We start from the raw sequence: 72,089 nt of genomic DNA on the forward strand, positions 1-72,089 counted from the left end.
CTCCTGCCAGTCTGCACAGCGCGATTCAACCCAGAGCATACCGGACTTCTTTTTCTCCACATCTCCAGATTCCTACCACAAGCTCTGAATCTTTCCACCTGGATCATCACAGCTAGCTAGCTGCCACCCGAGTGGCTACTCCTGGATAACGTCACTGTCCCGAAGCAAGCACCAATTAACCTGGAGCTAGCCACTCCCATTCCCAGATGCACTCATTTGTTGACTTCTGCCTTGGTTTCATGCATGTTAACATTAGAAGCCTCCTCCCTAAGTTGGTTTTATTCACTGCTTTAGCACACTCTGCCAACCCGGATGACATAGCCATGTCTCAATCCTGGCTCACGAAGGACACCAAAAATCCTGAAATTTCCATCCCTAACTATAACAAGATAGAACTGCCAAAGGGGGAGGAGTTGCAATCTACTGCAGAGATAGCCTACAGAGTTATGTCTTACTATCCAGGTCTGTACCCAAACAATTCGACCTTCTACTTTTAAAATCCACCTTTCCGGAAACAAGTCTCTCACCGTTAAAGCTTTCTATAGCCCACCTTCTGCCCAGCTGTGCCCCGGACACCATATGTGAATTGATTTCCCCCATCTATGTTCAGAGCTTGTACTGTTAGGTGACCTAAACTGGGTTAACACCCCGGCCGACCTACAATCTAAGCTAGATGCCATCAATCGCACACAAATTGTCAACGAACCTACAACCCTAAATCCATAAACACGGGCACCCTCATAGATTTCATCCTGACCAACTTGCCTCCAAGTTTTTTTTTTTAAATGCCTTCCTAACCATCTTAAATAAGCCTCATTGCCTCTCAAAAAATGTACAGATATAGCCCTTGTCATCCCTAAGACCTATCTGCCCTTGGCCAGCACATAAACATCCTGTGGCCTACTGCATTAGGATATAACTCATCCCATGAGAGGATGCCTTTTTTTTTAGGAAATGCTAGCTTTTCAAACCATCTTAAACAAACTCCAAAAAAAATGTAAAGTCCATGGAGATATAGCCCTTGGTTCACTCACCAGACCTGCCTGCCCTTGGCCAGCTCTGAGTCTAGGAAACATCCTGTGGCCTACTGCATTAGCATCGAATGGCCACAGTGAATACAACTTTTCAGGGAAGTTAGGAAAGTCCATGGAGAATAAGAACACCTCCTCCCAGCTTTTCAAACAGAAATGTGCATTCTGTAGCTCTAACTCCAAAACTGTCACCACTGATAAAACACTGTAAAGTCCATGGAGAATAAGAACACCTCCTCCCAGCTGCCCGCTGCTCTGAGTCTAGGAAACACTGTTACCACTGATAAATACACTGTAAAGTCCATGGAGAATAAGAACACCTCCTCCCAGCTGCCCACTGCTCTGAGTCTAGGAAACACTGTCACCACTGATAAATACACTGTAAAGTCCATGGAGAATAAGAACACCTCCTCCCAGCTGCCCACTGCTCTGAGTCTAGGAAACACTGTCACCACTGATAAATACACTGTAAAGTCCATGGAGAATAAGAACACCTCCTCCCAGCTGCCCACTGCTCTGAGTCTAGGAAACACTGTCACCACTGATAAATACACTGTAAAGTCCATGGAGAATAAGAACACCTCCTCCCAGCTGCCCACTGCTCTGAGTCTAGGAAACACTGTCACCACTGATAAATACACTGTAAAGTCCATGGAGAATAAGAACACCTCCTCCCAGCTGCCCACTGCTCTGAGTCTAGGAAACACTGTCACCACTGATAAATACACTGTAAAGTCCATGGAGAATAAGAACACCTCCTCCCAGCTGCCCACTGCTCTGAGTCTAGGAAACACTGTCACCACTGATAAATACACTGTAAAGCCCATGGAGAATAAGAACACCTCCACCCAGCTGCCCACTGCTCTGAGTCTAGGAAACACTGTTACCACTGATAAATACACTGTAAAGTCCATGGAGAATAAGAACACCTCCTCCCAGCTGCCCACTGCTCTGAGTCTAGGAAACACTGTCACCACTGATAAATACACTGTAAAGTCCATGGAGAATAAGAACACCTCCTCCCAGCTGCCCACTGCTCTGAGTCTAGGAAACACTGTTACAACCGATAAATCCACAAAAATTGAGAATTTCAACAAGCATTCTTCTACGGCTGGCTGGCTACCCCTACCCCGGTCAACAGCCCTGCACCCCCCACAGCAACTTGCCCAAGCCTCGTCCATTTCTCCTTCACCCAAATCCAGATACCTGATGTTCTGAAAGAGCTGCAAAATCTGGACCCCTACACATCAGCCGGGCTAGACAATCTGGACCCTCTCTTTCTAAAATTATCCACCGCAATTGTTCCAACCCCTATTACTAGCCTGTTCAACCTCTTTCATATCATCTGAGATCCCCAAAGATTGGAATGCTGCCTCGCTCATCCCCCTCTTCAAAGGGGGAGACAAACTCTTTAGACCCAAACTCTTACAGACCTATATCCATCCTACCCTGCCTTTCTAAGGTCTTCGAAAGCCAAGTTAACAAACAGATCACCGACCATTTAGAATCCCACCATATCCTCTCCACTATGCAATATGCTTTGCGATCTGGTCACAGGTGCACCTCAGCCACCCTCAAGGTCCTAAACGATATCATAACCACCATCGAAAAGAGACAATACTGTGCAGCTGTATTCATCAACCTGGCCAAGGCTGTCGACTCTGTCAATCACCACATTCTTATTGGCAGACTCAACAGCCTTGGTTTCTCAGTGCGTCTCAGTGTGTCAAATCAGAGGGCCTGTTGTCTGGACCTCTGGTAGTCTCTATGGGAGTGCAAAGGGGTTCAATTCTCGGGCTGACTCTTTTCTCTGTATACATCAATGATGTCGCTCTTGCTGCTGATGAGTCTATGATCCACCTCTACGTAGACGACACCATTCTGTATACTTCTGGTCCTTCTTTGGACACCGTGGCCTCCAACTGCTCTTAAATGCAAAACTAAATGCTCTTCAACCGGTCGCTGCACATGCCTGCCCGTCCAGCATCACTACTCTGGACAGTTCTGACTGTATACTCTCCATCCAGACTCACATTAAACATCTCCAATCCAAAACTAAATCTAGAATTGGCTTCCTATTTTGCAACAAAGCATCCTTCACTCATGCTGCCAAACATACCCTCGTAAAACTGACTATCCTACCGATCCCCGACTTCAGGGATGTTATTTACAAAATAGCCTCCAACACTCTACTCAGCAAACTGGATACAGTCTATTACAGTGCCATCCGTTTTGTCACCAAAGCCCCATATATCACCCACCACTGTGACCTGTATGTTCCCGTTGGCTGGCCTTCACTACATATTCTTCGCCAGACCCACTGGCTCCAGGTCCTCTATAAGTCTTTGCTAGGTAAAGCTCCGCTTTATCTCAGCTCACTGGTCACCATAACAACACCCACCCGTAGCATGCACTCCATCAGGTATATCTCACTGGTCATCCACACAGCCAACACCCACTTTGGCCGCCTTTCCTTCCAGTTCTCTGCTGCCAATGACTGGAACGAATTGCAAAATTCTGAAGTTGGAGAGTTATATCTCCCTCATTAACTTTAAGCATCAGCTATCTGAGCAGCTAACCGATCGCTGCAGCTGTACATAGCCCATCTGTATTAGCCCACCCAACTACCTACCACATCCCCATATTGTTTTTATTTACTTTGTGCTCTTTTGCACACCAGTATTTCTACTTGCACATCTTCATCTGCACATCTATCACTTCAGGGCCTGTTTATTGCCTTACCTCCTTATTCCATTTGCACACACTGTTATTAGACTTTTCTATTGTCAAATCAAATCAAATCAAATTTTAATTGTCACATACACATGGTTAGCAGATGTTAATGCGAGTGTAGCGAAATGCTTGTGCTTCTAGTTCCGACAATGCAGTAATAACCAACGAGTAATCTAGCTAACAATTCCAAAACTACTACCTTATACACACAAGTGTAAGAGGATAAAGAATATGTACATAAATATATATGAATGAGTGATGGTACAGAGCGGCATAGGAAAGATGCCGAAGATGGTATCGAGTACAGTATATACATATGATATGAGTATGTAAACAAAGTGGCATAGTTTAAAGTGGCTAGTGATACATGTATTACATAAAGATGCAGTAGATTATATAGAGTACAGTATATATGTATACATATGAGATAAATAATGTAGGGTATGTAAACATTATATTAGGTAGCATTGTTTAAAGTGGCTAGCGATATATTTTACATCAATTCCCATCAATTCCCATTATTAAAGTGGCTGGAGTTGAGTCAGTGTGTTGGCAGCAGCCACTCAATGTTAGTGGTGGCTGTTTAACAGCTTCTATCTCAAGGCCATCAGACTGTATTGTATTATTGACCGTACGTTTGTTTATTCCATGTGTAACTCTGTGTTGTTGTCTGTCGCACTGCTTTGTTTTATCTTGTCCAGGTCGCAGTTGTAAATGAGAACTTGTTCTCAACTGGCCTACCTGGTTAAATAAAGGTGAAATAAATAAATAAACAAAATAAAAGACTCAGGGCCGTAAACAGACCTTTTTCAATAAATTGTTTTGCCCACAACCATGGTCACAGACTTGTTGAGCAATTATTACAAGAGGGGAAAGCAGCACAATCTGATGAGTATTTTTTTTAAACTATTATGAATAAACGCTTCCTTTATTAACAATGACCAGCACAACTCCTGCCAACAATAGAAGATTGTAATAAATACTATAGCCTACCATGACTATATCCAACACAACTCCATTGGTTTCCACTATCATGTATCCCAGTGGTTTTCAAACTTTGACTGTAAATTATGTCTGAGTGTTGGACCCTCTATCTGTAAATGATGTCTGAGTGTTGTAGTGACCTATCAAATGATGTCTGAGTGTTAACCCTGGCTATCTGTAAATGATGTCTGAATGTTGGAGTGTACCCCTGGCTATCCCAAATGATGTCACAGTGTGCCCCCACTGTAAATGATGCAACCAACCACCCTATCTGTAAATGATGTCTGACCCCTGGCTATCCAGTGTGCCCCCATCACACCCAATCTGTAAAAGCACCCACCCAACCACACACCCACTCAAGCACCCACCCACACACCCAATCAAGCACACTGAGTGTTGGAGTGTGCCCCTGGCTATCTGTAAATGATGTCTGAGTGTTGGAGTGTTCCCCTGGCTATCTGTAAATGATGTCTGAGTGTTGGAGTGTTGCCCCTGGCTATCTGTAAATTATGTCTGAGTGTTGGAGTGTTGCCCCTGGCTATCTGTAAATTATGTCTGAGTGTTGGAGTGTGCCCCTGGCTATCTGTAAATAATGTCCTAGTGTAGGAGTGTTCCCCTGGCTATCTGTAAATGATGTCTGAGTGTTGGAGTGTTCCCCTGGCTATCTGTCAATGATGTCTGAGTGTTGGAGTGTTCCCCTGGCTATCTGTAAATGATGTCTGAATGTTGGAGTGTTCCCCTGGCTATCTCTAAATGATGTCTGAGTGTTGGAGTGTTCCCCTGGCTATCTGTAAATGATGTCTGAATTTTGGAGTGTTCCCCTGGCTATCTGTAAATGATGTCTGAATGTTGGAGTGTTCCCCTGGCTATCTGTAAATGATGTCTGAGTGTTGGAGTGTTCCCCTGGCTATCTGTAAATGATGTCTGAATGTTGGAGTGTTCCCCTGGCTATTTGTAAATGATGTCTGAGTGTTGGAGTGCTCCCCTGGCTATCTGTAAATGATGTCTGAGTGTTGGAGTGTGCCCCTGGCTATCCATAAATTAAAATGGCGTGTTCCCTGGCTATCAATAATGTTTGAGTCTGATTTGACTATCTGTAATATATGTTTGAATTTGAAATTATTAACATGTTTACTTTTGATGTAAATGATGTTTGAGTGTGTTCCCCTGGCTATCTGTAAATGATGTTTGAATGTTGGAGTGTGCCCCTGCCTATCTGTAAATTATGTCTGAGTGTTAGTTTCTGGCTATCTGTAAATGATGTTTGACTTACTGACTATCTGTAAATGATGTCTAAGTATATTTCAAACCAGTGAAGTGTTCCCCTGGCTATCTGTAAATTAGACTTTTACCCCAAGTAGTATATAATATAATGAATATATATATCCCATTGTAAATGATGTCTGAGTGTTTGTCCTCTGGCTATCTTAAATTATGTCTGAGTGTTGGGGCCACTGGCTATCTGTAAATGATGTCTGAGTGTTGGAGTGTTCCCGGCTATCTGTAAATGATGTCTGAGTGTTGGAGTGTTCTGGCTATCCATAAATTAAAATAACGGCGCAATAATGGCGATTTGCTTAATATAAGGAACATGAAATTATTAACACGTTTACTTTTGATGAATAAGTATATTTCAACAATTACTATTGACTTACGATACTTTTAAGTATATTTCAAACCAGAATACTTTTAGACTTTTACTCAAGTAGTATTTTACTGGATAACTTTCACTTTTACCAGAGTAATTTTCTATGAAGGTATCTATACTTTTACTCAAGTATGAAATTGGATACTTTTCCCGCCACTGCCAACCTACTTGTAGTGGGGTTGCAGGATCGGATGGAAAGGACGCTCTGTCTGCACCGCACCATCGCGTTGGAAGGCACCCTGCCTGCAGAGTACTCGTTGCCAGCCGGGTAGAACTGTTCTTTATATCGTAACAAATTAGCCTAAATATGTTACATCATTTCATTCCATAATATTGAAGGCAGTGCGATGTTACAGCTGTTTAATCTTTATACAAACAATTAGTTGCCACCCACACTAGGACTATTTGAAATATAAAAATGGTTCAACCGAATCGCCAGGTTGACTATTGTTCTGGCTGCAAGGAGTCAGTAGTAAAATGCTAAACTGTATTTTATGTGGACGATAAACTTAAACCTACTCTGTTTTTGTGCCAGGTAAAACGGGAGGAAATGAAACACATGATTTATTGTCAGTAATCTGGATGTGCACGCACGCCTTTGCACGCCCGTGCTGATGACTGGTCAACAATCAACTTTTTGGTTCTGAAGCGTAGATGAGAATTTAAGGACGAGTTCTGGGCAGAACAACTTCGACAAAAAATATATGTACTATATACAGTGCCAATCAAAAGTTTGGACACACCTACTCATTTCATAAGGAGTTTTCTTTATTTTTTTTTTTTTTTTACTATTTTCTACATTGTAGAATAATCGTGAAGACATCAAAACTATGAAATAACACATATGGAATCTTGTAGTAACCAAAACAAGTGTTAAACAAATATATTTTATATTTGAAAATCTTCAAAGTAGCCACCCTTTGCCTTTACGACAGCTTTGCACACTCTTGGTATTCTCTCAACCAATTTACCACCACCTAACAGGGCACAGTAAAGGCAAAGGGGCATGTGCTCTACACAGGTAGAGCCCTATCTGTGCACGTACAGACATGTGGCTCGTATCACTGATTAATAGTTTGTTTTGGACCGGTACCACACACAAAAAGGCTATATTCACAAGCATTACACAATAGCCTATACTCATTAATAGGCACTGATTGTCTCATTATTATCACATCATTTGCATATGCTGTATATAGATTTTTCTACTGTATTATTGATTGTATGTTTGTTTATTCCATGTGTAACTCTGTTGTTGTTGTTGTTGTATGTGTCGAACTGCTTTGCTTTCTCTTGGCCAGGTCGCAGTTGCAAATGAGAACTTGTTCTTATCTAGCCTACCTGGTTAAATAAAATGAATTAAAATAAATAAAATGAATCGATGACGAACATTCATTTTTGGGCCGACCACAAAATAGTGATGAGTACAATTGGAAGATCATGCACAGTTTCATAGGCCTACCATCTCAAAGTCAACCATCACCCTGTGCTGCTGCCTGTGACTGACTCCTGCGTCTTGAGGTTTCACACCCCAGAGTGACAGCCATGGGGCTTCCACTTCATTATCCTTCAGCAAAGGAATCATATAGCTTTGGTGTCTGTCTCTTTCCTTAGTAGCCTACAATTGAAGATGTTGACACACTTAGCTGTCGTTTCTCAAGGGATTTTCCTCCAGGCTCTTTTCCTTCTTTAAAAAAAGTACTTTCGGAGGTTGGGGCTGCAATGCTCTGACAATGTTCAAAACACACCATCAGAAATGCGTTCAGGTCGACGAACCCTAGTCCTGATGTGGAACTCTTGCGTCCTCTGCTGACAGATAATGGAAATACCGGTAGTGGAATCGATTACTCTTTGATCAACAGCAGAAAGTCATGCCTGGTTGACATTTTCGACGCTCCGCAGTGGTCGTCAAAACCAGAGCGACAGTTAGCTATGTGGATAGCTAGAGGCATGTATTTGATTCAAATATGGAAAAAAAGAGGTTTAATATCAACCTAGACGACTCTGCCTTCACAAAAGAAAGAGCCCCGGTAAGTAAATCGCTAATGAATGAGTTAGTTCATCACCAGCTATGTTTCAGGGGTGTAGGCTAACTAACTAGTCAATTCAGAGGGGCTTTATAGTAATGGGAAACATGTGCTGACATTGCCAAAACAAGTGAAGGGAATATACACTAGTGAAATAAACAATACAAATGAACAGTAAACATCACAGAAGTTCCAAAAGAACAAAGACATTACACATGTCATTCGGTGTGTATATATACAGTGTTATAACGATGTACAAATGGTTAAAGTACAAAAAAGAGACTATCCTAGTCTTGTTAGCGATCTAGCTAAGTTAGTAGTGCTGACCAAAGCTACAGTAGAGATATTTGGTGTCCTGAAATAGTCTGGAAACGGGTCTATTTTCTGTCCAGATTGTTTTATTTGGTTGCAGACAGACAACCAGTCCCTCAAACCTCTAGTCCTTTTGACATTAGTAAAGTAAAGTCAGCTCGCTAAATTACTAAGACGTAACGTTAATTGTTATTGTAGTTACACCTACAAGGAAGGTTGAAGGTAGCAAGTGGTTGAAAAATACAGTTTTTCCGTTGTAGGGTTTTGGACCTCTATACAATATTCATAACTTTCCATCTTGGCTTTGATTGTAGAGCGTTGCAATACACATTGCATATGTCACATGTTGGAGAACTGCATGGGCACATGGTTAACAAAGCCACCCACCTGGGTTCTCTTGCAGGTGAAACCCCTGTTCCAGCCCTCCTCTAAGGCAGGCCAGAGTGCATCATCATCATCATCATCAACCACCTCTGAGACCAAAGCTCAGCCTGCACCCCCGTCGTCTGCTGGCCAACCACTATCCTACGCAGAGTTCATTGTCCAGAGCAAAGGCCATGCACCTCAGCGAGTCCCCTCAGTTCCACAGAGAGTGGAGCTGTCCAGGGCGGCTGCAGGAACGGGGACAGGGATAGATACAGACACGGGTAGTTTGAAGCAGGGTCCCTGTCAAGGAGCACAAGGTGGGCCTGATGTGACGTCGTCGTCGTCCTCTGTGGGGTGTGAGAGGCCTCGGGCCCAGGGGACCAAGGATCCGGGGTCTGGTGGACCACCAGGGATTACACAGGGAGAGGAGGGGCAGAGGGCTGGGACTGAGCAGAAGCAGGGGGAGGGTCAAGGGTCAGAGGGCAGCAACATCCTAGGTCATCCTAAACCAGTGGGATCTGGTAATAGTATCATAGTCAGCCCCAGACAGGTAAGAGTGATGGATGTAACAGTCTTACCAACATAATAATTCAGGGAGAACAAAGACATTACATCAATAACTTATAACTTATTATCAATAAGTTATTTATCAATAACTTAAGAAAGCTTTGAAGTGTTGTCTTACTAATTCATCTTCACACCTTGGTTGTTATTGTGCAGAGAGGAAACCCCATTTTGAAATTTGTGAGGAGTGTGCCTTGGGAGTTTGGAGACGTGGTCCCCGACTATGTCCTGGGGCAGACGACCTGCGCTCTCTTCCTCAGGTCTCTGTGTGTGCGCAATACATGCTTTATGGAATTTTTACCGTGTGTGTGTGATGTGGCCTTTTCTGTTCCACTGAAACCTGTTATACATGCTCACCTCTCACCTAGTTAGTGAGTAGCCGCTTGCCACTTCTGTTCTTTTCTTGTTGTTTTATTCTGTGAACCTTTACACCTTCACGTAAATGTTGCTATGCTATGTTATGCTATGCTATGCTATGTTATGTAACGGCTTCTCTGGAACAAACAATGGTGACATTTGCTACTCATGTTCTAATGGAAGAGGTTCTCATAGTATCTCCCTCTTGTATTTGTGTCCTGGCCTGTTGGTGTTGTCCTTGCCTGTTGGTGTTGTCCTGGCCTGTTGGTGTTGTCCTTGCCTGTTGGTGTTGTCCTTGCCTGTTGGTGTTGTCCTGGCCTGTTGGTGTTGTCCTTGCCTGTTGGTGTTGTCCTGGCCTGTTGGTGTTGTCTCCGTTGTACTGTTCTTGCTCCTTGTTGGACCGGCAGTCTGAGGTACCACAACCTCAACCCCAACTACATCCACGACCGTCTCAAACTGTTGGGCCAGACCTTCACCCTCAGGGTTCTACTGGTGTTAGTTGATGTGGTGAGACTAGAAAATAGTTTTTTTCTCCTCATTTATTGATTAATTTAATTAGAGGTCATGATTATAGTGTAAAAGTACTTTTATTCTGATCATTTTTCAGTTTTACACATTGCAGATTTGCCTAATACCCCACCCTCTCCCGTTCCCACCCTCTCCCGTCCCCACCCTCTCCCGTCCCCACCCTCTCCCGTCCCCCCGTCTCTCTCCCGTCCCCACTCTCTCCCGTCCCCACTCTCCCTGGTGGTGTTTTGCAGAAAGACCCTCACCATTCTCTGAAAGAGCTGGCTCGTATCTGTATCATGGCTGACTGCACTCTCATCCTGGCCTGGAGGTAACCCTCTCACCCCTGGCCTGGCGGTAACCCTCTCACCCTGGCGGTAACCCTCTCACCCATGGCCTGGCGGTAACCCTCTCACCCATGGCCTGGAGGTAACCCTCTCACCCCTGGCCTGGAGGTAACCCTCTCACCCCTGGCCTGGAGGTAACCCTCTCACCCCTGGCCTGGAGGTAACCCTCTCACCCCTGGCCTGGAGGTAACCCTCTCACCCCTGGCCTGGAGGTAACCCTCTCACCCCTGGCCTGGAGGTAACCCTCTCACCCCTGGCCTGGAGGTAACCCTCTCACCCCTGGCCTGGAGGTAACCCTCTCACCCCTGGCCTGGAGGTAACCCTCTCACCCCTGGCCTGGAGGTAACCCTCTCACCCCTGGCCTGGAGGTAACCCTCTCACCCCTGGCCTGGAGGGAACCCTCTCACCCCCCTGGCCTGGCCTGGGAACCCTCTCACCCCTGGCCTGGTGGGAACCCTCTCACCCCTGGCCTGGTGGGAACCCTCTCACCCCTGGCCTGGTGGGAACCCTCTCACCCCTGGCCTGGTGGGAACCCTCTCACCCCTGGCCTGGTGGGAACCCTCTCATCCCTGGACGTAACTCTCTCACCCCTGGCGGTAACCCTCTCACCCCTGGCCTGGAGGTAACCCTCTCACCCCTGGCCTGGTGGGAACCCTCTCATCCCTGGCCTGGTGGGAACTCTCTCACCCCTGGAGGTAACTCTCTCACCCCTGGCCTGGTGGGAACCCTCTCACCCCTGGCCTGGTGGGAACCCTCTCATCCCTGGCCTGGTGGGAACTCTCTCACCCCTGGAGGTAACTCTCTCACCCCTGGCCTGGCGGTAACCCTCTCCATTCCTTACTATGTAATGACAATGTTTGAGAGTGAAGATTCTAAGTTGGAACTTGTTTTTCTTAACAGTCCAGAGGAGGCGGGACGTTACCTGGAGACGTACAAGTCCTATGAGAAGAAACCAGCTGATCTGCTGAAGGAACATGTGGAGAAAGACTACCTGTCGAAGGTCTGAGCCATTATGGGCAATAACCAACAGTCATATTAATACACTGAACAAAAAATATAAACGCAAAATGTAAATTGTTGGTCCCATGTTTCATGAGCTGAAGTAAAATATCCCAGAAATGCTCCTTATACACAAAAATCGCATTTCTCCTCAATGTTGTGCACAAATGTGTTTACATCCCTGTCAGTGATAATTTCTCCTTTGCCAAGATAATCCATCTACCTACCTGACAGGTGTGGCATATCAAGAAGCTGAGTACAGCATGATTAGCATGATTATTACACATGTGCACCTTGTGCTGGGGGACAATAAAAGGCCACTCTAAAATGTGCAGTTTTGTCACACAACACAATAGATGTTTTAAGGGGTTGTGCAATGGGCATGCTGACTGCAGGAATGTCCACCAGAGCCGTTGCCAGATAATTTAATGTTAATTTCTCTACCATAAGCCGCCTCCGACATCGTTTCGAAGAATTTGGCAGTACGTCCAACTGGCCTCACAACCACAGACCACGTGTAACCACGACAACCCAGGACCTCCACATCCTGCTTCTTCACCTGCGTAAACGCATGAGACCAGCCACCCGGACAGCTGATGAAACTGTGGGTTTAAACAGCCAAAGAATTTCTGCACAAATCTGTCAGAAACTGTCTCAGGAAGCTCATCTGTGTGCTCGTCATCTTCACCAGGGTCTTGTTCTGACCGTAGTTTGGCGTTGTAACCGATTTCAGTGGGCAAATGCTCACTTTTGCTGGGCACTGGAGAAGGGGCTTTTCACAGATGAATCCCAGTTTCATCTTTAGCGGGGAGATTGCAAAGCGTGTATGGCGTTGTGTGGGCGAACTGATTGTGAACAGAGTGCCCCATGGTGGGGTTATGGTATGGGGCAGAGGCATAAGCTACGGACAACAAACACAATTGCATTTTTTTACGATGGCAATTTGAATGCGCAGAGATAACCGATAACACCCGTTTTTTAAATAAACATGCCACCCGTTTATTAAGTTTGGGATGCTCTGGATAGACTTGTTCGACAGCGTGTTCCAGTTCACACCAATATTCCAGCAAGGAGAGTGGGACAACTAACAACCTGATCAACTATATGTGAAGGAGTTGTCACACGGCATGAGGCACATGGTGGTCGCACCAGATACTGACTTTCAGAATTATTATTGTTAAATTTTAATATTATTTTATTATATTTTAATGGTGTCTTTGACCGACATGCGTATCTGTATTCCCAGTCATGTGACCAACACAGATTAGGGCCTAATTGAATAAATTTATTCATTTATTTCAATTGACTGATTTTCTTTCATAGGAACTGTAACTCAGTAACATCTTAGCAGTTTTGCCTAATAACCCACTCTCTCCCATCCCTACTCTCTCCCGTCCCCACCCTCTCCCCTCCCCACTCTCTCCCGTCCCACAGGTGACGGACTGTCTGACCACTGTGAAGTCTGTCAACAAGACTGACTCGATCACTCTGCTGTCAACCTTCTCTGTAAGAGGCTTTCATTATATATTGAAATGAACCGTGCTGATGTACTCAAATGAATTGTCTTGAGTTGAGCTGAGAGATGGTCTTTTTTCTCAGTCCTTAGAGGGGATCATCACTGCAACTAAGGAGGACCTGGTTCTCTGTCCTGGACTGGGACCCCAGAAGGTGAGCAGGAAGGATGGGTGGAGGGATGGGTAGAGGGGTAGAGGGATATATGGATGGGTAGAGGGGTAGAGGGATGGGTGGAGGGATGGGTAGAGGGATATATGGATGGGTAGAGGGGTGGAGGGATGGGTGGAGGGATGGGTAGAGGGATGGGTAGAGGGATATATGGATGGGTAGAGGGGTGGAGGGATGGGTAGAGGGATATATGGATGGGTGGAGAGATGGGTAGAGGGATATATGGATGGGTGGAGGGATGGGTGGAGGATGGGGGGTGTTTGACAGAAAGAGAGGGAATAGTGTTCCCTTGATTTTTAAAATATGACCTTCCAACATTTTAATTATTATAATTCAGTGTGATTATTTCCAAACGTTGATGGTTATTTCAAACCAATTTAGGAAAATATATCCTCAAACAGTGTCTTGTTTTCCTTAGTTAGTCTCCTTGCATTATTGAGTGGTGTGTGTTTGCTGTGTCCTACAGGCCAGACGTCTCTATGACGTGCTACACCAGCCCTTCCTCAAGGCCAAGAAGAAAGACAGCTGACCCACAGACAATCCTTACTACTCTACTTTCTCCTCAGCAGGGAACTGGCTTCCATAAGGGCCCACTATCCTAAGGACTGTTTCAACTGTAATGTTGTTGTTTTTTTTTTGCATTTGTATAAAAATAAAACATGAGAAAATAGATCTTGAGTCAATAAATGTTAGAATCACCTTTGGCAGTGATTACAGCGGTGAGTCTGTCTGGGTAAGTCTATACCTGGATTGCACAATATTTTCTTTTGGTCTTTTTTTGAGTTCTTCAACTCTGTTGATCATTGCTAGACGACCATTTTCAGGTCTTGCCATATATTTTATAGCAGATTTAAGTCAAAACTGTAATTCGGCCACTCGAACGTTCTCTGTCTTCTTGGTAAGCAACTCCAGTGTAGATTTGGTTTTGTGTTTTAGGTTATTGTCCTGCTGAAAGGTGAATTCATCTACCCATTGTCTGGTGGAAAGCAGACTAAACCAGGCCTGTGGTTAGCTCCAGTCTGTTTTTAGTTGGGTTTTTTTTATCCTGAAAAACTACCCAGTTAATGAATACAAGCATACCCATAACATGATGCAGCCACCACTATCAGGGATGCAAACTTCACCTTTCAGTGAAATTTGCTTTTGGATGATCCCCCAAAGGGATCAAAATAGGTGACCTAAGTGATTTGTGTAGATCCGATGAGACAAGTTTGGGTGGGTGGGGGGGGCCTTTGGATGACTACTGGCTGTATGCCAACGAGTGATGTGCCTTTGGAACAATAGTGGCTGAATCCAACGCTCAGCAAATCGTTCACATAACAACAGAATGCAGCATGTGCCTGAAGAGAGGAAATACAACCAATGTAATAGTTACAGCATCAGCGTGCTCTCTGGAAAGAGAGTAGAATGGCAATTTGACAGTTATTAATTTACAACAGCGCGTCTCCTAAATGATATCGACGAGGTAGGTGAGAAGCTTGACCACGAAGACAAGGTGATGAAGCATACTTCATGAGCTGTAACTGAAAAACAACTGGCATTTGGAAAGTTTGAGGTGAGGGAGAAAGTGTGGTGGAACCAGTATTGTTGGCATTGTTAAGTGTCTTACTAGCTCGATCAAATTATCTGTTAGCTAGCCAGAGAAATGTTGAGCAACATTAGCCAACTTAACTGATCAAATAGAATTTATGGTGTGAAAATTAGCTGCCTAATAAAGTCAGACAGCTACTGATTGTAACCTAACCTTAGCCAGCAGCATACCACTGCTGGCTTGCTTCTGAAGCTAAGCAGGGATGGTCCTGTTGAGTCACTGGATGGGAGACCAGGTGTTGTTGAAGGGCCAGTAGGAGGCACTCTCTCCTCTGGTCTAAAGCATATCCTAATACCCCAGTGCAGTGATTGGGGACACTGCCCTGTGCAGGGTGCTGTCTTTCAGATGGGATGTTAAACAGGTGTCCTGACTCTGATGTCATTAAAGATCCAATAGCACTTATCATAAGAGTAGGGGTGTTAACCCTGGTGTCCTGGCTACATTCCCAATCTGACCGTCACTGAATAATCCCCAGTTTACAGTTGTCTTATTCATCCCCCTCCTCTCCCCTGTAACTATTCCCCAGGTCGTTGAGGTAAATGAGGATGTTTTCTCAGTCAATTTACCTGGTGAAATAACGGATAAATAAAATAACCAATTTGCTGTTAACGTTCTATGACTCCTTGCTGTTCTTCAAGTTATAATTTTAAATTTTTTCCTTTATTTAACCAGGCAAGTCAGTTAAGAAGAAATTCTTATTTTCAATGACGGCCTGGGAACAGTGGGTTAACTGCCTGTTCAGGGGCAGAACGACAGATTTGTACCTTGTCAGCTCAGGGATTCGAACTTGCAACCTTTTGATTACTAGTCCAACGCTCTAACCACGAGGCAACCCTGCTGCTTGTTGCTGGCAATAATGAGGGGTGGTCGTTAGATCGCAGACCCATTACGGATGCAGGCAATGAGGACGCCTGTATCTTTGTAATGAATAGGTCTATTGATACACCATCCAAAGTGTAATAACTTCACCATGCTCAAAGGTTCAAATTCAATGTATTTTTTTTTTAATGTATCCACCAATAGTTGTCCTTCTTTGTGAGGCATTGGAAAACCTCTCTCGTCTTTGTGGGAGAATCTGTGTTTTAAATGCACTTGTTTGACTGAGGGACCCTACGGAGAATTGTATGTGTGGGGTGTTTACCATGATTCTTATTTATTACTATTATTGCACACAGTGAGTCCATGCAATTTATTATGTGACTTGTTCAGGAAATGTTTACTCCTGAATTTATTTAGGTTTTTGCTGTAACAAAGGGGTTGAATACTGATTTACTCAAGACATTTCAGCATTTCATTTTTAACATTTTAAAAAACATAATTCCACTTTGACATTATGGGGTATTGTGTGTAAGTCAGTGAAAAAAACATCTCAATTGAATCCATTGTTTATTCAGGCTGTAACACAAACAAGTAAAGGGCTTTGAATTCTTTCTGAAGGCATCTGCCAAGTCATCAACAGCTATTTGTTTCAATTCAATCCAGTGTTCAACTTAAAATAGACAATACATATAGGCTTAGGCTTGGTTGATTTCAAATGTAACCTTCAAGTTAATCATTAACGTTGAATTCACGTCTCCATTTCAACCAAATATCTAAATTTAAAGAATAGGACTAAATCAAAATCGCACTTGATTTAAAATGCATTTAAGATTAGATTAAATCCTTCAATTCACGTCATCATTTTTTGGGGGGTTGAGATGTAGACCAACATGGACAAACTGGATATTGAATTGTGTTTGGTTGTCAACTCAACCAAATATCAACATTTGAAAGAGATGTACTGTGTCTTCGTATTAGACTAAGTCAGCGGGAACTGTCTGGAAAATGTATTTGATTCTGATTTAGTCCTATACTTTAACATTGATTCTGATTTAGTCCTATACTTTAACATTGATTCTGATTTAGTCCTATACTTTAACATTGATTCTGATTTAGTCCTATACTTTACCGTTGATTCTTGGTTGAGATGGAGACATGTATCCAACATATCAATGATTAATGTGGAGCTATATACAGGTGGTACCAGGTCAATGTGGAGCTCTATACAGGTGGTACCAGGTCAATGTGGAGCTATATACAGGAAGTACCAGATCAATGTGGAGCTCTATAAAGGAAGTACCAGATCAATGTGGAGCTCTATACAGGAAGTACCCGATCAATGTGGAGCTCTATACAGGAAGTACCAGGTCAATGTGGAGCTCTATACAGGTGGTACCAGTACCAGGTCAATGTGGAGCTCTATACAGGTGGTACCAGGTCAATGTGGAGCTATATACAGGTGGTACCAGGTCAATGTGGAGCTATATTCAGGTGGTACCAGGTCAATGTGGAGCTCTATACAGGTGGTACCAGGTCAATGTGGAGCTCTATACAGGTGGTACCAGGTCAATATGGAGCTCTATACAGGTGGTACCAGTACCAGGTCAATGTGGAGCTCTATACAGGTGGTACCAGGTCAATGTGGAACAATATACAGGTGGTACCATGTCAATGTGGAGCTATATACAGGTGGTACCAGGTCAATGTGGAGCTCTATACAGGTGGTACCAGGTCAATGCGGAGCTATATACAGGTGGTACCAGATCAATATGGAGCTATATACAGGTGGTACCAGGTCAATGTGGAGCTCTATACAGGTGGTACCAGTACCAGGTCAATGTGGAGCTATATACAGGTGGTACCAGTACCAGGTCAATGTGGAGCTATATACAGGTGGTACCAGATCAATGTGGAGCTATATACAGGGAGTACCAGATCATTGTGGAGCTACATACAGGCAGTACCAGGTCAATGTGGAGCTATATACAGGTGGTACCAGGTCAATGTGGAGCTATATACAGGGGGTACCAGTACCAGGTCAATGTGGAGGTCTATACAGGGGGTACCAGTACCAGATCATTGTGGAGCTATATACAGGTGGTACCAGTACCAGGTCAATGTGGAGCTCTATACAGGGGGTACCGGTACCAGATCAATGTGGAGCTCTATACAGGGACTACCAGTACCATATCATTGTGGAGCTATATACAGAAAGTACCAGATCAATATGCTGCTATATACAGGGAATACCAGATCAATGTGGAGCTATATACAGGGACTACCAGTACCAGATCCATGTGGAGCTATATATAGGAAGTACCAGATCAATGTGGAGCTATATACAGGGACTACCAGTACCAAATCAATGTGGAGCTATATACAGGGGGTTCTACATTATGGTAAAATAAACATATGAGGCTACATGCTGCTATCAAATTAAATCAAATGTATTGGTCACATACAAATGGTTAGTAGATGTTAATGTGAGTGTAGCGAAATGCTTGTCCTTCTAGTTCCGACAGTGCAGTAATAACTAACAATTAATCTCTGTCTGTCTGCCTGCCTGCCTGCCTGCCTGCAACCCCACAGTTTGTAACCTGCCACCACCCATGCAACCAGGCCTCACACATACCCCAAGGGTGAGAGAGACAGCGATTTCATTAATCGAAGGTGAATCACAGTACACCTAGAATTGGTCTAGGAGACATGTTTTCTGTACTTTATCTCTCTTGAGGTTTCTTGTCGCTCGTAGTGTTCACAGCTCTTACATATACTCAGGTATAACTACCCTGTAAATGACTGTTTCATATACAAGATCCCTTGTACATGCAGGCAGGGTAAAGTGACTAGGCATCAGGATAGATAATAATAAGTTATTTGAGGTAGATACAGTTGAAGTCGGGAAGTTGACATACATACACCTTAGCCAAATACATTTAAACTCAGTTTTTTTACAATGAGGTAGATATGTACATGAAGGCAGGTAAGAATATACTCAAAAAGAGAGAACAATTATAAAAACCAACAAACAGTGGCAATAACCAATAGTCTGAGTACAATAATCAGAGAAAGAAAAATAACGTGGATATAAATAAGAGAGAATAGGGTCAAAGTGTTTTTAGGATCTGTAGGAACTATAAGAACAAGTGGTTTTAATAAGCACAATAAAACAAAAATAGCAAAGAATAAGCAAAGAAAGAATAAATACAAAAAAAATACGAATATCACAGGAAGTTAAATGAATAAACTGAGAATAAACCCGGAAACAAGAATATCCGTAGCGTTAGAATAGAAAATTACATGAAAGAGCAGCAATAATACAAATATAAATGGTCTATAAACTAATATTAGTACTTCGCAGACACAGAAAAAGGTAAACAACTTAGACTGACGGTAGGAAGACCAAAAAGATGCAGGCCGCAATAATGAGTAAATTGGCAGTAGACATTCTGAGCACTAGGCATCCGCTAGGCAAAACATAACTAATAGAAATGTCTAAGAAATGGGAAAAACGCACTAGGAAAATGGGTACTAAATGGCCAGAGGAGGGAACATTTGATGTCTCAGTGTGTCTCAGGAAATGGAAACTATAATAAAAAACGCATAAAGGACACGGAAAGAAATGGAAAAAAATAAACGAGCTAGAGAAAGCAAGGTGATGAAATTGTTCAAAGTAGAAGGAGAGGGATTGCTGAAAAGTATAAAGACAGCTAGAGGAATGTTGAAGAAAGACAATGAAAAGTCAGACAGGAAGATGGTGGAGGTTTACAGAACCTCCAGAACATCAATGGAGGTTTACAGAACCTCCAGAACATCAATGAAGGTTTACAGAACCTCCAGAACATCAATGGAGGTTTACAGAACCTCCAGAACATCAATAGAGGTTTACAGAACCTCCACCATACATCAATGGAGGTTTACAGAACCTCCACCATACATCAATGGAGGTTTACAGAACCTCCAGAACATCAATGGAGGTTTACAGAACCTCCAGAACATCAATGGAGGTTTACAGAACCTCCATAACATCAATGGAGGTTTACAGAACCTCCAGAACATCAATGGAGGTTTACAGAACCTCCACCATACATCAATGGAGGTTTACAGAACCTCCAGAACATCAATAGAGGTTTACAGAACCTCCACCATACACCAATGGAGGTTTACAGAACCTCCACCATACATCAATGGAGGTTTACAGAACCTCCAGAACATCAATGGAGGTTTACAGAACCTCCACCATACATCAATGGAGGTTTACAGAACCTCCACCATACATCAATGGACAAATTCTGATGGTGTCTGGAGCAGTGGAAATAAAGGGAGAAGTGGGACTGGAAAAAAGAGAGGGATGTTTCCTCTACACTTTCTTTAGAGAAAAGAAAGGACTTGAAAAAACACACAACTGATGAACAGAGACTTACAAAACAAGAAAAACAACATTCAGAGACAACTGACTCAGCTTCAGCTGGAAGAATTGACCTACAAAGGAAAAAAAGGAATCCAGGCCCCAGTGACAACACCTCTGCCAGAAGTAGGGACAATGGCTGCAGTCTTGTCGTGGAAATTTCCTGTATTTACCAAATCATGAGAGCAAACCACACACAAGTCAGAGTTAGTTATCACAAAGTCCATCTTTAATTATATGAGCTCCATCACAACCCTGTGACTCTCAGATCAATTCAGTGTCTATCAATGAATTCTCTGAGAGTCCCTAACACATTGCAACTGAGATCCTTTATAGCAAAGACACACATAGCCAGACAGCATTGGCATAATTTATCGTTCAGCTTTGTCTCCTAAACTATGTTCTTTTCTCAAACTCAGAACCATAAGGGCAGCAACTTTTTTATTGTACCTTTATTTTACATTTATTTATACAGGTTCACATTGAGATAACATCTCTTTTCCAATAGGTACCTGGTCCAATAGCAGCGGGGGGAACTGTCACGATCGTCGTACGAACTGGAAATATACTCAGACCAAAGTGCAGCGTGATTTGGGTTCCACATGTTCAATAAAGGAAACTCACAAAAACAATAAACAGCAAACGAAACGTGAAGTCATGGAGTGCTCACAGGCAACTACACAGAAACAAGATCCCACAAAACACAGTGGTGAAACGGCTGCCTAAATATGATCCCCAATCAGAGACAACGATACAGCTGCCTCTGATTGGGAACCATACCAGGCCAACATAGAAATGCACCGCAGTACCTCCAGGCTCTGATCAGGCCCTACACCCAAACAAGGGCACTGCGTTCATCCACCTCTGGCCTGCTCGCCTCCCTACCACTGAGGAAGTACAGTTCCCGCTCAGCCCAGTCAAAACTGTTCGCTGCTCTGGCCCCCCAATGGTGGAACAAACTCCCTCACGACGCCAGGACAGCGGAGTCAATCACCACCTTCCGGAGACACCTGAAACCCCACCTCTTTAAGGAATACCTAGGATAGGATAAGTAATCCTTCTCACCCCCCCCCTTAAATGATTTAGATGCACTATTGTAAAGTGGCTGTTCCACTGGATGTCAGAAGGTGAATTCACCAATTTGTAAGTCGCTCTGGATAAGAGCGTCTGCTAAATGACTTAAATGTAAATGTAAATGTAAATAGAAAAACTAGAGTACCCACCCTAGTCACACCCCGACCTAACCAAATTAGAGAATAAAACTCTCTCTAAGGTCAGGGTGTGATAAAGGTACTACATATCTGTGCTAAAGGTGTCCCTACAGACCTTGGTTCGATTCCAAGCTGTCCCATAGGGCTGCACACAATTGACCCAGTGTTGTCTACAAAGCATGTGACAAATAACATTTGTGCTTATGACACCATGGTCTTGGAGGCTACTTTCACAGTCAGTAGCCTGCTGTGTAGATTTTGCCATTTATAGATGGTGGGATGAGGGTTTGCAGGGATGTTTCTGGCAAAGAAAATACGAGTTTACGTGAGTATCAGGATTTCAGGGATCCAATGGGCTGAATCCTAACTTTAGATCTGCAGGCAAAACTTATTTCAATTCAATCTATCATGGCAAACTCCCATCAATAACAATTGCTTTGCGTGTGCATCTCAAGATTGAGCCCTATTCTTCCTAGGCATTTCCAAGTATTTGTTCCACATCTGCACTAACATGCCTGTTTCAAATAATCCACTTGTAATGGCCTTAAATCTGGACATTTAATATTTGAATATCGTGCTAACGCTGGGTTGGAATAAAATATACATACATGTTGTCTCTTGGCACAAGAGAGTGGAATGCATTATCATGGGGATTTAATATAAGAATCAATGATGATTAACTTGTATCAACCATTAGCTGCTTAGAAGTGATCATTTGAGCTTGGATTTCCTCTTTAAAAACAATGACATGTTATTGTTCTCAGGATGCAGTACACTGACTCCATAGACTACACGCAGTACACTGACTCCATAGACTACACGCAGTACACTGACTCCATAGACTACACGCAGTACACTGACTCCATAGACTACACGCAATACACTGACTCCATAGACTACACGCAGTACACTGACTCCATAGACTACACGCAGTACACTGACTCCATAGACTACACGCAGTACACTGACTCCATAGACTACACGCAGTACACTGACTCCATACACTACACGCAGTACACTGACTCCATACACTACACGCAGTACACTGACTCCATAGACTACACGCAGTACACTGACTCCATAGACTACACGCAGTACACTGACTAGTTTTTCATGCAATTGTTTTAATTAACTTGAGAAATACTGCAACCAACATCTTAGCTAGATGTAAAATTGCACGACTAAGATTTCGCCGGTAAAAAAGTATAAATTAATTACAGATTTCTTTATGCACCTTAGAATAATTCTGATTATTTTGAGGGAGTCACTATTTTTAGGAAGTGGCTATGATGCTACGGTGACTCAGGAGGGACAAATAACAGAACCTGCCAGGGTATTCAGTCATGGCCTCTAACATTTCTTAATTAGCTTTGGTGAAAAAACGAGGTGAAACAAGGAAGTACGTTCGTCCATTAAATATTTGAGTAGTGTGTTAGTGCTTGGTTGGAATGAAAGCCTCCAGTAGGTTAAGACCTTGAAAGTGAATACTAGGCCTTGTATTTTGCAATTGGCACAAGAAAGAGTGTGTTATGGTTTATTTGGGGGATTTAATATATTTCATATTTAAGTATTAATGAGAATTAACTCATATCAATCATTCACAAAAGCGTTTGGGGATTTGCATGTAGGCCATTTGGTGTGTGTAAAATTAGGCCTGAAAGTTTAGGCTTAAACACTAACGCAAGATAGATAAAAAATAATGAAGGATAAAACCTATAGATATAAATTACACAACAATGATGATTAATTTATGTATTTTTAATGTATTATTTTCTCTTTATTCAACCAGAGCTCACCCATCCGCCCCTCCAACCAGAGCGCCACCCATCCACCCCTCCAACCAGACTGCCACCCATCCACACTCCAACCAGACCGCCACCCATCCGCCCTCCAACCAGACCGCCACCCATCCACCCTCCAACCAGACCGCCACCCATCCGCCCTCCAACCAGACCGCCACCCATCAGCCCTCCAACCAGACCGCCACCCATCCGCCCTCCAACCAGACCGCCACCCATCCGCCCTCCAACCAGACCGCCACCCATCCACCCTCTAACCAGACCGCCACCCATATACCCTCTAACCAGACCGCCACCCATCCACCCTTCAACCAGAACGCCACCCATCCACCCTCTAACCAGACCGCCACCCATCCACCCTCCAACCAGACCGCCACCCATCCGCCTTCCAACCAGAGCGCCACCCATCCACCCTCCAACCAGAGCACCACCCATCCACCCTCCAACCAGACCGCCACCCATCCGCCTTCCAACCGGACCGCCACCCATCGACCCTCCAACCAGACCGCCACCCATCCACCCTCTAACCAGACCGCCACCCATCCGCCTTCCAACCAGACCGCCACCCATCCGCCTTCCAACCAGATCGCCACCCATCCACCCTCTAACCAGACCGCCACCCATCCACCCTCCAACCAGACCGCCACCCATCCGCCCTCCAACCAGACCGCCACCCATCCACCCTCCAACCAGAGCACCACCCATCCACCCTCCAACCAGACCGCCACCCATCCGCCTTCCAACCGGACCGCCACCCATCGACCCTCCAACCAGACCGCCACCCATCCGCCTTCCAACCAGAGCGCCACCCATCCACCCTCCAACCAGAGCACCACCCATCCACCCTCCAACCAGACCGCCACCCATCCGCCTTCCAACCGGACCGCCACCCATCGACCCTCCAACCAGACCGCCACCCATCCACCCTCTAACCAGACCGCCACCCATCCGCCTTCCAACCAGACCGCCACCCATCCGCCTTCCAACCAGATCGCCACCCATCCACCCTCTAACCAGACCGCCACCCATCCACCCTCCAACCAGACCGCCACCCATCCGCCCTCCAACCAGACCGCCACCCATCCGCCTTCCAACCAGACCGCCACCCATCCACCCTCTAACCAGACCGCCACCCATCCACCCTCTAACCAGACCGCCACCCATCCGCCTTCCAACCAGACTGCCGCCCTCCAACCAGACCGCCACCCATCCGCCCTCCAACCAGAGCGCCACCCATCCACCCTCCAACCAGAGCGCCCTCCAACTAGACCGCCCTCCAACCATACCGTCACCCATCCGCCTCCAACCAGACCGCCCCTCCAATCAGACCGCCCTCCAACCAGACCGCCCTCCAACCAGACCGCCACCCATCCGCCTCCAACCAGACCGTCACCCATCCGCCCTCCAACCAGACCGCCCTCCAATCAGACCGCCCTCCAACCAGACCGCCACCCATCCGCCTCCAACCAGACCGTCACCCATCCACCCTCCAACCAGAGCGCCCTCCAACTAGACCGCCCCTCAACCAGACCGTCACCCATCCGCCCTCCAACCAGACCGCCCTCCAATCAGACCGCCACCCATCCGCCCTCCAACCAGACCGCCCTCCAACCAGACCGCCACCCATCCGCCAACCAACCAGACCGCCCTCCAACCAGACCGCCCTCCAACCAGACCGTCACCCATCCGCCCTCCAACCAGACCGCCTCCAATCAGACCGCCCTCCAACTAGACCGCCACCCATCCGCCCCTCCAACCAGACCGTCACCCATCCACCCTCCAACCAGAGCGCCCTCCAACTAGACCGCCCTCCAACCAGACCGTCACCCATCCGCCCTCCAACCAGACCGCCACCCATCCGCCAACCAACCAGACCGCCCTCCAACCAGACCGCCCTCCAACCAGACCGCCCTCCAACCAGACCGCCCTCCAACCAGACCGCCACCCATCCGCCAACCAACCAGAGCGCATTTCATTTCATGACCCTAAACCTTCCCGCCCCATGGATATAAGCACAGCAGGTATTTTTCTTTACTGTCTACAATCTAGTCTTACTCGCCCTATAGACGATTCACCTCTCCTCGCTTGGCACTAACAATGGATTCAAACTGAGCAAATCGAAATGAATCTCTGTCTTTGTTGTTGAATGTTCCAACTCCTTTTTGCCTCGAATTAGTCCTTTTAAAAGGTTTTCTTGAAAAGCCCTTGTTTTTAGAAGGAGTTGTACTTTAGTACATTGTACAGTTCCATTGGCACCCATGAATAAAAGCAACTGTGAATCTGAGGTAGTTCCTGTTAAACTGCATTCTTGTGGTACTTAGATAATGAATGGGTTTCACCAGACAGGAGGTCACTTTCACTTTCAGTGTCTGCAGCCGTTAAATAGCCTGCTGCTTGGTGATTTTACCAAATTGTTTTGCAGAGAATCCTTGACTGTCAGCGAAACTACGAGTATATGTGAGTATCAACCCTGACTTTAACCTGACTCTTCTGATTTCCAAACCCACAGGTATTCAAACTCTTCGCTGGTTGACCTAATCCTGACAAATTGGTTCCCATAAATACTTGGCCTGTGGTGTCTTTACAAATGATCTCAGCGACCACTTTCCTATTGTTTGTACTAAAGATACCAAACTGAATAACTTTAGGTTAATAATATGTTTTTCCCCAGACGTTTCTCTATATCAGCTGCATTCATCACAATGATTTGGCTGTAGAATTGTTCTCATGTTCTCATGACACACACCAATAGCACTGACAAACCTGTATAAACCTGTACCTTGATATTTTGAATCAGACATGTTAGTGCTGGACTACAATACAAGCTTGTAGAACCAGTCACTACTGGACTGGAGCAGGAGATTCCTGCATTAGAATTGTGTCTTAAGATGCTGTCAAACTATTTACTATTTATTATTGTTACAGATCATTATTAGAAGTAAAATGGTTTATGATGGCAAAATGCGTTGTATTTTGTTATTGACATGATTAGGAATAGCATCATAGAGGTTAAATAAGTATTAATGATGATGACCTTGTATCAACCATTTGCTTTTAAGCAATCTTGTGAAGCCACTTGACCATGGACTCCCCAATGTGCCTTGTTAAAAACGCTGACGGAGAGCTTTGCGTAGAACCAGAGGCCATCAACTACCTGATGGGACTGAAACAGAAAGTCGTTGTTGTGTCTGTGGTCGGGCTGTATCGCACCGGAAAGTCCTACCTCATGAACAAGCTGGCTCAGAAGAGAAGTGGTGAGAGACAAATATATCTTACTTTACAAACAGGTTTGGACATCATCTGTGCCTCAGTCATTTTTTGGTAACACTGTACATTAAGTTTATCCTACTCCTCTGAAACTACACAGTAATAACTGTCGAAACAGAGTAGGACAGGGATTGCTGGAACTCGTACAATACTTGTATTGCAGGAAGAAAATATCTGTGCGTAACCTCTTCGATTTAACGGCAAAATGATGATTTCCACCAAAGTAGACATATGCAAAAGTATCTGCGATTCATTCGATGATTCTGACATGCCAAAACTTGGTCTATTTGTAAAGAGGATATCTGGGAGATTATGAGGAAATTATCAGAAGATAGACAGGAGTTACATAGTTCAGAATACACAAGTTCAAGCACACACAAAAATAATTGTTTATTTTGTATTTTGAAAGTCATCTTTCATTGGCAAGCTTTAAGTGAATGATTGATTCCCAGAGCTGGAAACACGTCAGAAGGCGTCCACATCATCTGAACAATGGGATTGATAGACCGAACAACTAGAAATGGGCAGATGTTTTAGTAAGTGGTGTCAGGTGTGGTCACGGGACGTTTCCCAAGTGGCAGATGTTTTAGTAAGTGGTGTCAGGTGTGGTCACGGGACGTTTCCCAAGTGCCAGATGTCTGTGAATGTGATACTTCCAGTGCTATTATATATTTGTAATCCCTAAATGCTGTTTGTTCAATATAAAAACACAATTTCAACCATATATATATATTTTTTAACAAGGGAAGTCAGTTAATGTTACCGATGTGAAATGGATAGCAAGTTAGTGAGGTGCGTGCTAATAGCGTTTCAATCGTTGACGTCACCCGTTCTGAGAATATGGATAACGATGCTTTGTGGGAGGCTGTTGTCTAGGTGTGCAGAGGGTCCCTGGTTTAAGCCCAGGTAGGGGCTAGGAGACGAACGGAAGCAATAACAACAACAATTAACAACAAATTCTTATTTACAACAAAGGCATACTAGGGAACAGTGTTCAGGGGAAGAACCTTTATTTTATTTATTTTTTACCTTTATTTAACCAGGCAAGTCAGTTAAGAACAAATTCTTATTTTCAATGACGGCCTGGGAACAGTGGGTTAACTGCCTGTTCAGGGGCAGAACGACAGATTTGTACCTTGTCAGCTCGGGGGTTTGAACTCGCAACATTCTGGTTACTAGTCCAACACTCTAACCACTAGGCTACCCTGCTGCCCTCACTCAAACTGTGGTGGTATTATGGGGTATTCAGGGTACATTCAAGTGCCCTTTCAACCATTCAAAATTGTCTGAATGTGGTATTTGCACTCTGGATGTGCCTATAATGTTCACTATTGAAACTACATTTCTACAACATCAACCTCTCTCAAACGTTGTGGTGGTGTCAGGGGATATCCAAATGGCTTTTCAACCTCTCCAAAGTGCCTCTCCATAAGGCCTGCATGTTTAGTCTAGGCATATCCAATGTATTGGCCCCACATACAAACTAACTGTTCACAAAAACAATATAAAAGCATCAGATATACATTAAAGAATAAATCAACATGTCTTATCAAACACATACTTGGTTACACATGTGTCCATCACTAAAAAAAAGTGCAAAACTAAACAACTATTTACAAAATGGCGTCCGTGTTTGTTTTACCACCCAAGTGTAGATGATAAGATTTCACTTTCACCGTAGCTTGTGCATGTCTTGACAGTCTTTGAAGGAGGCCCTCTCTGCCAGGAAACAAAATGAGAACTGGAATTTTGGACAGATGATCTGGCATTTCACCCTTTTTCCTGTCTGTGTTTAGTGAAATGCTTGCAGTTCTTTTTTTTTTGTCTTTTGGCATGTGTGTTGGGTAGTGTCACTCACTTTGAGAGGTGGTGGGGGGTCTTATGATGGTTGTGAGGTTGCTATGGGCCCCCAATTCAGCCATTTCCCACACCAGCTGTTATCGGAAGGCCAGCTGGAAGAGAGGGGTTTGACTTTTGTTTTGGCCATTTGCTTGTAGAGAATAAAAGTATTTACTGAAGCAATGTAAACAAATTGGTTAAAAAAAAGTCTTATAGCACTTCCTGGTCTTGTGGAGGACCTGGTAGTAGCCTATCAGAGCATCAGATAGGTTGACACGCCCCCATGCTGGCATTGCAGTCCTCCCACAGAAACAGGAATGGGGACATTATTCCTTTTAACCCTCCTTGAGACATGGTTGTTATTGAATGCCTTATGCTGTGTGGTGAGCATGGTTACTTCCCTAGTGTCCTTCCATTTCACAAAAAGGCACCTTGTTGGGAGGGATGGCTCCCAAATGTCATCATCCAAAATGCTGCATCCTCCACTCTGTAGTGAATCAAATAAAGGGATATATTGTTGTTAGACACACAGAATTACAGTTGACTAGATTTACAAAACAACATTACCGAAAAGTTAAAACACCAAGCCTGAATTTTATCTGTACAGTGACTCACATAGAAGGTGTGAAGCACAAACAATGCAAATAAATAAGCAATGGCCATGAGAGTTTAGTGGTCCTCTCCAATGGCCATGACAGTTTAGTGGTCCTCTCCAATGGCCATGAGAGTTTAGTAGCCTCTCCAATGACCATGAGAGTTTAGTGGTCCTCTCCAAAGGCCATGAGAGTTTAGTAGCCTCTCCAATGGCCATGAGAGTTTAGTAGCCTCTCCAATGGCCATGACAGTTTAGTGGTCCTCTCCAATGGCCATATATATATCCCATTTAGCAGACGCTTTTGTCCAAAGCGACTTACAAGTCGGCTGGGGCCACTACTTTTACATATGGGTGGCCCCAGCGGGAATCGAACCCACGACGCTTGGCGTTGCAAGCGCCATGCTCTACCGACTGAGCCACACAGGACCCATGACAGTTTAGTGGTCCTCTCCAATGGCCATGACAGTTTAGTGGTCCTCTCCAATGGCCATGACAGTTTAGTGGTCCTCTCCAATGGCCATGAGAGTTTAGTGGTCCTCTCCAAAGGCCATGAGAGTTTAGTAGCCTCTCCAATGGCGATGAGAGTTTAGTAGCCTCTCCAATGGCCATGACAGTTTAGTGGTCCTCTCCAATGGCCATGACAGTTTAGTGGTCCTCTCCAATGGCCATGAGAGTTTAGTGGTCCTCTCCAATGGCCATGACAGTTTAGTGGTCCTCTCCAATGGCCATGAGAGTTTAGTGGTCCTCTCCAATGGCCATGAGAGTTTACTGGTCATTTCCAATGGCAATGAGAGTTTAGTGGTCCTCTCCAATGGCCATGAGAGTTTTGTGGTCCTCTCCAATGGCCATGAGAGTTTACTGGTCCTCTCCAATGGCAATGAGAGTTTAGTGGTTCTCTCCAATGGCCATGTGAGTTTAGTAGCCTCTCCAATGACCATGAGAGTTTAGTGGTCCTCTCCAATTACCAGGAGAGTTTAGTGGTCCTCTCCAATGGCCATGAGAGTTTAGTGGTCCTCTCCAATGGCCATGAGAGTTTTGTAGCCTCTCCAAATGCCATGAGAGTTTAGTGGTCCTCTCCAATGGCCATGAGAGTTTAGTAGCCTCTCCAATGGCCATGACAGTTTAGTGGTCCTCTCCAATGGCCATGACAGTTTAGTGGTCCTCTCCAATGGCCATCAGAGTATACTGGTCCTCTCCAATGGCAATGAGAGTTTAGTAGCCTCTCCAAATGCCATGAGAGTTTAGTGGTCCTCTCCCATGGCCATGAGAGTTTAGTAGCCTCTCCAAATGCCATGAGAGTTTAGTGGTCCTCTCCAATGGCCATGAGAGTTTAGTAGCCTCTCCAATGGCCATAACAGTTTAGTGGTCCTCTCCAATGGCCATGACAGTTTAGTGGTCCTCTCCAATGGCCATCAGAGTTTACTGGTCCTCTCCAATGGCAATGAGAGTTTAGTAGCCTCTCCAAATGCCATGAGAGTTTAGTGGTCCTCTCCAATGGCCATGAGAGTTTAGTAGCCTCTCCAAATGCCATGAGAGTTTAGTGGTCCTCTCCAAATGCCATGAGAGTTTAGTAGCCTATCCAATGGCCATGACAGTTTAGTGGTCCTCTCCAATGGCCATGACAGTTTAGTGGTCCTCTCCAATGGCCATGAGAGTTTACTGGTCCTCTCCAATGGCCATGAGAGTTTTGTAGCCTCTCCAAATGCCATGAGAGTTTAGTGGTCCTCTCCAATGGCCATGAGAGTTTAGTGGTTCTCTCCAATGGCCATGAGAGTTTAGTAGCCTCTCCAAATGCCATGAGAGTTTAGTGGTCCTCTCCAATGGCCATGAGAGTTTAGTGGTCCTCTCCAATGGCCATGAGAGTTTAGTGGCCTCTCCAATGGCCATGAGAGTTTAGTAGTCTCTCCAATGACCATGAGATTAGTGGTCCTCTCCAATGACCATAACAGTTTAGTGGTCCTCTCCAATGGCCATGAGAGTTTAGTGGTTCTCTCCAATGGCCATGAGAGTTTAGTGGTCCTCCCCAATGGCCATGAGAGTTTAGTAGCCTCTCCAAATGCCATGAGAGTTTAGTGGTCCTCTCCAATGGCCATGAGAGTTTAGTGGTTCTCTCCAATGGCCATGAGAGTTTAGTGGCCTCTCCAATGGCCATGAGAGTTTAGTGGTTCTCTCCAATGGCCATGAGAGTTTAGTGGTCCTCTCCAATGACCATGAGATTAGTGGTCCTCTCCAATGGCCATGACAGTTTAGTGGTCCTCTCCAATGGCCATGAGAGTTTACTGGTCCTCTCCAATGGCAATGAGAGTTTAGTAGCCTCTCCAAATGCCATGAGAGTTTAGTGGTCCTCTCCAATGGCCATGAGAGTTTAGTAGTCTCTCCAAATGCCATGAGAGTTTAGTGGTCCTCTCCAAATGCCATGAGAGTTTAGTAGCCTCTCCAATGGCCATGACAGTTTAGTGGTCCTCTCCAATGGCCATGACAGTTTAGTGGTCCTCTCCAATGGCCATGAGAGTTTAGTGGTTCTCTCCAATGGCCATGAGAGTTTAGTGGCCTCTACAAATGCCATGAGAGTTTAGTGGTCCTCTCCAATGGCCATGAGAGTTTAGTGGTTCTCTTCAATGGCCATGAGAGTTTAGTGGTCCTCTCCAATGGCCATGAGAGTTTAGTAGCCTCTCCAAATGCCATGAGAGTTTAGTGGTCCTCTCCAATGGCCATGAGAGTTTAGTGGTCCTCTCCAATGGCCATGAGAGTTTAGTGGCCTCTCCAATGGCCATGAGAGTTTAGTAGCCTCTCCAATGACCATGAGAGTTTAGTAGCCTCTCCAATGACCATGAGAGTTTAGTGGTCCTCTCCAATGGCCATGAGAGTTTAGTGGTCCTCTCCAATGGCCATGAGAGTTTACTGGTCCTCTCCAATGGCAATGAGAGTTTAGTAGCCTCTCCAAATGCCATGAGAGTTTAGTGGTCCTCTCCAAATGCCATGAGAGTTTAGTAGCCTCTCCAATGGCCATGACAGTTTAGTGGTCCTCTCCAATGGCCATGACAGTTTAGTGGTCCTGTCCAATGGCCATGAGAGTTTACTGGTCCTCTCCAATGGCAATGAGAGTTTAGTAGCCTCTCCAAATGCCATGAGAGTTTAGTGGTCCTCTCCAATGGCCATGAGAGTTTAGTTGCCTCTCCAAATGCCATGAGAGTTTAGTGGTTCTCTCCAATGGCCATGAGAGTTTAGTGGCCTCTACAAATGTCATGAGAGTTTAGTGGTCCTCTCCAATGGCCATGAGAGTTTAGTGGTTCTCTCCAATGGCCATGAGAGTTTAGTGGTACTCTCCAATGGCCATGAGAGTTTAGTAGCCTCTCCAAATGCCATGAGATTAGTGGTCTTCTCCAATGACCATGAGAGTTTAGTGGTCCTCTCCAATGGCCATGAGAGTTTAGTGGTCCTCTCCAATGACCATGAGAATTTAGTGGTCCTCTCCAATGGCCATGAGAGTTTAGTGGTCCTCTCCAATGGCCATGGGAGTTTAGTGGTCCTCTCCAATGACAATGAGAGTTTAGTGGTCCTCTCCAATGGCCATGAGAGTTTAGTGGTTCTCTCCAATGGCAATGAGAGTTTAGTGGTCCTCTCCAATGGCCATGAGAGTTTAGTGGCCTCTCCAATGGCCATGAGAGTTTAGTAGCCTCTCCAATGACCATGAGATTAGTGGTCTTCTCCAATGACCATGAGAGTTTAGTGGTCCTCTCCAATGGCCATGAGAGTTTAGTGGCCTCTCCAATGGCCATGAGAGTTTAGTAGCCTCTCCAATGACCATGAGATTAGTGGTCTTCTCCAATGACCATGAGAGTTTAGTGGTCCTCTCCAATGGCCATGAGAGTTTAGTGGTCCTCTCCAATGACCATGAGAGTTTAGTGGTCCTCTCCAATGGCCATGAGAGTTTAGTGGTCCTCTCCAATGGCCATGAGAGTTTAGTGGTCCTCTCCAATGACAATGAGAGTTTAGTGGTCCTCTCCAATGGCCATGAGAGTTTAGTGGTTCTCTCCAATGGCAATGAGAGTTTAGTGGTCCTCTCCAATGGCCATGAGAGTTTAGTGGCCTCTCCAATGGCCATGAGAGTTTAGTAGCCTCTCCAATGACCATGAGATTAGTGGTCTTCTCCAATGACCATGAGAGTTTAGTGGTCCTCTCCAATGGCCATGAGAGTTTAGTGGTCCTCTCCAATGGCCATGAGAGTTTACTGGTCCTCTCCAATGGCAATGAGAGTTTAGTAGCCTCTCCAAATGCCATGAGAGTTTAGTGGTCCTCTCCAATGGCCATGAGAATTTAGTAGTCTCTCCAATTGCCATGAGAGTTTAGTGGTCCTCTCCAAATGCCATGAGAGTTTAGTAGCCTCTCCAATGGCCATGACAGTTTAGTGGTCCTCTCCAATGGCCATGACAGTTTAGTGGTCCTCTCCAATGGCCATGAGAGTTTACTGGTCCTCTCCAATGGCAATGAGAGTTTAGTAGCCTCTCAAATGACCATGAGATTAGTGGTCTTCTCCAATGACCATGAGAGTTTAGTGGTCCTCTCCAATGGCCATGAGAGTTTAGTGGTCCTCTCCAATGACCATGAGAGTTTAGTGGTCCTCTCCAATGGCCATGAGAGTTTAGTGGTCCTCTCCAATGGCCATGAGAGTTTAGTGGTCCTCTCCATTGACCATGAGAGTTTAGTGGTCCTCTCCAATGGCCATGAGAGTTTAGTGGTTCTCTCCAATGGCCATGAGAGTTTAGTGGTCCTCTCCAATGGCCATGAGAGTTTAGTGGTCCTCTCCAATGGCCATGAGAGTTTAGTGGCCTCTCCAATGGCCATGAGAGTTTAGTAGCCTCTCCAATGACCATGAGAGTTTAGTGGTCCTCTCCAATTACCAGGAGAGTTTAGTGGTCCTCTCCAATGGCCATGAGAGTTTAGTGGTCCTCTCCAATGGCCATGAGAGTTTTGTAGCCTCTCCAAATGCCATGAGAGTTTAGTGGTCCTCTCCAATGGCCATGAGAGTTTAGTGGTTCTCTCCAATGGCCATGAGAGTTTAATGGTCCTCTCCAATGGCCATGAGAGTTTAGTGGCCTCTCCAATGGCCATGAGAGTTTAGTAGCCTCTCCAATGGCCATGAGAGTTTAGTGGTCCTCTCCAATGTCCATGAGAGTTTAGTGACCTCTCCAATGGCCATGAGAGTTTAGTAGCCTCTCCAATGACCATGAGAGTTTAGTGGTCCTCTCCAATTACCAGGAGAGTTTAGTGGTCCTCTCCAATGGCCATGAGAGTTTAGTGGTCCTCTCCAATGGCCATGAGAGTTTTGTAGCCTCTCCAAATGCCATGAGAGTTTAGTGGTCCTCTCCAATGGCCATGAGAGTTTAGTGGTTCTCTCCAATGGCCATGAGAGTTTAATGGTCCTCTCCAATGGCCATGAGAGTTTAGTGGCCTCTCCAATGGCCATGAGAGTTTAGTAGCCTCTCCAATGACCATGAGATTAGTGGTCCTCTCCAATGACCATGAGAGTTTAGTGGTCCTCTCCAATGGCCATGAGAGTTTAGTGGTCCTCTCCAATGACCATGAGAGTTTAGTGGTCCTCTCCAATGGCCATGAGAGTTTAGTGGTTCTCTCCAATGGCCATGAGAGTTTAGTGGTCCTCTCCAATGACCATGAGAGTTTAGTGGTCCTCTCCAATGGCCATGAGAGTTTAGTGGTCCTCTCCAATGGCCATGAGAGTTTAGTGGTCCTCTCCAATGACCATGAGAGTTTAGTGGTCCTCTCCAATGGCCATGAGAGTTTAGTGGTTCTCTCCAATGGCCATGAGAGTTTAGTGGCCTCTCCAATGGCCATGAGAGTTTAGTAGCCTCTCCAATGACCATGAGATTAGTGGTCCTCTCCAATGACCATGAGAGTTTAGTGGTCCTCTCCAATGGCCATGAGAGTTTAGTGGTCCTCTCCAATGACCATGAGAGTTTAGTGGTCCTCTCCAATGGCCATGAGAGTTTAGTGGTCCTCTCCAATGGCCATGAGAGTTTAGTGGTCCTCTCCAATGGCCATGAGAGTTTAGTGGTCCTCTCCAATGGCCATGAGAGTTTAGTGGTTCTCTCCAATGGCCATGAGAGTTTAGTGGTCCTCTCCAATGGCCATGAGAGTTTTGTAGCCTCTCCAAATAACATGAGAGTTTAGTGGTCCTCTCCAATGGCCATGAGAGTTTAGTGGTTCTCTCCAATGGCCATGAGAGTTTAGTGGTTCTCTCCAATGGCCATGAGAGTTTAGTGGTCCTCTCCAATGACCATGAGATTAGTGGTCTTCTCCAATGACCATGAGAGTTTAGTGGTCCTCTCCAATGGCCATGAGAGTTTAGTGGTCCTCTCCAATGACAATGAGAGTTTAGTGGTCCTCTCCAATGGCCATGAGAGTTTAGTGGTTCTCTCCAATGGCCATGAGAGTTTAGTGGTCCTCTCCAATGGCCATGAGAGTTTAGTAGCCTCTCCAAATGCCATGAGAGTTTAGTGGTCCTCTCCAATGGCCATGAGAGTTTAGTGGTCCTCTCCAATGGCCATGAGAGTTTAGTGGCCTCTCCAATGGCCATGAGAGTTTAGTGGTCCTCTCCAATGGCCATGAGAGTTTTGTAGCCTCTCCAAATGCCATGAGAGTTTAGTGGTCCTCTCCAATGGCCATGAGAGTTTAGTGGTTCTCTCCAATGGCCATGAGAGTTTAGTGGCCTCTCCAATGGCCATGAGAGTTTAGTGGCCTCTCCAATGGCCATGAGAGTTTAGTAGCCTCTCCAATGACCATGAGATTAGTGGTCCTCTCCAATGACCATGAGAGTTTAGTGGTCCTCTCCAATGGCCATGAGAGTTTAGTGGTCCTCTCCAATGACCATGAGAGTTTAGTGGTCCTCTCCAATGGCCATGAGAGTTTAGTGGTTCTCTCCAATGGCCATGAGAGTTTAGTGGCCTCTCCAATGGCCATGAGAGTTTAGTGGTCCTCTCCAATGTCCATGAGAGTTTAGTGACCTCTCCAATGGCCATGAGAGTTTAGTAGCCTCTCCAATGACCATGAGAGTTTAGTGGTCCTCTCCAATTACCAGGAGAGTTTAGTGGTCCTCTCCAATGGCCATGAGAGTTTAGTGGTCCTCTCCAATGGCCATGAGAGTTTTGTAGCCTCTCCAAATGCCATGAGAGTTTAGTGGTCCTCTCCAATGGCCATGAGAGTTTAATGGTTCTCTCCAATGGCCATGAGAGTTTAATGGTCCTCTCCAATGGCCATGAGAGTTTAGTGGCCTCTCCAATGGCCATGAGAGTTTAGTAGCCTCTCCAATGACCATGAGACTAGTGGTCCTCTCCAATGACCATGAGAGTTTAGTGGTCCTCTCCAATGGCCATGAGAGTTTAGTGGTCCTCTCCAATGACCATGAGAGTTTAGTGGTCCTCTCCAATGGCCATGAGAGTTTAGTGGTTCTCTCCAATGGCCATGAGAGTTTAGTGGTCCTCTCCAATGACCATGAGAGTTTAGTGGTCCTCTCCAATGGCCATGAGAGTTTAGTGGTCCTCTCCAATGGCCATGAGAGTTTAGTGGTCCTCTCCAATGACCATGAGAGTTTAGTGGTCCTCTCCAATGGCCATGAGAGTTTAGTGGTTCTCTCCAATGGCCATGAGAGTTTAGTGGTCCTCTCCAATGGCCATGAGAGTTTTGTAGCCTCTCCAAATAACATGAGAGTTTAGTGGTCCTCTCCAATGGCCATGAGAGTTTAGTGGTTCTCTCCAATGGCCATGAGAGTTTAGTGGTTCTCTCCAATGGCCATGAGAGTTTAGTGGTTCTCTCCAATGGCCATGAGAGTTTAGTGGTTCTCTCCAATGGCCATGAGAGTTTAGTGGTCCTCTCCAAAGGCCATGAGAGTTTAGTGGTCCTCTCCAATGGCCATGAGAGTTTAGTGGTCCTCTCCAATGACCATGAGAGTTTAGTGGTCCTCTCCAATGGCCATGAGAGTTTAGTGGTCCTCTCCAATGGCCATGAGAGTTTAGTGGTCCTCTCCAATGACAATGAGAGTTTAGTGTTCCTCTCCAATGGCCATGAGAGTTTAGTGGTTCTCTCCAATGGCCATGAGAGTTTAGTGGTCCTCTCCAATGGCCATGAGAGTTTTGTAGCCTCTCCAAATGCCATGAGAGTTTAGTGGTCCTCTCCAATGGCCATGAGAGTTTAGTGGTTCTCTCCAATGGCCATGAGAGTTTAGTGGTCTCTCCAATGGCCATGAGAGTTTAGTAGCCTCTCCAAATGCCATGAGAGTTTAGTGGTCCTCTCCAATGGCCATGAGAGTTTAGTGGTCCTCTCCAATGGCCATGAGATTAGTGGTCCTCTCCAATGACCATGAGATTAGTGGTCCTCTCCAATGACCATGAGAGTTTAGTGGTCCTCTCCAATGGCCATGAGAGTTTAGTGGTCCTCTCCAATGACCATGAGAGTTTAGTGGTCCTCTCCAATGGCCATGAGAGTTTAGTGGTCCTCTCCAATGGCCATGAGAGTTTAGTGGTCCTCTCCAATGACCATGAGAGTTTAGTGGTCCTCTCCAATGGCCATGAGAGTTTAGTGGTTCTCTCCAATGGCCATGAGAGTTTAGTGGCCTCTCCAATGGCCATGAGAGTTTAGTGGTCCTCTCCAATGTCCATGAGAGTTTAGTGACCTCTCCAATGGCCATGAGAGTTTATTAGCCTCTCCAATGACCATGAGAGTTTAGTGGTCCTCTCCAATTACCAGGAGAGTTTAGTGGTCCTCTCCAATGGCCATGAGAGTTTAGTGGTCCTCTCCAATGGCCATGAGAGTTTTGTAGCCTCTCCAAATGCCATGAGAGTTTAGTGGTCCTCTCCAATGGCCATGAGAGTTTAGTGGTTCTCTCCAATGGCCATGAGAGTTTAATGGTCCTCTCCAATGGCCATGAGAGTTTAGTGGCCTCTCCAATGGCCATGAGAGTTTAGTAGCCTCTCCAATGACCATGAGATTAGTGGTCCTCTCCAATGACCATGAGAGTTTAGTGGTCCTCTCCAATGGCCATGAGAGTTTAGTGGTCCTCTCCAATGACCATGAGAGTTTAGTGGTCCTCTCCAATGGCCATGAGAGTTTAGTGGTTCTCTCCAATGGCCATGAGAGTTTAGTGGTCCTCTCCAATGACCATGAGAGTTTAGTGGTCCTCTCCAATGGCCATGAGAGTTTAGTGGTCCTCTCCAATGGCCATGAGAGTTTAGTGGTCCTCTCCAATGACCATGAGAGTTTAGTGGTCCTCTCCAATGGCCATGAGAGTTTAGTGGTTCTCTCCAATGGCCATGAGAGTTTAGTGGCCTCTCCAATGGCCATGAGAGTTTAGTAGCCTCTCCAATGACCATGAGATTAGTGGTCCTCTCCAATGACCATGAGAGTTTAGTGGTCCTCTCCAATGGCCATGAGAGTTTAGTGGTCCTCTCCAATGACCATGAGAGTTTAGTGGTCCTCTCCAATGGCCATGAGAGTTTAGTGGTCCTCTCCAATGGCCATGAGAGTTTAGTGGTCCTCTCCAATGGCCATGAGAGTTTAGTGGTCCTCTCCAATGACAATGAGAGTTTAGTGGTCCTCTCCAATGGCCATGAGAGTTTAGTAGCCTCTCCAATGACCATGAGATTAGTGGTCCTCTCCAATGACCATGAGAGTTTAGTGGTCCTCTCCAATGGCCATGAGAGTTTAGTGGTCCTCTCCAATGACCATGAGAGTTTAGTGGTCCTCTCCAATGGCCATGAGAGTTTAGTGGTCCTCTCCAATGGCCATGAGAGTTTAGTGGTCCTCTCCAATGGCCATGCGAGAGTTTAGTGGTCCTCTCCAATGACCATGAGAGTTTAGTGGTCTCTCCAATGGCCATGAGAGTTTAGTGGTTCTCTCCAATGGCCATGAGAGTTTAGTGGCCGCTCCAATGGCCATGAGAGTTTAGTGGTCCTCTCCAATGTCCATGAGAGTTTAGTGACCTCTCCAATGGCCATGAGAGTTTAGTAGCCTCTCCAATGACCATGAGAGTTTAGTGGTCCTCTCCAATTACCAGGAGAGTTTAGTGGTCCTCTCCAATGGCCATGAGAGTTTAGTGGTCCTCTCCAATGGCCATGAGAGTTTTGTAGCCTCTCCAAATGCCATGAGAGTTTAGTGGTCCTCTCCAATGGCCATGAGAGTTTAGTGGTCCTCTCCAATGGCCATGAGAGTTTAGTGGCCTCTCCAATGGCCATGAGAGTTTAGTAGCCTCTCCAATGACCATGAGATTAGTGGTCCTCTCCAATGACCATGAGAGTTTAGTGGTCCTCTCCAATGGCCATGAGAGTTTAGTGGTCCTCTCCAATGACCATGAGAGTTTAGTGGTCCTCTCCAATGGCCATGAGAGTTTAGTGGTCCTCTCCAATGGCCATGAGAGTTTAGTGGTCCTCTCCAATGACCATGAGAGTTTAGTGGTCCTCTCCAATGGCCATGAGAGTTTAGTGGTTCTCTCCAATGGCCATGAGAGTTTAATGGTCCTCTCCAATGGCCATGAGAGTTTCGTGGCCTCTCCAATTGCCATGAGAGTTTAGTAGCCTCTCCAATGACCATGAGACTAGTGGTCCTCTCCAATGACCAGGAGAGTTTAGTGGTCCTCTCCAATGGCCATGAGAGTTTAGTGGTCCTCTCCAATGACCATGAGAGTTTAGTGGTCCTCTCCAATGGCCATGAGAGTTTAGTGGTTCTCTCCAATGGCCATGAGAGTTTAGTGGTCCTCTCCAATGACCATGAGAGTTTAGTGGTCCTCTCCAATGGCCATGAGAGTTTAGTGGTCCTCTCCAATGGCCATGAGAGTTTAGTAGCCTCTCCAAATGCCATGAGAGTTTAGTGGTCCTCTCCAATGGCCATGAGAGTTTAGTGGTCCTCTCCAAAGGCCATGAGAGTTTAGTGGCCTCTCCAATGGCCATGAGAGTTTAGTAGCCTCTCCAATGACCATGAGATTAGTGATCCTCTCCAATGACCATGAGAGTTTAGTGGTCCTCTCCAATGGCCACGAGAGTTTAGTGGTCCTCTCCAATGGCCATGAGAGTTTAGTGGTCCTCTCCAATGACCATGAGAGTTTAGTGGTCCTCTCCAATGGCCATGAGAGTTTAGTGGTCCTCTCCAATGGCCATGAGAGTTTAGTGGTTCTCTCCAATGGCCATGAGAGTTTAGTGGTCCTCTCCAATGGCCATGAGAGTTTTGTAGCCTCTCCAAATGCCATGAGAGTTTAGTGGTCCTCTCCAATGACCATGAGAGTTTAGTGGTACTCTCCAATGGCCATGAGAGTTTAGTGGTCCTCTCCAATGACCATGAGAGTTTAGTGGTCCTCTCAAATGGCCATGAGAGTTTAGTGGTCCTCTCCAATGGCCATGAGAGTTTAGTGGTCCTCTCCAATGGCCATGAGAGTTTAGTGGTCCTCTCCAATGACCATGAGAGTTTAGTGGTCCTCTCCAATGGCCATGAGAGTTTAGTGGTTCTCTCCAATGGTCATGAGAGTTTAGTGGTCCTCTCCAATGGCCATGAGAGTTTTGTAGCCTCTCCAAATGCGATGAGAGTTTAGTGGTCCTCTCCAATGGCCATGAGAGTTTAGTGGTTCTCTCCAATGGCCATGAGAGTTTAGTGGTCCTCTCCAATGACCATGAGAGTTTAGTGGTCCTCTCCAATGGCCATGAGAGTTTAGTGGTCCTCTCCAATGGCCATGAGAGTTTAGTGGTTCTCTCCAATGGCCATGAGAGTTTAGTGGCCTCTCCAATGGCCATGAGAGTTTAGTGGCCTCTCCAATGGCCATGAGAGTTTAGTGGTTGTCTCCAATGGCCATGAGAGTTGAGTGGTCCTCTCCAATGTCCATGAGAGTTTAGTGACCTCTCCAATGGCCATGAGAGTTTAGTAGCCTCTCCAATGACCATGAGAGTTTAGTGGTCCTCTCCAATTACCATGAGAGTTTAGTGGTCCTCTCCAATGGCCATGAGAGTTTAGTGGTCCTCTCCAATGGCCATGAGAGTTTAGTGGTTCTCTCCAATGGCCATGAGAGTTTAATGGTCCTCTCCAATGGCCATGAGAGTTTAGTGGCCTCTCCAATGGCCATGAGAGTTTAGTAGCCTCTCCAATGACCATGAGATAATTGGTCCTCTCCAATGACCATGAGACTTTAGTGGTCCTCTCCAATGGCCATGAGAGTTTAGTGGTCCTCTCCAATGACCATGAGAGTTTAGTGGTCCTCTCCAATGGCCATGAGAGTTAAGTGGTTCTCTCCAATGGCCATGAGAGTTTAGTGGTCCTCTCCAATGGCCATGAGAGTTTAGTGGTCCTCTCCAATGACCATGAGAGTTTAGTGGTCTCTCCAATGGCCATGAGAGTTTAGTGGTTCTCTCCAATGGCCATGAGAGTTTAGTGGTCCTCTCCAATGGCCATGAGAGTTTTGTAGCCTCTCCAAATGCCATGAGAGTTTAGTGGTCCTCTCCAATGGCCATGAGAGTTTAGTGGTTCTCTCCAATGGCCATGAGAGTTTAGTGGTCCTCTCCAATGGCCATGAGAGTTTAGTGGTCCTCTCCAATGGCCATGAGAGTTTAGTGGCCTCTCCAATGGCCATGAGAGTTTAGTAGCCTCTCCAATGACCATGAGATTAGTGGTCCTCTCCAATGACCATGAGAGTTTAGTGGTCCTCTCCAATGGCCATGAGAGTTTAGTGGTCCTCTCCAATGACCATGAGAGTTTAGTGGTCCTCTCCAATGGCCATGAGAGTTTAGTGGTCCTCTCCAATGGCCATGAGAGTTTAGTGGCCTCTCCAATGGCCATGAGAGTTTAGTAGCCTCTCCAATGACCATGAGATTAGTGGTCCTCTCCAATGACCATGAGAGTTTAGTGGTCCTCTCCAATGGCCATGAGAGTTTAGTGGTCCTCTCCAATGACCATGAGAGTTTAGTGGTCCTCTCCAATGGCCATGAGAGTTTAGTGGTCCTCTCCAATGGCCATGAGAGTTTAGTGGCCTCTCCAATGGCCATGAGAGTTTAGTGGTTGTCTCCAATGGCCATGAGAGTTTAGAGGTCCTCTCCAATGTCCATGAGAGTTTAGTGACCTCTCCAATCGCCATGAGAGTTTAGTAGCCTCTCCAATGACCATGAGAGTTTAGTGGTCCTCTCCAATTACCATGAGAGTTTAGTGGTCCTCTCCAATGGCCATGAGAGTTTAGTGGTCCTCTCCAATGGCCATGAGAGTTTTGTAGCCTCTCCAAATGCCATGAGAGTTTAGTGGTCCTCTCCAATGGCCATGAGAGTTTAGTGGTTCTCTCCAATGGCCATGAGAGTTTAGTGGTCCTCTCCAATGGCCATGAGAGTTTAGTAGCCTCTCCAATGACCATGAGAGTTTAGTGGCCTCTCCAATGGCCATGAGAGTTTAGTGGTCCTCTCCAATGGCCATGAGAGTTTAGTGGCCTCTCCAATGGCCATGAGAGTTTAGTAGCCTCTCCAATGACCATGGGTTTAGTGGTCCTCTCCAATGACCATGAGAGTTTAGTGGTCCTCTCCAATGGCCATGAGAGTTTACTGGTCCTCTCCAATGACCATGAGAGTTTAGTGGTCCTCTCCAATGGCCATGAGAGTTTAGTGGTACTCTCCAATGGCCATGAGAGTTTCGTGGCCTCTCCAATGGCCATGAGAGTTTAGTGGTCTCTGCAAAGAAACAAGAATGACACTTAGAACAGTAAACAGTTAACTAATATGAAATAATAGACAATAACTACTTTGGAATTGTATAACATTGACATTTCTTGTTACTTAAGCCTATGAAAACTAAATCCAAAGCACAAAAAGCAGATAATTTACCCAAAACAAAATACATATAGTAAATAAGCTACAGTACATCACAAAAGTGAGTACACCCCTCACATTTTTGTAAATATTTGAGAATATATTTTCAGGTGACAACACTGAAGAAATGACACTTTGCTACAATGCAAAGTTGTGAGTGTACAGCTTGTATAACAGTGTCAATTTGCTGTCCCCTCAAAATAACTTAACACACAGCCATTCATGTCTAATCCGCTGGCAACAAAAGTGAGTTCATTGACACTATTATACAAGCTGTACACTCACTACTTTACATTGTAGCAAAGTGTAATTTCTTCAGTGTTGTCACATGAAAAGATATACTCAAATATTTACAAAAAAATGTGAGGGGTGTACTCACTTTTGTGATATACTGTATATAAAGTACAGAATAAAGTATAGTTTGCATATATATATATATATATAAAGTCATGAAAATATTTTCCTTACAGATCTAAAAATGATCTTTCCCTTTTCTTTAAGAAAAATAAATAAACAAAAATCACCATGGTCACAATCATAATCTCCATCTCTCTTAATTAGACAAAATAAATACCTCACTCTGAACCCCAAACATATTTGCTGGATTCATGATAGGAACGTGAATTTAAAACATGATCTTGTTTTATTGGAATTTGAAGCTGTTGTTGGTAAATAATGAAATCTGCTGGCTTCCGAAGTTACTTTCTCAACTGTAAAACCCTTTTTAAAGAGAAGTCAAACAGAAAAATGTTCTCCTGACTCCAAATTTTTGCTGGTTAGTCTGTTGTCTGCAAAGATTGTTACATTGTAACTACATAGTAATTAAACATGTAAGGGGGTTGGTTTAAAAAAGGAAGACACATCTCAGTTAAATTGCATTGAGTTGTACGACTGACTAGGTTGGGTTTCAGATTATTTTGTGCCCAATGGAAATTAATGGTAAATAATGCATTGTGTCAGTTTGGAGTCACTTTTATTGAAAGTGTTTTAAAAACATATACTATTCTTATTTACAACAAAAGTGACTCAAATATGACAATATATTATCTACCATTGATTTCTAAGTGAATTTTGTCCCAATACTTTTGTCGCCTAAAATGGGGCACCTATCTCACCCTCCCCCCTAGCTCTGGTCTGCAGTAGTTCTGGTCCACACTAACTAACTATCGTCGAGGGCTTTGCTAGTAGTTAGCTAGTTCTGTTCTGCAGTAGTTCTGGTCCGTACTAACTAACTCTGGTCTAGGGCTTTGCTAGTAGTTAGCTAGTACTGGTCTGCAGTAGTTCTGGTCCGTACTAACTAACTATCGTCTAGGGCTTTGCTAGTAGTTAGCTAGTTCTGGTCTGCACTAACTAACTCTGGTCTAGGGCTTTGCTAGTAGTTAGCTAGTTCTGGTCTGCAGTAGTTCTGGTCCATACTAACTAACTCTGGTCTAAGGCGTAGCTAGTAACTAGCTAGTTCTGGTCCGTACAAACTAACTCTGGTCTAAGGCGTAGCTAGTAATTAGCTAGTTCTGGTCTGCAGTAGTTCTGGTCCATACTAACTAACTCTGGTCTAAGGCGTAGCTAGTAACTAGCTAGTTCTGGTCTGCAGTAGCTCTGGTCCGTACTAACTAACTCTGGTCTACGGCGTAGCTAGTAACTAGCTAGTTCTGGTCTGCAGTAGTTCTGGTCCATACTAACTAACTCTGTTCTAAGGCGTAGCTAGTAGTTAGCTAGTTCTGGTCCATACTAACTAACTCTGGTCTAAGGCGTAGCTAGTAACTAGCTAGTTCTGGTCCATACTAACTAACTCTGGTCTAAGGTGTAGCTAGTAATTAGCTAGTTCTGGTCCATACTAACTAACTCTGGTCTAGGGCTTTGCTAGTAGCTAACTAGTTCTGGTCTGCAGTAGTTCTGGTCCAGCTCTGTAACAGTGTTATAGGCTGGTTTAATATTTATACTGTAAATGTCCTCATCAATCTCTGTTGATTTAGGTTTTGCCCTTGGAGCCACCATCCAGTCTAAGACTAAGGGCATCTGGATGTGGTGTGTCCCTCATCCTGAAAGAACAGACCACACCCTGGTGCTGCTGGATACAGAGGGACTGGGGGACGTGGTGAAGGTGGGGGGGTCAAAGTTCAATCTCTTTACAATCCACATTACATATTCACATTCCTTCATTTACCAACAAAGCACAGTGAACACATACTGTATCTGCACACTCATCATTTAAACAAGATGATTACTTAGTCTGTAACGGTTCTCGTCTGTCGAAGGAGAAGCGGACCAACGTGCAGCGTGGTGGTTATTCATGTTCTTTAATTGAAAGGAACTCGACATGAACTAACAAACAATACAAAAACAACAAACGGACCATGAAAACCTACACCGCCTATCTGGTGAACAACAAACACAGAGACAGGAACAATCACCCACGAAACACTCAAAGAATATGGCTGCCTTAATATGGTTCCCAATCAGAGACAACGATAATCACCTGCCTCTGATTGAGAACCGCTTCAGGCAGCCATGGACTATGCTAGACACCCCCAAGAGAAAACACACCACAAAAACCCCATGTCACACCCTGGCCTGACCAAATAAATGCAGACAAACACAATATAAATCGACCAGGGCGTGACATCGTCAGAGATCCGATACATGTTGTGATACTTGTTTCAGGGGGATTCTAAGAATGATGCCTGGATCTTCTCGCTGGCCATTCTGTTAAGCAGTACTCTGGTCTACAACAGTCGAGGGACCATCGACAATGATGCTGTGGAGAAGCTTCAGTATCCTTTTGGGTCAACATTTGACTCCATTCTGTGGCATCTTGTGGACATAATCTGTTGTGGTATTTGATATGATAGTTTGCTTGTTTGTTAGGCTTTTGACAGTAATCTCAGCCATAGAGGTAGCCTAGCTAATTGTGATGTACATTTTCATGAATTTATGTATATGTTCAACATGATTTAATTGTAGGCAAGACCTAATCATTGATATGGTAGAGAATTGTAATAATGCTCCACCTAAATATGTTCCAATTAATTAAATTTACTATATGCATGTTGCATCAGTGCTACGTAGTGATTTTGTTTCTCTGGAAACTGTGAAGGGCTTGAGAAATCACAGAATGCCGATTCGCGGGATTGACTCTTAGCTTTTGTGAACTTTAAGAGCTGATGTTGACTTAAAGCAATGTCTGTGACTTTCAAACAAATAACGTTACTGTGTCAGTTGAACTCTAAACTGAAAATTACTTATTTGGTGTGTTTGTAACTTCCCTGAAATTCAAGCCCCTGAACTCAAACTGTGCATGACACTGACATGAGCTTTGGGATCTCCAATATCAATCCTCAACCGGTCCTAAAGATATGTGAACGAGCTGACAGAGATGATCAAGGTGAAGTCTTCCACTGTCGATGAGGAGGAAGGAGAGGGCACCCAGTTTGCTCAGTTCTTTCCTAATTTTGTGTGGACCGTCAGAGATTTCACTCTACAGCTCGAGATAGACGACAGAGAAATCACTCCAGACCAGTATTTGGAGAATTCCCTGCAACTCAAGAAAGGTGATTTTCATTCATATAAACCAGGTAGTTTGAGACCTAGATGCTGATTGGCTGAAACAGCATTCCAGCTGTATGTATATCAGACAATATACCACGGTATGATGCAAAGTGTAATGTTATGACTATAACTACTGTTCCCTGAAGGAGTACAACATACTATGGAGATTCACACTCTCGTGACTTTGGTTGAAGGATCTACAATCATGCCTGACAAGGCCAATGAAATCCTGGGACTGGGAGAGATTATTCCACCAAACTTGACAACTGTTTGTCTGAACGTGGAGATGGATACTTTTCATCTAACTTATAATGTGGGAGACAACACTCTTGACACCTGTGAACACTGTGGAACTCAGTTGAAAAACCTGTGTTCATGTGCCAAGGTTTGCGTAAAGCCTAGCCCACTGTGGGTACACAGGCTCTGGCGATCAGTGAGGAGCATCACTCGGTTTAGGCGGTAAGATGCGTAAGATAAGTAAGATGCAACCGGCTGGCACCCAGCGCTGGAAGGCATAAAAAATAGACCAAGGGGAAAAGCCTTATCATGCAGGTTACCCTACAGACCAGTCATAGCTATGGGCGACAGAATACCTTGTAACATAGCTGGGAATGGGACAGGCAGCTGTTGTAACAGACTGGAGTGAATCGTAATTGAATATAATTCCCAGGAATTAAAAGAGTTGAGGTGCGGGACTTGACACCTGTGAACACTGTTGAACTCAGCTGAAAAACCTGTGTTCATGTGCCAAGGTTTGCAAACTCCTGGTGAGCTCTGGGTATACCGGCTCCGGCGATCGGTGACGAGCCTCACTCGGTTTAGGTGGTACGATGCGTTCTGGCAACCGGCTGGCACCCAGCGCTGGAACGCATGTATTAAAAATAGACCTAGGGAAAAAGCCTTGTCATGGAGGTTACCCTACCGACCAGTCATAGATACTGACAAAATACCTTGTAACATATCTGGGAATGGGACAGACAGCTCATTTGGGGGCTCAAAGGACATTAATAAACATAGACATGCTTCCAACATACGTAGTGTTTCCATGACACTGTATAACCTGCGTGAAGCAAAAGGGGCTCTAGCAAGGAAGGCTAGCTAGCATCTTGGACTATTTAGAATAACCAATGAAATTTAAGCTACGTATTCTTAACAAGAGAGCAACCCCAGCAACTCCACCGTGGGCAGGTAGGAATAGCTAGTTATATGCTGTGCTTGTTTAATTAGGCCAGTCTCAAAAGTCTAGGTAGGAAACGGTTTACTGGGGTGGGACCGGACCGTTCATCAACATGTCTGGGAAGAGAGGCAAACGTTGCTTGACCGAGGCAGACACAGGCAGAGGGGGTACCCACTGAATCTGGCCGCCCTCTCTCTTCGGGTAGCCTCATCCTAACTGGCAACAGAGCACACAGGAGCCGGGTGGAGTCCCACAATCACACCGGTGTGATTTATTACCTTCAGCCCATTTTAAACAATGTTGTGCGTATTTTTTTGCATCGTATTCATCTTTTCCTTCTGTATCCGCCGATATCAACCATTAACCTGTGTGATTAATAGGGGCTGAGCTCGAGAGGAGTCTGTGTGACAAGGGCAGAACCGAAAAACGGTTCTTCTCACAAAAAAACGTCTGCAACAGTTTGAACTGCAGATTATTCTGACCCTAATATGAAAAGATAAGACACTCACAAACACACACATGTAAGCTACACAAGAGTCGTTAGAAGGTAAGGAGTGCTTCTACATAGAAAATCATAGGAAATCCCAGGACACAGTGTCTATGATACTGTAAGGGTTTCTTCTACATAGAAGATCATTGGAAATCCCAGGACATAGTGTCTATAATACTGTAATAAGATCACATAGTTGCTGTCACAAACTCCAAACTCCACACAGTTATCACTGAGTAGATATTAATTTCCCACTGAACAAACAATTCCTGGACTTACAGCATTTTTATGAATTCATATTTGATCAGGTTTCTGTTAAGGCGGACCGTATTTAGTTTTTATTTTTTTTAAATTACATTTGAAATTAAACTCACGAATGCAACTGTTTATGTCAAATTGTTCTGTTCTCCTTGTAGCCCTGGTTGTCCTGAAAAGAGCATGGGAAAACACTTCAAGTAATAGTAGCCTAGGTAATGCTTATGTTATGTGAGGCTAAATAGAAGAGAAAGCAGATGAATGAAATAGCGTCGGTCGATGACGTTTAAGATGAGGAGGACGATTTTTTTTCATGAACATGACCTTATTTCTATTACAGCATAATGGATGACTGTCATTCATATTCCATTCACCCAGTTTAATAAATCTTCTTCTGGATCGGTGTCCCTTCCATGGGACGGTTGAGCTAACGTAGGCTAATGCGATTAGCATGAGGTTGTAAGCAACAAGAACATTTCCCAGGAGACATATCTCATATTGGCAGAAAGCTTAAGAAATGTCAACAGAATCGGTGGTATTAATACACCCCTGATCACACGCAAACACTGTTCATTTTCATAGCAGCTACATACAAACAGCATGATCATTTTGCTCATTATAAATATATATAATTCCTTCTCACGTCGACACGCTCTCCTCCTCTCACCTTTTCCCTTTGCTTGTAGACTTCAGTGCACAACACATCAGCTGTCTGTAAACAGGCAACAACAAAAAAATCAAATCCAAACCTTCATATCATAACCGCTAACCGCTACACATAGTCGACATCGTTATCACCATATTAGCTAACGTCATAGTCAACATAGCTAACAGAAGTAAGATGTTACTAAACCCGCTACATTCATGCAGTAACGTTACAGTTAACAGTCAGCAAGCAGTTTAGCAGTTAAACCGGGCAGGCCCTGGCGACAATAAATTAGTAAAACCAAAATCTTACCTTGGAAGAGTTCCAGTGTTGGATAGACATTCAGCTGGGTAACATAGCATCCCGTGCTGTCTTAGCCAGTTGTTTGAGTATGCTAAACTAGCTAGCTGCATTCACTAGCTAAGTAAAAGTGGAAAAAATACAACGAAATATACACTCTCTATCGCTTCTCCTTCATTTTTAAAGAAATTAATTTGTTAAAAACTGTAAAACTATTGTCTTTCTATTTGAGTCAATTAATCACCAAACTTCACACACTGCAGTGCTAGCTAGCTGTAGCTTATGCTTTCAGTACTAGATTCATTCTCTGATCCTTTGATTGGGTGGACTACATGTCAGTTCATAGTGCAAGAGCTCTGATAGGTTGGAGGAGAAAGGACATATTATTGAGACGTACCCAAGATCTGCAAGTACTATAAAATCCAGTAATGTCAATGTTATCTTTCAGGTTATGGTAAAAAGATCAATGACTACAACATTCCACGAGAGTGCATCCGGAACTTCTTCCCCTCACGCAAGTGTTTTGTGTTCCCCTCCCCAACAACTCCTGACAACATGCACCGACTGGACTCCATGGACGAGGCTGAGCTTTCTGAACGCTTCAGAGAGGTCGCAGACACTTTCTGCCGCTTCATTTTCCAGGAGAGCCGTATGAAGACTGTTATAGGGGGACACACATTGACTGGAGAGAGTGAGTCAGATATCTACCTAAAGTACAGTATGTGAAAATGGATAAATATATTGTTATATTGAATTTTATTGTTCCACTAAATACTTAGTGACACATATTTTATCCTCCCACCTCTATCTGATTGCAGTGCTAGGCCACTTGGTCAACACCTATGTGGAGACCATAGCCAAAGGCAATGTGCCCTGTCTGGAGAATGCTGTGATAGCCATGGCTAAAATTGAGAACCAGGCTGCTGTGGATGAGGGCCTGGCTGTGTACCAGAAGGGAATGGAGGATGTGAAGGCCTTATTCCCAGTGGACATCAATCAGCTGTCAGAGAACCACCTTCACTCAGAGACTCAGGCCACACAGGCATTCATGAAGCGATCCTTCAAAGACGACAATGGGGAGTTCTTGAAAGCTCTTGTGGTAATGCATTTTTATCATCGTCAAGGCCATTCAATAGAAAAATTATTGATTCGCTTTTGCAACGAAATGATAATCACCTGTAACAGTAACACCAGTAGGACCCAAGGACACCAGGTGTTATATGACCAAGCAGTGCAATTCTCAATCAATTAACTTCTAGGGAGAAAAGAGCACTACTGTGAAAATCATTGCTCAGATAAGATTTTTAAACTTGGATATGGGGCTACGGGTTCCCAACTAGGAACCCCCCCCCCCTTCAGCCCAAACGGTGGCGCAGGGAAAGCAAAAATATTCTTAAAAATATTTAACCTCCACACATTAACAAGTCCAATAGCTTAAATGAAAGATAAACACCTTGTTCATCTACCCAGCATGTCAGAATTTTAAAATGTTTTACAGCGAAAACATAGCACATATTTATGTTAAACCACCACTAGGAAAACATACAATATGTAGCCACATGGCTATGCAAAATAGCACAATCACAAACGCAGGATTAAAAGAAAAATAATTCACTAACCTTTTGAAAATCTTCATCAGATGACAGTAATAGCACATGTTACACAGTACATTTATGTTTTTTCAATAGTATGCAATTTATATCCATAAATCTCCATTTACATTGAGCCATGTTCAAAAATGCAGCAGAAATGACCGGAGGAATTATAAATATCTCCGGCAGCTAACGCCAGATAACAGCAATAAACATCATAAACTTTGACTAAATATACATGTTCTACATATATTTAGAAAGATACACTTCTTCTTAATGCAAACGCTGTGTTACATTTATTTTTAACGTTACAGAATTCGTTCACTATTCAATAATCTGAGACGGCGCTCAGCCATTAGCATTATTTCTCTACTATGTTGGATTCGACAAAAATACAATTTTATAACATAAATATTCCCTTACCTTTGATGGTCAAACTAAATGCAGAATCAAGCTTTAGGATGTTTTTAACGTACAAAACAATTGCCGATTAAATCAAACATAACGAACTCTCTTCAGCCAAGCTGGGAAAAAAAATACCCTTTTCACAGAGCGCGCACCTGAAAACTCGTGACACCTCAGTATTTTGCCCGCCAAGCAGTCAAAGCTCATGCTATTTTCTCCGTTCCACGTCTCATTGAAAGACGAGAGCGCGCTGAAGAAATAGAAACTGTTCCCAGATCCATAGCTGGTTGGGAAGGGTGGGGGCGATGACGTCAAAGTTGGAGCAACTTTCTTAGGAGAGAGAGAGAGTTTGGGAGAATGGCTGCCCTGTGAGTTCTGCTTTACATACAGACATAATTCGAACGGTTTTAGAGTGTTTTCTATTCAATAATAATTATTATATGCATATATTAGCAATTTTTGACAGTTTTTTTTTAAGTTTACTTTGGGCACACAATTCATCCAAAGGGGGCAGTATTTCCCATAGCCCCATCAGGTTTTAATTAAAAATTACACTATATTGAATTAAAACCTAACGTAGATGTGGAGCCAATATGTAACAATTACTTACTATAGTAACATGGCATACCAGGGTTCACATGTCTGAGGCTGGTGTCAGTTCATACCAGGGTTCACATGTCTGAGGCTGGTGTCAGTTCATACCAGGGTTCACATGTCTGAGGCTGGTGTCAGTTCATACCAGGGTTCACATGTCTGAGGCTGGTGTCAGTTCATACCAGGGTTCACATGTCTGAGGCTGGTGTCAGTTCATACCAGGGTTCACATGTCTGAGGCTGGTGTCAGCTCATACCAGGGTTCACATGTCTGAGGCTGGTGTCAGCTCATACCAGGGTTCACATGTCAGAAGCTAGTATCAGGTTGTCCCAAGTTTCACATGTCTGAAGCTAGTATCAGTTCATACCAGGGTTCACATGTCTGAAGCTCGTATCAGCTGAAGGTCAACCTTACCTTGTATGCTATAAAATGTTGCTTCTTAGAGAACAATCTGATCTACAATGTGTTATTGTATCGAGGTTGAATTACAGCTGCTGTGTTTCTCATGTGGTGTATACTGTATTCTCCAATGTTAGCATGCTGTAATAAACCTTTTCTAGAACTGTCTTTCTATAATTGTCTGATCTTTTATCATATTCTACACACCTGCATCTGAATATTCCCAATGAATCTTTCAGGAGGCCATTAGCAACCACACCGCGGACCTTTTTAAACAGAACAAGGATGCCTCAGAGAAGAAGTGCAAGGCCCTTCTGGAGAATCTGTCTGCTCAGATGGATCAGGGGATGAAGGCGGGGACGTACGCCACACCAGGAGGCTATGAGCTTTACTGCAATCACCATGACAACATAGTGGCACAGTACCGGGCCGAGCCCAACAAAGGAGTCAGGGTAAGAGCGGGAAAGCAAACAACATCAACAACGTATTGTATTAGAGAATTAAAAAACATCCATCATTAGTCAGTAATGATGACCAACATTTCAACTAATTTCAGTCAGCTGGTTATGGTTTGAATCAAAATCAATACAACAACCTATGAGGCCTGTTTTCTGCAGGCTGAGGAGGTTCTGGAGCAGTTCCTGAAGGACAAGAGTGCAGAGTCCAACTCCATCCTGCAAGCTGACAAACAACTGACGGAAAATGAGAAAAAAATCCAAGGTAATCCACACCTCAATCTTTTTTTACTTCCAATTATAAAATAAAAATTTGACTGTGGTAGGTTCATGTTCGGAAGATGCAAACAAGACCGTTGGCCCCGCCCTAATGCCAGGCCCCGCCCAAAATGACAACTTCTAAGTATTATGGAGTAAAAATAACCAAATATATCCAAATTGGCTTGTATTATTGGTGGCCCACTAGAACATACAAATGGCAGATTTGACAAATAAGCATTTAGTTAGTATCTACTATTTTGAAAGAATAATTAAAATCAAAGCAAATCAGATTTTATTTACAGAGCCTTCAGAAAGTATTCACACTCCTTGACTTTTTACACATTTTGTTTTGTTACAGCCTCAATTTAAAATGGATTAAATTCAGATGTTTTGTCACTGGCCTACACACAATATCCCACAAGGTCAAAGTTGAATTATGGTTTTAACATGGGTTACGAATTAATTAAACATTACAAGCTGAAATGTCTTGAGTCAGTAAGTATTCAACCCTTTTGTTATGGCCTAAATAATAGTGTTTAACTATTTTTGAATGACTACCTCATCTCTGTACCCCACACATACAATTATCTGTAAGGTCCCTCAGTCGAGCAGTGAATTTCCATCACAAATTCAACCACAAAGACCAGGGAGGTTTTCCAATGCCTCGCAAAGAACGACACCTATTGGTAGATAATAAAAATAATAAATGCAGATATGGAATATCCGTTTGACCATGGTAAAGTTATTAATGACACTTTGGATGGTATATCAATTCAGCCAGTCTTTACAACGATACAGGCGTCCTTCCTAACTCAGTTGACGGAGAGGAAAGAAACCGGTCAAGGATTTCAACATGAGGCTAATGCTGACTTTAAAACAGTTACAGAGTTTAATGGCTGTGATAGGAGAAAACTGAGGATGGATCAACAACATATTACTCCACAATACTAATTTACAGAGTGAAAAGAAGGTGAATACTTTCTGAAGGTACAGCAGGTAGTTGGTGCTCAACTAACTGTCTATAGGGATATCCAAAGTCAACCCAAATGTACCACTACGACCGGGTCTCATGCAGCTGCACTCTGAATTGATGATTAACTGATTGCTGCCAGCTGTCGGCAGGAATGAAACAAACCTATCCTTCTTTTATGTTGTTATGCAGTCAAGACCACAAGTCTCACAAAAATCTGTTTTGGGGTGACACTGACTTTATGTCCAAAATTATCCTATTTACAATTTGTATAATTTATCTTTTTTTTGGTTTAAAATCAAATTCAAATGTTTTCCTTTTTCCCACCAATTTCATGATATCCAATCTTGTTCCACTGCTGCAACTCCCATATGGACTCGTGAGAGGCGAAGGTTGAGAGCCATGCGTCCTTCGAAACAGTGTGTCAAGAAGCAAGAGACACTGCTCTCTTAACCCGGAAGCCAGCCGCACCAATGTGTCGGAGGAAACACAGTACAACTGGTGACCGAAGTCAGCGTGCATGAGAAGAATGATTTGCGGGATGTTTCCTGGTCTGACAAACAGGGCAGTAGATCTCCACCTTTCCACCTTCTGATGAGGAACGGCGACATAGATGGATGTGGTGGATTGAGACGCAGCCCAATGCAAAATAAATCTCTAGCTTTAACTGACAGATTTTAAATCATTTTTTATTATTATGTTACTTAGATTGAAGCACTGTTGGCCAATAGACTCTAGAGGGTTTTAATGTGTATGAATCTGATGTATTTTGTTATGTTACTTAGATTGACACACCGGTGTGCTAATAGACTCTAGAGGGTTTTAATGGGTATGAATCTGTATGAGAAAATGAGTTGTCCAGTTTTCCTATTTATTTCTCTCCTTGGATCTTCCAGCTGAGAAGAAGAAAACAGCTGAGCTGGAGCAGGAGAAGGCAGCATTGAATGAGCAAAAGGCAGAGATGGAGCGCACCATTGAGAACATTGGCAGGGGCCAGGAGAAGTACTTGAAGGAGATGAAGGAGAAGATGGAGGAGGAGAGGAATCAACAGCAGCAGGAGTTCAACAGGACGCTGGAACGCAGGATGCAGGAGCAGAAAGATCTCCTGGAGAAGGGCCATAAGGAGAAGGCTGAGCTAATAAGACAAGAGATCGAGGAGATAAAGAAGAATAATCAATTGGAAAGGACGCCAACACCCAGAATCAGAAGGCTCTGCTGGATAACTACAAGCAGCAGGCTGAGGAACAGAGCAAAAAAAGATAGAAGCGTTAATGTCAGCGCTCAACAATAAATCACAGGCCCCCGTACAAGTCGTTGAACGACTCTGTATGTTAATGTGATCCACTCCACTCCACTTCCAATGCCTGACTATGAAAACTGATATTGAATCTTGAAGCGTTGAAGTGTTTGTCCACAACAGCCATCTCTGTTTTTATCTCTCCCTGCTGGTTATGTATGAAAGTTTGAACATCTTGAAAATGGATCTGACGTTCATGGCCACATGAGCCTGGTTCCGCTCTAGGTTTCTTCATAGGTTCCTGCCTTCTAGGGAGTTTTTCCTAGCCACTGTGCTTCTGCCTCTGCATTTCTTGCTCCTTGGGGTTTTAGGCTGAGTGTCTGTAAAGCACTTTGCGACAACTGTTGATGTAAAAAGGGCTTTATATAATAAATGTGATTGACCTTTTGTTAACCCTATATCTTAGTTTAAGATGTCGTAGGCCTTGCAATCAAATGTGTGCTCTATGTTACCTGCGGCCCACGTGGCAAATGGCCCAAAACACAAAGAATCTTGCCGGGGCAAAATGTCTCTCTGTTACAGTACCCAGATGAATGACTATTGAGATGGATGTCACAGTAATATCCATGTTTGGTATCTACAGTATCTGAAATGTGTCCTGGGAGGAGAACCTGGATGCCATTCACATGGACGTATGATCTCTGTATGCTTTTTGTTTATCCAGATGCCCAGATATTAATAAGCTGGCACACAGTCAATGTGGGCACCATCCAAGGTCCAAATAACTAAATCATCAGACGTTTTCAAGAGTTTTGGAAAACAACATACTGTATTGAGATGTTAAATGATAGGAAATGAAAGAGACTGGGTTATGTTAGAAGTTAATGGTTCCCAGAAGAAAGAACAAGGCTTTGGAATGTGTGATGGGTTGATATAGAGACAGAGGGACATCTGTTTATTAGATGAAAGAGGGGTTGAGGTCAGGACGTGAGGACAGATTCTCTTGGGAGAGTAATACATGTTTAAAATACTGTTTCCCTCATTATTAACTTCCCGTAGAGCCATAAAATGTAAGGATTGGAGAGAAAGGGGAGTGTCTTAAGTAGGATGCATATAAACGGTGGAGTCTGAAATCTTTTGCTGTCTGTTTTCAGCTGAACAGAACCTTTGGGAAGAATAAACTTGGTTAAAGCTTATCTAGTGTCCGTGGGTTATTTACTTTGAATAATAAGAACCCAACACTCTGAAAGAGCTTGGTCAACCGTGGGGGAAATAGCATACACAACAGTGTCGTCAGCATACAAGTACAGGTACATTTTGTATTAGAACCAATATTGTTCATATAAATAATGACAATAACCGGATCAAGAATCGATCCTTGTGGGACACCCTTTGTTGTGTCCAGAAACCCTGATTTAACACCGTCAGTAGGTAAACATTGCGTTCTGTCCGTTAAATCATTATCAATCCAGCTACAAAGCCTCTGAATGAGTAACAAGTGATCCATAGTGTTCAAAGCCTTAGACACTTCAATGAAAAGGGTTGCACAGAGTTTCTTCTTATCAATATGAGTAATAACATCCTTTCAAACCAGAGAAGCAGCAGAGATGGTGCTATGACCTGGTCAGCATCCCATGTTGACATGTAAAAAACATCTTCACATGCTTCAGAAACAAAATACATGTAATTAATACAATTCAATTCTAAAGAATAGAATCAAGACTTACATTGTTATATTATATTAAACAGCCTTTATAATATATATCATAATGGAGCCTTATAATAGCTGAATATAGAGAGAAACCATGCCAATCTATAGGCCCTGCCTACACCACTGTTAAATTATATTACACAGCCTTTTAATACACATCATAATAACCAAATATAGCCTATTAATAGCTGAATATAGAGAGAAACCATGCCAATCTACAGACCCTGCAAGACCCCAATGCATGTATATACGACACCATGTCGGGCCAGTTGAAATGCTGTTGGGGGGGGGGGGGGTAGATTTTGAACAACAGGCCTGGTCGGACCAGTGAGAAAAAAATGTTTACATTGGACCCTATCATAGCCTACAAATAGGACACAGAGTTTTACCTGACCAGGACATGAGATCAGGAAAAACTCCAAGCCACAGAAAATACATTTTTTCCCACACCACTTTTGAAACTGTGGTGGCGTCTCTGGGAAGGAGGTTTGTCAAACGTAGTCGATCGCAGGCCAGCAATCTGGGTTCTGGGTTCCCCAGACTAATACAGGCTTTTCCTACATTACCTATAGAGGCCATGTCATCTCACCAGCGTACAAGGTTACTTTCATTGTGTGACACATTTGTATATGAGACAGCATAGATTAAGTAGTACATTTGGAGCAAGAAGTCAGAAGAGTTCATTTACTTCAGAGTTAGTTTATTATAGAGTCCATCAATCCATTATAGTGCCTAGTAGTGTAGGAAAATCCAGACAGACAATTTGTTAAGTAAACGTTTATTGCAATGTGCATTGTCACATTCACATACAGCACATCCATATTGAAGTCACATTCATCCTTGCATAACAGAATGGAGGAATCCAAACCCTTTTCTCAAGAAAAGACTAAACAAAGATTCCATCAAATCATCTGACAGAGAAAAAAATACTATCAAATATGATTGTGGAGTATTTTTAAACAATTTACTGTACAACAAAATAATAACAATACTGGTAATGTCTTCCCAGAGGAATGGGAATATTTAGATTCACATTGTTTTAAGAAACAATATAGTGCCTTCAGTAATACCACCCTGCATACCACTCCCGACTTGCTTCTGAAGCTAAGCAGGGTTGGTTTGGTCTGTCCCTGGATGGGAGACCAGATGCTGCTGGAAGTGGTGTTGGAGGGCCAGTAGGAGGCACTCTTTCTGCTGGTCTAAAAACAAATATACCAGTGATTGGGGACACTGCCCTGTGTAGGGTGCCATCTTTCCAATGAGATGTGGGTGTCCTGACTCTCTGAGGTCATTAAAGATCCCATGGCACTTATTGTAAGAGTAGGGGTGTTAAACCTGGTGTCCTGGCTAAATTCCCAATCTGTCCCTCAAACCATCACAGTCACCTAATAATCCTCAATTTACAATTGGCTAATTCATCCCCCTCCTCTCCCCTGTAACTATTCCCCAGGTTGTTGCTGCAAATGAGAATGTGTTCTCAGTAAACTAACCTGGTAAAATCGCTGTTTGCTGCTCTGGCCCCCCAATGGTGGAACAAACTCCCTCACGACGCCAGGACAGCGGAGTCAATCACCACCTTCCGGAGACACCTGAAACCCCACCTCTTCAAGGAATACCTAGGATAGGATAAAGTAATCCTTCTCACCCCCCCCCCCCCTTAAATGATTTAGATGCACTATTGTAAAGTGGCTGTTCCACTGATGTCAGAAGGTGAATTCACCAATTTGTAAGTCGCTCTGGATAAGAGCGTCTGCTAAATGACTTAAATGTAAATAATGAATAAATAAAAAAAAGTATGCAGACCCCTTGACTTTTTCCACATTTTGTTACAGCCTTATTCTAAAATGGATTAAATAAAAAAATATATCTCTGCAAAGTACAAAGAGAGATTGTTGATAAAATCCTGCTCTGAGACTGAGACAAAGATTCACCTTCCAACAGGAGAATGACCCTAAGCACACAGCCTAGAGTGGCTTCGGGACAAGCCTCTGAATGAGCGGCCCAGACAGAGCCCGGACTTGAACCCGATCGAACATCTCTGGAGAGACCTGAAAATATCTGTGCAGCAACGGTCCCCATCCAACCTGACAGAGCTTGAGAGGATCTGCAGGGAAGAATGGGAGAAACTCCCCCAAATACAGGTGTGCCAAGCTTGTAGCGTCATACCCAAGAAGACTCAATGCTGTAATCACAGCCAAAAGGTTCTTCAACAAAGTACTGAGTAATGGGTCTAAATACTTATGTAAATGTGATATGAGTTTTTTATTATTATTATAAAATGAGCAAAAGTCTGAAAACAGTTTTTGCTTTGTCATTTTGCTTTGTTCATTTAATCAATTATAGAAGAAGGCTATAACGTGACCAAATGTTTAAATGTTTATGATAATCATAAACACCAAAGTCCTTATCATGCTTCTCTGTATCAGCGTCTGAAGAGTAACCATTTGGGATATGAAACACATTGAACAGATTCATTTCCTCTTACAACAGCTTAGATGTCACGCCCTGACCTTAGTATTCTTTGTTTTCTTTATTATTTTGGTTAGGTCAGGGTGTGACATGGGTGATGTATGTGTTTTTTACTGTCTAGGGGTTTTGTATGTTTATGGTGTTGTTTACCATCTAGGTGTTTATGTATGTCTATGGTTGCCTAGATTGGTTCTCAATTAGACGCAGCTGTTTATCGTTGTCTCTAATTGGGAACCATATTTAGGCAGCCATCCTCTTTGGGTATTTCGTGGGTTATTGTCTATGTCTAGTTGCCTGTGTTTGCACTCAGTATATTATAGCATCATGTTCGTTTTGATATTTTGTATAATTTGTTTAGTGTCTGTCTTTATTAAAAGTATCATGTATTCACATCACCCTGCGCCTTGTTCTCCTCCATCATACAAACGTGACAGAATAACCCACCATAAAAGGACCAAGCAGTGTGATAAGGAGGAACAGCGCTTTGTGGAATTGTGGACTCGGGACGAAATACTGGATGGTAAAACATCCTGGACCTGGGAGGAGGTACTGGCAGGGGACAAGACCCTGCCATGGAAGCAGGTGGAGAGAGCACAGGAGGAACGGCGACGATATATGGGTACACAGCTAGCACGGAAGCCCGAGAGGCAGTCCCAAGAAACATTTTGGGAGGGGCACACGAGGAGATTGGCTAAGTCAGGTAGGAGACCTGAGCCAACTCCTCGTGCTTACCGTGGGGAGCGTGTAACTGGTCAGGCGTGTAACTGGTCAGGCACCATGTTATGCAGAGATGCGCATGGTGTCTCCAGTGCGCATTTGTAGCCCGGTGCGCTATATTCCAGCTCCTCGCATTGGCCGGGCTAGAATGAGCATCCAGCCAGGAAGGAGGGGGCCGGTTCAGCGCTCCTGGTCTCCAGTATACCTCCATGGACCAGGATATCACTCTATTCTGTCTTTCCTTTATATTGATCCCCTTTGATCATAATCCCTCACAAAGCATTGTCATTATTATATTATTACATTACTTCCCGTTAAAACCAGCAGAGCATGGTACCTATATCATCCACTCAGACACAAATCAATAATCCTAAAGTGCTGTAAGGACCACCGATGCTTTTCATAGACTTTCCTTAAAGTGGACCTACTGACTGTACAAAACTATTGGAACACCTTCCTAATATTGAGTTGCACCCTCTTTTAACATCAAAACAACCTCAATTTGTCAGGGTGTGGACTCTACAAGGTGAGGAAAGTGTTACACAGGGATGCTGGCCCATGATGAGTCCAATGCCCCCAACAGTTGAGTCAAGATGGCTGGATGTCCTTTGGGTGGTGGACCATTCTTGATACACACAGGAAACTGTTGTGTGTGAAAAACACAGCAGTGTTGCAGTTCTTGAAATACTTAAACCGGTGTTCGCTTGGCATCTACTACCATGCCCTGTTCAAATGCCTTTCCCATTTACCCTCTGCATGGTACACAATCCAAGTCTCAATTATCTCAAGGCTTAAAATCCTTCTTTAACCTGTCTTCTCCCCTTCATCTACAATGTGGATTTAACAAGTGACATTTTTTCACATTGTTTGTAACTTTTGTTTTTTACATAATGTTACTGCTACCATCTCTTATGACCGAAAATAAACTTATGGACATCAGAACAGCGATTACACACCTCAAACTGGAAGGAATCATTTTCCTTTAACGAGTCTGACGGGAAGGACATACTGCTTTCCCTGGAACAGGTCAGAAATCCCTGTTATTTTCTTGAAGAAAAGACCGAGAAAAAGGGGTCGGAGGTCGGGCTGCCTTCTGAGAATTCGTATGTGAGCAAGTAAACTCCCACTGCTATCCGTTCTATTGGCCAACGTGCAATCATTGGAAAATGTAAATGTAAAATAAAATCGATGACAAACGATCAAGATTATCCTACCAAAGGGACATTAAAAATTGTAATATCTTATGTTCCACAGAGTCGTGGCTGAACGATGACACGGATAATATAGAGAGGATTTTGCACCGGCAGAACAGAGAAGGTTCCTCAGGTAAGACGAGGGGTGGGGGTGTGCGTCTATTTGTCAATAACTGCTGGTGCGCGATGTCTAATATTAAAGAAACCTCAAGGTATTGCTCACCTGAGGTTGAATACCTCAGGATAAGCTGTAGACCACACTATCTACCAAGAGAGTTGTCATCTATATTATTCGTAGCCGTCTATTGACCACCACAGACCAATGCTGGCACTAAGACCGCACTCAACCAATGCTATAAGGCCATAAGCAAACAAGAACATGCTCATCCAGAAGTGGTGCTCCTAGTGGCCAGGGACTTTAATGCAGGCAACCTTAAATACGTGAGGGTGAGGGGAAAAACTCTAGACCACCTTTACTCCACACACAGAGAGGCATACAAAGTCTTCCCTCACCCTCCATTTGGCAAATCTGACCATAATTATATCCTCCCGATTCCTGCTTACAGCAAAAACTAAAGCAGGAAGTACCAGATCTGAAAACGTACGTATTGAGGACGCGGATGCTACGCTTCAGGACTGTTTTGCCAGCACTGACTGGAATATGTTCCAGGATTCATCCAATGGCATTGAGGAGTACACCACCTCAGTCATCGGCTTCATCAATAAGTGCATCAACGACGTTGTCCCCACAGTACAGGTACATATAGGTACATATCCCAACCAGAAGCCATGGATTACAGGCAACATCCGCATCGCACTAAAGGCTAGAGCTGCCGCTTTCAAGGAGAGTGACACTAATGCAGACGCTTATAAGATATCCCGCTATGCCCTCAGACGAACCATCAAACAAGCAAAGCGTCAATACAGGATTAAGATTGAATCCTACTACACTGGCTCTGACGCTCGTCGGATGTGGCAGGGTTTGAAAACTATTACGGACTACAAAGGGAAACCCTACTCTTTCAAAATGCAGATGTTGATTTAGTTATGGATCCATAACAAATTACTATGGGAATAAATATCACTGATTTACAGAAATATTTTAACAAAGTTGTCTAATGAAGGGAAACAATTCAGAATCCTATAATCCTCTTATGCTGTAGCCTACTCTCGAACATCACGTTGTACAGCGCCAGTGCCAATATGGAAGACTATCAAATGCTTCTCAAAGATTCCCTCTGTTAGTCAAACTAACACTAACTTGCATTAACAAAAAAAATGGCTGACAATTAAATAACGTGCCACAGAATGCTGCAGCAGGCCGCAAGGTGTGCTGCAGTATGATGCATCTTTGAAACACTATTATTTAGGCCAGAACAAAGGGTTGAATACGTACTGACTCAAGACATTTCAGCTTGTAATGTTTAATTAAATTGTAACCCATGTTAAAACCATAATTCAACTTTGACATTGTGGGGTATTGTGTGTAGGCCAGTGACAAGACATCTGAATTTAATCCATTTTATATTCAGGCTGTAGCCCTGGGTGGCAGTGCAGAAGCCGATGTGGTGAGAGATTCATTCTGTCACACCCTGGCCATAGTTTACTTTGTATGTTTCTATGTTTTGGTTGGTCAGGGTGTGATCTGAGTGGGCATTCTATGTTGGATGTCTTGTTTGTCTATTTCTATGTCTGGCCTGATATGGTTCTCAATCAGAGGCAGGTGTTAGTCATTGTCTCTGATTGGGAACCATATTTAGGTAGCCTGGGTTTCACTGTGTTTTTGTGGGTGATTGTTCCTGTCTCTGTGTTTTGCACCAGATAGGGCTGTTTAGGTTTTCGCACGTTTGTCATTTTGTTAGTTTATCGTGTATAGTTTCTTTAATATAATAAAATGAATAACAACCACGCTGCACACGCTACCACTCTCCACATTTTCAAGCATAGTGGTGACTGCATGTTATGGGTATGCTTGTAATTGTTAAGAACTTTGTAGTTTTCAGGATAAACAATACATGGAATGGAGCTAAGCACAGGTAAAATCCTAGGGGAAAACCTTGTTCAGCTTCCCACCTTTGAGTAGGACAATAACTGTAACGACGTTCATCCTGGGAAGGAGAGGAGGACCAAAATACGGTATGTGTCCATGGTTGTTTATTAAACACATAAACTGATCACTCATACAAAACAATAAACGTAACGTGAAATGACGAAAACCGAAAACAGTACCGTGTGGTGTAAAAACACAGACACGGAAACAATCACCCACAAAACAACAGTGAAACCCAGGCTGAAACCCAACCAAACCCAACCAAAGTATAATTCTCAATCAGAGACAACTAACGACACCTGCCTCTGATTGAGAACCATACTAGGCCGAACACAGAAAAACCTAGACACACAAAACATAGAATGCCCACCCAACTCACGTCCTGACCAACTAAAACAAACAATTACCACAATAACTAGGGTCAGAACGTGACAGTACCCCCCTCCCAAGGTGCGGACTCCGGCCGCAAAACCTGAACCTATAAGGGAGGGTCTGGGTGGGCATCTGTCCGCGGTGGTGGCTCTGGCGCTGGACGTGGACCCCACTCCACCATAGTCTTAGTCCGCCTCTGTGGTCTCCTAGGAACGGCGACCGTTGAGGCCGACCCTGACCTGGGAACCCTAAACAACAGGCCCACCGGACTGAGGGACACCTCTGGACTTAAGGGGTAGCTCAGGACCTACGGGTAGCTCAGGACTGATAGGTAGCTCAGGACTGAGGGGTCGCTCAGGACTAAGGGGTAGCTCAGGACTGAGAGATAACTCAAGACTGAGGGGTAGCTCAGGACTGAGAGGCAGCTCAGGCTGGTTGATGGCTCTGGCAGCTCCTGACTGGCGGGCGGCTCTGGCAGCCCCTGACTGGCGGGCGGCTCTGGCAGCTCCTGACTGGCGGGCGGCTCTGGCAGCTCCTGACTGGCGCTGCCGGAGTCGCCCTTCCATTCGGGGCCCACTGCAAGGGTCCCCAGTCCGAGGTGGGCGGCGAAGGTCACCACTCCAAAGGCTCCACTTAAGCGGGCAAAGACTATGATGGAGTGGGGTCCACGTCCCGCGCCAGAGCCGCCACCGCGGGCAGACTCCCACACAGACCCTCCCCTATAGGTTCTGGTTTTGCGGCCGGAGTCCACACCTTTGGGGGGGGGGGGTACTGTCACGTTCTGACCTTAGTTTCTTTTTTATGTCTTTGTGTTAGGTTGGTCAGGGCGTGAGTTGGGGTGGGTAGTCTATGTTCTTTTTTCTATGTTATATTTCTACGTGTTTGGCCTGGTATGGTTCTCAATCAGAGGCAGGTGTCGTTCAGTGTCTCTGATTGAGAATCATACTTATGGAGCTTGTTTTCCCCATGGTGGTTGTGGGTTTAATTTCTGTTTAGTGTCTGGTCACCTGGCAGAACTGTTTTCCGTTTTCTCTTTGTCTTTATTTTGTGTAGTGTTCAGTTTTTTTAATTGAAAGATGGCGAACCACCTGCATTTTGGTCCTCCTCTCCTTCCACCAACGAGAACCGTTACAGTCAGGAATTGTGAAAAACTGAGATTAAATGTATTTGGCTAAGGTGTATGTATACTTCCGACTTCAACTGTACATGTAGGTAGAGTTAATTAAAGTGACTATGCATAGATGACAACAGAGAGTGGCAGTGGTGAGGGAGGGAGCAATGTGAATAGGTTTAAATCCCTCGCCCTCGTACGCTGGGCTCCCAGTAGGGGACGTACGGCCCAGTGAAGGCAGGAACAAAGTATTTTTTATTTATTTTAACCTTTATTAAACTAGGCAAGTCAGTTAAGAACTAATTCTTATTTACAACAACGGCCTACTCTGGCCAAACCCTAACCCGGACGACACTGGGCCAATTGTGCGCCGGTTGTGATACAGCCTTCAATCTAACTGAGATGCAGTGCCTTGGACGACTGCGCCACTCGGGAGGCCGAGTAACATCCATAGAACGAGCCCACATCACCTGAAGGGGGAAGGGAGAGAAGGAAAGGGGGAGATGAGAGAGAGCGAAGTGGGGGTGAGAGAAGAGAGAGAGAAGTGGGGGAGAACAGAGAGAGAAGTGGGGAGAGAGAGAGAGAAGTGGGGGAGGAGAGAGAGAGGGGGAGTGTCATGGCCCCTCCTCTGCAGTGCAGGGTGGTTCCTCCTGCAGGCAGAGAAGGGTCGTTAGTGATATGAGTCACCTGGGCTCAGGGTATTTAAACTGCTTCACTAATCACTCTCTCTCTCTCTCTCTCTCTCTCTCTCTCTCTCTCTCTCTCTCTCTCTCTCTCTCTCTCTCTCTCTCTCTGCTCCTCCAGGTATGATCCTGTTTTGTTTGTTCCTTTGTAGTTTTACTTAGTTTTCACTCAGTCAAATTCACACACACAGATTCACTCATCCCTGCACTTTACATACACCTTACATTATGATACTTTCACACCTCATTCCTTTTTAAAGTTAACCTCTAGCGTCGAGCAATCCCGTATCCGGGAGCGTAATCATAGCCTCAAGCTCATTAGCATAACGCAACGTTAACTATTCATGAAAATCGCAAATGAAATGAAATAAATATATTGGCTCACAAGCTTAGCCTTTTGTTAACAACACTGTCATCTCAGATTTTCAAAATATGCTTTTCAACCATCGCTACACAAGCATTTGTGTAAGAGGTATTGATAGCTAGCATAGCATTAGCCTAGCATTCAGCAGGCAACATTTTCACAAAAACAAGAAAAGCATTCAAATAAAATAATTTACCTTTGAAGAACTTCGGATGTTTTCAATGAGGAGACTCTCAGATAGCAAATGTTCCGTTTTTCCAAAAAGATTATTAGTGTAGGAGAAGCCTCTCCGTTTTGTTCATCACGTTTGGCTAAGAAAAAAAAACGAAAATTCAGTCATTACAACGCCAAACCTTTTTCCAAATTTACTCCATAATATCGACAGAAACATGGCAAACGTTGTTTATAATCAATCCTCAAGGTTTTTTTCACATATCTATTCGATGGTAAATCATTCGTAGCAGTTGCCTTTCTCCTCTGAACCAAATGGAAAAGTGGACGCAGCTGGAGATTGCGCAATAATTTCGACGGAGGACACCAAGCGAACACCTGGTAAATGTCGTCTCTTATGGTCAATCTTCCAATGATATGCCTACAAATATGTCACAATGCTGCAGACACCTTGGGGAAACGACAGAAAGTGTAGGCTCATTACTGGCGCATTCACAGCCATATAAGGAGACATTGGAACACAGTGCCTTTCCTATTTGAAATTTCATCTTGGGTTCGCCTGTAGCATAAGTTCTGTGGCACTCACAGATAATATCTTTGCGGTTTTGGAAACGTCAGAGTGTTTTCTTTCCAAAGCTGTCAATTATATGCATAGTCGAGCATCTTTTCGTGACAAAATATCTTGTTTAAAACGGGAACGTTTTTTTATCCAGAAATTAAAAGAGCGCCCCTATATTGAAGAAGTTAAAAGAGCGCCCCTATATCGAAGAAGTTAAAAGAGCACCCCCTATATCGAAGAAGTTAATAGTTTTGGTTTATAATAAAGAACCTTTTGATTGGCCTATACCTGTTGTTCGTGTCCCCTCATTTTTTGCCACAGGCTATGAGCCGGCCTTTGACAATCCCCAGTATGGGGGGAGGGAAAGAAAAAGAGGGAGGGGTAAAGAGGGAGAGAGGTGTATGAGGAGGGTCTTTACTAAGTATTCATCATATAATTACACTGCTAATGCCTGCCAGTACACCCATTATACCATTGAGTTGAATGGGGAGGCCCATTCTATGGATTACATTTCCATGATACTATACACCTTCTAGATGTCTGGTGTGTTGAAGAGCAGAGCTCACCTATCTCTGAGGAAGATTCCCAGGTTATCTTCCAGCCAGCGCACCACCGCCCCAGCTATGGACACCAACCCCTGGAATAGACCAATCGCAGATCAGCACCAGGGGAGAGGAGCCAATCAGGGCATGGCACATACACATACTGCAAGGCTTCATTTCATAGGGGGGATAATATGACTTGATGAATACAACTGTAGATGTAGAGAGCAGACTGGTGTTTCCTTCCCCAGTTTGTAGGAGTGACACAATAACAACCTAAACCATCATTTTAGTATGGTCTGGTGGATATCACTTCCTGTTCCAGAGAGAGACAGTGGGCTAGGGTAAATCAAATCAAATCAAATGTTATTTGTCACATACACATGGTTAGCAGATGTTAATGCGAGTGTAGCGAAATGCTTGTGCTTCTAGTTCCGACAATGCAGTAATAACCAACAAGTAATCTAACTAACAATTCCTAAACTACTGTCTTATACACAGTGTAAGGGGATAAAGAATATGTACATAAGGATATATGAATGAGTGATGGTACAGAGCAGCATAGGCAAGATACAGTAGATGGTATCGATACAGTTCCGACAATGCAGTAATAACTTCTAGTTCCGACAATGCAGTAATAACCAACAAGTAATCTAACTAACAATTCCTAAACTACTGTCTTATACACAGGGTACATGCCCAACCAACTACACCATAGCCACACCTAACTGTAAACCCATAGCAACACCTAACCGTGAACCCATAGCAACACCTAACCATGAACACAACTAGCTGTACTAATGCTACCCCAACAGGCCACAGAGGAACCTCCGAGATGGGAGCCCCTGAGATGGGAGCCCCTGAGATGGGGGCCCCTGAGATGGGAGCCCCTGAGATAGGAGCCCCTGAGATGGTAGCCCCTGAGATGGGAGCCCCTGAGATAGGAGCCCCTGAGATCGGAGCCCCTGAGATCGGAGCCCCTGAGATCGGAGCCCCTGAGATAGGAGCCCCTGAGATGGGAACCCCTGCCAGTGAGTCATAATTCTATAGAATGGACATAAAGAGAGAGGCATGATGAGAGTAAGACAAAAAGTTACTGATCCAGACCCATGTCAAATCTCAACAAATTCCATCTCATACTTCAATCCCATTGAAACATTTTACCCTTAAAAGTCCTCAATCAATTAAGATATCCTTGTCATTGAGAACTAATAGCAGTGGTTGGGTATGTGGCCTAGCACACTGTCTCTGGAACAGGAAGTGATGGACACCCAGACCATACTAAAATGTAAACTACACCCCTACAGGGCATCCGCCCAAATAGCTGTTACCTGTTGTGTTCCGGTCGAACTGGACTGAAGTTTTCTCTCTGAAAAATGTAGTTAATTTAATCTGATTGTCATAAGGTTCCATGACTTTGTCCACACAGGGCATCTGAACACACAAAATACATTGTGATGACAAAGTGAATACGTGTTTTAGAAATGTTGACAAATCTATTATACATGTTAGAATCACCTTTGGCAGTCTTTCTGGGTAAGTCTCTAAGAGTTTTTTACACCTGGGTTGTACAATATTTGCACATTATTCTTTTAAAAAAGGAACATTTAATGTCATCTTGGTAAGCAACTCCAGTGTATATTTGGCCTTGTGTTTTAGGTTAATGTCCTGCTGGAAAGGGGAATTTGTCTCCCAGTGTGTCACGACTTCCGCCGAAGTCGGTCCCTCTCCTTGTTCGGGCGGCGTTCGGCGGTCGACGTCACCGGCCTTCAAGCCATCGCCGATCCACTTTTCATTTTCCATTTGTTTTGTCTTTGTTTTACACACCTGGTTTCAATTCCCCCATGACTCGTTCATTATTTAACCCTCTGTTTTCCCCATGGTTTTTGTGCATGTTTGTTTATTGTAAGTTCGGTACGATGTTTGTGGGCTTGGTGATACTTCATGTATTTTGTAATTTGAGTAATGTTCCTTGTGTTACTCATCTCTGCTGTCCTGCGCCTGACTCCTCTGCACCAGCTACACCAACATCCTTACACATCCTTACACATCCTTACACATCCTTACACATCCTTACACATCCTTACACATCCTTACACATCCTTACACATCCTTACACATCCTTACACATCCTTACACATCCTTACACATCCTTACACAGTGTCTGTTGGAACACAGACTGAACCAGGATTTCCTCTGGGATTTTGCCTGTGCTTATAGCTGTACCCGTTTCTTTTCATCCTAAAAAAAAACATTATATTCCTTGCCGCTGACAAGCATACCCATAACATGATGCAGCCGCCACCTTGAAAATATGAAGAGTGGTACTCAATGGTGTATTTGTATTTATTATGGATCCCTGTTCGCAGCAGCTATTCTTCTTGGGTTCCAGCAACATTAACCTCTCTGGCCCACCCGAGGCGCAATCGCCCCACCTTCCCAACAATAAATGCAAATGCGCTACGCCAAATGCTAATAGCACTCGTTAAAACTCAAACGTTCATTAAAACTCACATGCAGGGTACTCAATTCAAGCTACACTTGTTGTGAATCTAGCCAACGAGTCAGATTTGTAAAATGCTTTTTGGCGAAAGCATGAGAAGCTATTATCTGATAGCATGCAACACCCCGAAATACCAGAAAGGGACGTAAACAAAGGAATTAGCGTAGCCGGCGCTACACAAAACGCAGAAATAAAATATAAAACATTCATTACCTTTGACAAGCTTCTTTGTTGGCACTCCTATATGTCCCATAAACATCACAATTGGGTCTTTTTTTTCGATTAAATCGGTCCTTGTATACCCAAAATGTCCATTTATGAAGACTGTGTGATCCAGGAAAAAACACAGTTTCTAAACGCAACGTTATTTTTTTAAATTAAAAAAGTTGCCTATAAACTTTGACAAAACACTTCAAACTACTTCTGTAATCCAACTTTAGCTATTAGTAAACGTTAATAAACGATCAAATTGATCACGGAGCGATCTGTATTCAATAACTAGAAGTTTTCAAAACGAAGTCCATTTTCTGAAGACCGGATGTGCTATTCAGTGATCTGACCAAGGATAAAGGGACCTGGAAATCACAACACTGGCGACATCGTGTGGAAGCTGTAGGACTTGCAAGCTCAGTCCCATCATTTATGGCAAGCCATAGACAATACAGAGGCTGGCGGATTGATTTTTCCTTCGTCGATTTTGTGATCAGGTTTCCTTGCGATTTTGACCACGGAACTCGTTCTGTTATAGTCACAGACACCATTGAACCAGTTCTAGAAACTTCAGAGTGTTGTCTATGCACACATACTAATCATATGCATATACTATATTCCTGGCATGAGTAGCAGGACGTTGAAATGTTGCGCGATTTTTAATAGAATGTTGAAAAAAGTAGCCCGATCTCTATGAGGTTTTAAGGCAGCTATGCATTTTAAAAACATTTACATTCATAACATATTTCACAACATATTAAGTGTGTTCCCTCCGGCCTCTGATTCTACTGCTTGCATCAGTTACCTGATATTGAATAGAGTTCCATGTAGTCATGGCTCTATGTAGTACTGTGCACCTCCTGCTGTCTGTTCTGGACTAGGGGACTGGGCAGAGACCTCTGGTGGCATGTCTTGTGGGGTATGCATGGTGTCCGAGCTGTGTGCAGGTAGTTTAGACAGACAGCTCTGTGCATTCAGCATGTCAATGCCTCTCACAAATACAAGTAGTGATGAAGTCAATCTCTCCTCCACTTTGAGCCAGGAGAGATTGACATGCAAAAAAATGTAAACTACATTTATCAAGTACATTTTGATTTCTAAACTATAAGTCCTACAAACACATGCTTAGTAATGTTAGAAAGGTAAGAACCGTGGGATTCTGATACAGCAACAACATGACTATTACAGAGCCAGAGCAAGTGCAGGCAAAGAAAAGCAAAAACAAATATATACGTATTTTAGTTTTTTGGGGTGTGGGGTGAAGATAATTTGGTTCCCAAATTGTCCCCATCCAAATAGTGCCGATGTTGGGGAATAAGATATTTCAAAGTCTAGGTTTAAAATAAAATGTCACCAATTACCATTACAAAGGGATAAAATAAAATCGATTTTTTTTTTTGTGTGTGTGTGTGTGTGTGTGTGTGTGTGTGTGTGTGTGTGTGTGTGTGTGTGTGTGTGTGTGTGTGTGTGTGTGTGTGTGTGTGTGTGTGTGTGTGTGTGTGTGTGTGTGTGTGTGTGTGTGTGTGTAATATATTGTACCAGACGGTGGCGCTCAAAACATGCATAAATTGCCATAGCAACACAGCCATTTTAAAAGCCCAGGGCAATTTACCAATGAATGAGTATGAGTTACATACATATGAGGAGAAAGTTGAAGTCATAACCTTTCCACTGATGTAAATCAGATATCATGTCTGATTCCCAGTTCATCCACCAGTAGATCACATGACATGACTTGGACACTTTTTCACTGTGGGAAAATGGCTGAACAAATTTTCAAAACGAACATCTTAAAATGACCCAAGCGAGTTATCAAGTTTTTTTTTTTTTCTTTAATAACAAACTGACAGGCGAGGAAACGTACAACTTATTTTACCATTCATTTTAACCCATTGGAAACGAGTGAGATCAGCAGTATATTTGGAGGACCGATTCAAGGTGACGGCAAATTAAATGTGGATGCACTGCATTATGATGACCACCAGGGGGAACCATTACCATGCATACCATAATGTAGCACTTTTGGTGATGACATACATTTAATTTTCTATGAATATGACATTGGGCAGGTTTCCTCAACTTTTTTGACCTAATTAACAGCCAGTGTTTACTTTGTATTTAAACATTAAAACATTTGTATTTATTTATTTGCGACTATTGCAGTCAATTGAAAAAAAAATCTAAC

At 44.0% G+C, this 72,089-nt stretch overlaps 2 protein-coding genes and 1 pseudogene across 2 annotated transcripts; all 3 read left to right on the forward strand.

Annotated features, from left to right (window-relative positions):
* Positions 1 to 8,270: 8,270 nt before the first annotated feature.
* On the forward strand, positions 8,271 to 14,228 carry LOC135547704 (DNA excision repair protein ERCC-1-like). Its single transcript, XM_064976945.1, has 9 exons — positions 8,271 to 8,426; positions 9,139 to 9,651; positions 9,822 to 9,925; positions 10,430 to 10,529; positions 10,784 to 10,860; positions 11,777 to 11,876; positions 13,310 to 13,381; positions 13,475 to 13,543; positions 14,025 to 14,228. Exons 1-9 carry the CDS (start codon positions 8,364 to 8,366, stop codon positions 14,085 to 14,087), a joined length of 1,161 nt encoding a protein of 386 aa, XP_064833017.1. The 5' UTR covers positions 8,271 to 8,363; the 3' UTR covers positions 14,088 to 14,228.
* Positions 14,229 to 22,352: 8,124 nt separating this feature from the next.
* On the forward strand, positions 22,353 to 25,189 carry LOC135546894 (mucin-2-like). The gene is made up of 2 exons (XM_064975455.1): positions 22,353 to 22,411; positions 23,377 to 25,189. The coding sequence occupies exons 1-2, from the start codon at positions 22,353 to 22,355 to the stop codon at positions 25,187 to 25,189; spliced, it is 1,872 nt and encodes a 623-aa protein (XP_064831527.1).
* Positions 25,190 to 25,728: 539 nt separating this feature from the next.
* Positions 25,729 to 56,445, forward strand: LOC135547705 (guanylate-binding protein 1-like; annotated as a pseudogene).
* The last annotated feature ends 15,644 nt before the right edge of the window (positions 56,446 to 72,089 follow it).

The sequence above is a fragment of the Oncorhynchus masou genome, chromosome 10 (genome assembly GCF_036934945.1).
Source record: "Oncorhynchus masou masou isolate Uvic2021 chromosome 10, UVic_Omas_1.1, whole genome shotgun sequence".
Classification (NCBI taxonomy): Eukaryota; Metazoa; Chordata; class Actinopteri; order Salmoniformes; family Salmonidae; genus Oncorhynchus; species Oncorhynchus masou.

Excerpts from the sequence above, each read along its gene's own strand:
- LOC135547704 (XM_064976945.1), top strand. The coding sequence starts at position 8,364 with ATGGAAAAAAAGAGGTTTAATATCAACCTAGACGACTCTGCCTTCACA. Across the intron at positions 9,652-9,821 it reads TCATAGTCAGCCCCAGACAG|AGAGGAAACCCCATTTTGAA; the intron begins GTAAGAGTGATG and ends GTTATTGTGCAG. Across the intron at positions 9,926-10,429 it reads ACCTGCGCTCTCTTCCTCAG|TCTGAGGTACCACAACCTCA; the intron begins GTCTCTGTGTGT and ends TTGGACCGGCAG.
- LOC135546894 (XM_064975455.1), top strand. The coding sequence starts at position 22,353 with ATGCAGTACACTGACTCCATAGACTACACGCAGTACACTGACTCCATA. Across the intron at positions 22,412-23,376 it reads GACTCCATAGACTACACGCA|AGCTCACCCATCCGCCCCTC; the intron begins GTACACTGACTC and ends TTATTCAACCAG.